We start from the raw sequence: 72,089 nt of genomic DNA, 5'->3' as shown, positions 1-72,089 counted from the left end.
CCATGACATAACATACAGTGGCGGTACGGGTGAGAGACAGGCCTTTGGCAGAGGACTGTAAGCCATTTGGTAGTGATGCAGGCCAGTTGTAGTAGGTCGTTGCATTTTGTCACTCCTACAGTCCCAGACTGCAATACACTATATTCCCCTGGGGTGACAGGGTAGGTGTGCAAGGTGTTCATGCCAATACTTTCTGTCATTATTGATCCACTGGTGTGGATGCTGGCAGGGTGCTGCTTACAGCTAGAGACTCACCTGCATGGGACACCTGTTCTGCAGGCTGCATTCTTTAGCTATTGCCATACAGAGGTGGGGGTCATATTGTACTCATTCCCAACAGCAGGGATAAGACCGGGGAGGTACCTGTGGGTGGTGGTGGGTTGAGCTGGATGCATGTGTGCTATGGACACTACTTGCATCTGACTCACAGATATGCATGGGGCATTCAACTTATGCTGGTTTGTGCAGGGACATCACCTGTTTCTCAATACTTCATTCCTATGACCTTTGTGGTCTACTAGTGTTTGGCCAGACGACATCTGTATTCCCTACTACAAGCTCAAATAATGTGCTGCTAACCTGTATCTACAATTCCAAGGGTGTGTCCATTTGATAGTTACATATTATACACTATTTGTCTGGGGTACTTCCCCCTGTGTACTGCTTGTATGTCTGGGCACACATTCATGCCATGTCCATCTTTCAGATGGTGACACATAGTACTTCCAAACATTTACTATAGCTTACTGCTGGAATATGTTTTGCTGGGAAGCATTGTGTTTGGCACTGCAGTTGTGAGAGCTTGGCCCTGTCATTGGCAGTACTGGGCAATGGCCACCAGGACAAACCTCACCATGCATACATACTGACCACTCTCACACAATATATGACACACACCAACATAACACACACAGCCCTGCATATTGTACACATGCTACAATCTATCCTGATACCTTGGCCAGCTCAGGTAATCTGTGATCCACTGTTATTATACCTACACATACATGTTACTACACTTCTACTTAGGATTTGGTGGGGGGAGCACACCTGCCACTTGTTCACATTTGCTATGACTGTACTGGTATTTCAGGTACTCCATTTCATTCTGTATTCTAACCTATCATGCTAAGTAGAGGTATATCAGTGTACTACAGATCCTAGGTTTGATTGACCTACATTTCAGTTTCTGATTTCTTACCCTTCAGAACTAACATCCTACTGCCTGACCTGTTGTCGTCTGTCTGTGTAGGTCGGGGGGGGGGTATGTTCTCCATAGACATCAATCAGAGGCCTTAGCACAGCCTTTGTTTGTGTTTGTCTACACCTGTCCTGCTGGCTGAGACTGTTGTTGGGTATGTGAGCCTCCCTGACTGGCATGTGTGTGTCCTATGGATACATGCGGCCCAGCACATTTCCTGCAGTGAGTTTTGTCACCTTGTCTAGCACTGGCTACTGTGGTGACACCAGTATTTGTTACAGATCGCATGCTGCCACTATAGGTGTCTACTATCTGCTGGCATCCCATTCAGCCACCCAATTCCCTTGCATGCTCACATCCATACCATAGATACAAGTAACAACACATACTACTCCATTTGGCAGTTGGTAGGAAGAGTGACTTACCTTGTGGCTGTGCCAGTATTGAGGATGGTGCTGGAGGGCTGACTATTTTGGATGCACATAGTACACTCCCTATATATGGTTAAGCACAGGTAGTGTCATGTTTGGCATCCCTTTTACTGTATGTGCGAGTCAGAGAGAGGTGTCATTTCCTGGGTCCCTGCTGTGTCAGTGTATGTGCTATGCGTTGCCTCTTTGCCAAAGCCTGGGCATACTGGGCATGCCTCCTTCTGCCTACTGGGGCAGGCTCAGGTTGTTCCTCCTCCTAGTCACTCTGTGCCTCTGCAGGCCATGGCAATGGTGGGGGGCTGTGTGGCCCTTCCCCGTGCTGTTTCTGCTGCAGCTGTTTCCGCAGGATCATATTGTGCAGCATGGCACGTACAATGACAATTTGGGTACATGTAGCTGGTGAGTACTGCAAGGCTCCACCAGATGTGTCCAGGCACTGGAATCATTACTTGAGCATCCCAAACACACGCTCTGTTATGATTCTGGTCTGTGCATGTGCCTCATTATGGAGTTCTTGTTCGAGTGTGTGTGCATTTTGATGGGTGTCATCAGCCACGGCTCCAGTGCGTAATCAGCATCCCCCACTAGGTGACTGTAAGGGATGTCCCCAATGGCAAATCTCTGGTACAGCTGTGTCAGATGCCAGATGTGAGAGTTGTGATAGCTTCCAAGGCAGCCAGCACACACATTCATTATAATGCCCTGGGCATCGCACATGACCTGGCAGTTGATGGAGGGGAAGCCCTTGCATTTGATGTAGACCCTACCCCACTCACTGGGTGGTGCTTTGATGGGTATGTGCGTGCAGTCTATAGCACCCACTACCTCAGGGTATTCTGCTATTTGGTGGAAGAGACGCATATTGCTGGCCAATGCCTCACAGGTGTTGTGGAAATATATGTGCTCACCAGCATTTGCTGACATGGGATCCAGGAACTGGTGGAGTACCCTGGATGCTGACGCCTGTGTGATCCCCATGATATCTCCACTTGGCCTTTGGAAGGTACCTGTGGCTAGTATTCTTAGGCCTACACATACCTTGGTATCCACTGGGATGGGTTCCCCTCTGTTGGTTCTGTGTGTAAGGTGTGGCCAGCACAGTTTAACAATTTGCTGTAGGAGCTCCCTTTCCACCCTATAGCCCTCCACTATCTCCAGCTCATGTAGCCCCTGCTAGGTTACCCTGGGTGTGTACACTCTTCTCCTTCTCCTCACTGTGGGTTAGTCGACAGCATTCTCATCCTCACCACCCTCAGCCTCTTCCACATGTTGATTTATGATAGCTGCTGCAGCCCCTATTATTTTGTTGCTTTTGTTTGGTAAAACTTCCCCGCTTGTGTACACTGGTGGTGTAGAGTATGTGGCAAAAAACAGAGGGAAAGTTGTTTGCATAGTTTATAGTGGTGTACCTGGCTGGGCTGGTCTGCTGCCTGTGTAATTGACTGATTCTGATACATTTCACCTGCCAGCTATGCTAGTTCTTCTTGATTACATTCCTACTGCTGTTTTCCATTCCCATTGCCTTCCTGTTTAAGCCCGGGGGTGCACCACGCAAAGACAGTGCTCAGATGTGCACAAAGCTGCTATTTCCTGGTTTACTTTTTTTTTTCATTTAAAACCCAGTGCGCGGCGGGCACACCCACTTAAGCAATGTAAAGAGTGCTAGGCGGCCTCAGACACACCCCCTAGCTTAGCTCTGCTAAGCTCAGGGCAAACCCAAGCCACAGGGCTCCAATAAGCTTACAGTATGCCTGACAGCTAGCTCTTAGGCCTGCACCATGTTTTTCCTGCACCGACACAGTTGGGTGCAGGCTAGCCATGAGGGAGAATCTGGGATTCAGTATCATTCCCCTCATTTGCATAGGATTGCCTGCTAATGCCTAGTTACAAGTCCCACACTGAGCCTTCCCCCTTAGCAACCACTATTCACCGGACATGTCTTCTGCCTGCCTTTGAGGATAATGGCAAAATAGTGATTTTGGATACAATGCTTATTTAATTTTTTTTTTTTGGCCCGATCCCATTTGTACGCCACTGCCCTACGCTTAAACAGCCGAAATCGGCTAAAAAAAATAATTTTTTTTTTTTATTTTTGCAACTGTTTTCCATGCCAGTGGCCATATATTTGACCATTGGCATGCTTTCAACATAATATACACCCTTTATTTGGAGCTGTCATGGCTCCATTTTGTAGTTTGCGGAAATGTACTCTGTTACTAACCGAGTACATTTCTACAGACTACACTAGTCCTGCACGGCCAGCTGCCAGCTTCCTGGATTGCAAATTCACCTCATTTGCATGGTTTTCACCTGCAAATGGGGTAATTTGCATACAGGAGCTGTGTCCGTGCAGGAATAGTGCAGGAGCACTCGTGTACGTCCCGGGAGCGTATTCCTGGATCGCATGGCGGCCATATTGCCTCCAGCAGCTCCTGCACTATTCCTGCACGCCGTGCAGAGCTTGCTGAATCCTGGGGTGAGTTTTGTGCTACAGAGGTATTTAACCTATTTTGCCTTTTCCAGGTATTGGAGTGTAATCGCTGTGCTCCATTCACTACATAAGCATTGTGGCAACTTAGTTATGAGAGCTATAAGGAAAGAATATAATATATTTTTAAAACAGAGGATGAAAAGCAGAAGAACAGGAATGCTTTGTAAATTACATGCCTTATAACAAATACCAAACAACGTAAAAAAACCTTAGAAAGTTAAATCAGAGATGCTGATATTATTTTAGAAAATATCTTCAATACTGGAGAATAGATGAATTGAATGTAGAACAAATATTATTCTGCTACTGATTACATCCAAGGTTTAGGCCTTAAAGATATTAATGATCTTCAAATTTTGGAGGAAAACATTTTGAATGCCATCCTGGTGTGATGAAGTTCTGTAATCCATTTAACATCTTATACTATTCTCATCACAGCAACTCCATCATATTAGTGTGGATACATGTAATAAAAGTTGTACAAGTAAAACAGTGCTGTGGAAATAAATAGCAGGGATACAAATTGCCTGAAAGAGCATTTAAATAAAGAATGCAAAAAAAAGTGGTACAGACTGATAACATTTGATAACATTTGGCGGTTGATAATTCCAGAAAAATACCTGTAGTAGCTGAAGTTGACATCTGAGGAAAACAATTAGTTTGGATAAACATACCTGCAGTGGTTTGCATGGAGAACATTCAAGGGTAATGAAAACTAATACCTAATGCAAACCAGGCAATCATACAGACTGTTTCATTAGCACAGTTGGTGCTGACTGATGTAAGTAACTCTGAACTCTCCTTAGGTATAGTTTAAGGAATACAAAGTGTTTAAATCATTTTAAGATGTCTTATGTTTGTGACTGTTAATCACAGTTCATGATATATGTTTCCTTTTTGCCCTCTAACATTCCTTAATAACTGTCAATGGTTGAACACATAGCACACTTACCTTTGATGCTAGGAAGACCAGAGAGCTGTAGGCCTTATCCACACACCAGTTGCTTTGATTCTTGTTCTATTTATGATACCGTAGTGCTGTAGCCTTCAAGTGCCACCTGTCAGATCAGATGTTAACCTGAAGTTCTGTCTGCCTAATTTGATGGCAGGGCAGGTAGATGAAAATGATTCCACAGAAGAACATGGGTCTCTGCCTCATCATATTAGCACTACTAGTATGAATACCTCCTGGTATCTCTGCAGAAAATAGACTATGCCTAGTGGGATTAACTCTTTCAACAAAAACTCAACAGACAGGCTAACCATATGTATAATGTCAGTGAATGGGGTCACATGTGCAACTCAATAACTTGATTTTTTTTTCCTTATTTAAGAATGGCTTATCATTTGTACATATTTATTTATTTCTTTGTTTTAATTATTCGTACTGTGAGTTCATATTATTCTGGGTTGTTGGGTCTGTAGGGGGTAAATTGCTTAATTTAGTAATGGTGGTGCTACGTCCTAAACTTGGTGCTCTTTAATAGATCAGCGCCTGCAATTAGGCATGGTTTAGGAGTATGTTTGCCCTCCCCTCCCTCGTAAGGTGACAGTGCCTCCCAGTCATGCCTAGCCTGGCTGCTTGATGGGGGTGTGGTCTCCCAAGGGACTTCAAGCAGCAGCTCTGCATTCATCTATACATTACTTCTCTCCCCCAGAAGCAGGAAAATCCACAATAGGTTCCTCTTCCCCCATAATTCAGTTCCTACAAGTACTCTGCTGCTAAATGGTCATCTGATTCATATTCAGGGTTTTATCTCCCTATGTTTGTGGTACCACCTCATTTGCATTCTTATGTAGCATACTAGAATCAGTGGCGGATTTAGGCATGGGCGCAGGGGCACGCGCCGGCCCCTTTTTCAACTTTCCTTTTTTTTTTTGGAAATTGCGCCGGCCACTTTTCCAACTTTTTCTTTTTTTTTTTTCAAGTACATCTTTCCTGAAGAATTCTGTCACCAGCGCACCAAATACATTGATCGGAGATGTGATTGGAGGTTGCATCTCCCCTTGTAATTTAGGCGTGTTGGTGAGAGCTGTCAGTGTTGTTGTGTAAGCTGTTGTTGGAAGACAAACAATCTTGTTCAATTTTGAAAATACTAGCTGGACAAATTGTTGTTTGAAACGACTTTATAACTACTGCTACTGGAGTGATCTGCTTTGAGGTAATGTAAAATTCTTTTGACACCAGTTTTCAAGGCGCCAAAGAAGATGGGTATGAATAGCACTCCATATGTGCTAGAAGAATGGAATCAGAGCCATTCTCACAAATCGAGACTATTTAATTATAAAGTTATTTTAATACCCAGCACGTAAAGTAGGCATGCCTTCAAATGTCACAAGCATGCTAGACTGTCCCACATCCCTTGAACTCAAACGTTAAGTCCGTTGGTTATGTTCTCACCATGTTGTTACTGCTACTAGGGAATATAAGTTAACCTTTGAGATGGCTCACATTGACAGTGCCCTCATTCCCCAACGGTTTCTAGAACAGAGTTTGCAGTCGGCCCCTGAGTCTTTCCCGGGAGGGGGCAGGGGGAGGGAAATGGAGACTGAATGGGGACTAAGAGAAGGTGAGCTGTCGCCAGGGACTGAGTGACTCCATACTGGCATTAAGCAAGTAAGAGCAACTTAAAGGAAACTGAACATTGACATTTGTCATTGTTAAGGCTCTTAACGTAAGAGACAGGTGTGTTGATGAATACCACATGCATTCTGATGTCAATTAAATGCTAGGACAGTTGTAAAAGTTGTGCACTTGACACGTACACTTTCCCTCACAAGAAGAGTGTGTGAGTGAGTGTCCACTTGTGTGTGTATACAGTATTCTATCTTGCAGTAACATCACTTAATCTATCCAGTCATTGTCAAACATTATATGGCTCATTCAAATCCTGCCTCTTAAACATTGTTCCTTCTCTGCATATATAATGTTTGCAATTACAGTTGCTGTGGTGTCTGTGATGTATAATGTTTGCAACTACAATGGTGTCAATGTTTGTTTTTCATTTATATAAATGTAAGATTGCAAAAAGTTTGAAATTCTCTGTGTTAGAAAAACTCTCTTTAAGGACATATACGGAAACAATAGAGTTGCTAGTGTCATTGTTTTCAGTGGCACTTTTTGTGTATTGGAGGTGAAGGTGTGAGTTGCATTTGCAACTGGTAATGTCCCGCATGACTAGTAAACACCCATGACAGACGCGCTGGCCTTTCCTTTAAGTAAACTTGACAAGTATTGATGTCCTAGTTAGTAAAGGTGCTCAGGTAATATAGACATAAAGGTCGAGTGGTACTCCTAAATTGGATGCAACTTTGCTGGAAATGTTTTGGGTTTAGTGTTTCAGTCTGAAACTCTCTTTTAAACATAATGTTTGGGGGATGCGTGACCAAGGACTGGGAATGGTAAACCTAACTCCAATGGAGTATTTTTAAATTTTGCACCAGTTGAAACCTTTAGTTCATTGTGGAGAAGGAGGACTTATTTTATTTTTGCTTGTTTTTTTGAATTGTTAGAAAGTTTTTGTCTGTCACTTTGGGCTGCATAAATATTTGCGACATAAGACTCAACACAGCTCAAGTACCAGGAAGCAGAATATCTGGGTCTAACATTAAGGTAGCAGTTTGAGTCCGAGCCATCAACAAGAGGTAATTATACTAAATCCACGGCCACCAGGAATACTGCCCGATTCTTGATTTTTATTCGGCGTGTCGTAGTCTTTTCCTGTTATGCTTTGCAGTCTCTTAAAGGCGACTTGCCTAAGTCTATTGACTGCGTAGAAAGTATAGGGAGGAAGGAAAAGTGGGTTACATCATTGAACATAGTTCATGGGCGATCACACCCTTTCTCCAGAATAAATCTTAATTTGTTGCAGTATATTTTCTTTGCTACTGCACGGATTACTGAACTGCAGTGTTGTCTAGTGGTAAATGCTAGAAAAGACATGATTGTTCACACGAGTTCTGTGTACGATTAGATTGTGCATCTTTTAGTAGGAGATGTAGTACATATACAGATGTATAGTAAAGTGAAGTAATTTGCTTTTAATACATGTCCATGTATTAGCTTTTGCATTTATTGAACTGCTTGTGCTTGATTGGGAAATCCACTGGCTCATCCATTGTTTCCTTATATGTTGTTTAACTGCGTTGGTAGGAGGAACTTCTGCTTGCATTTTAGTGACTAGTTTTGAATATGTTTGCTTAAGACTGACAGCTCTATGGCCCTGTCTTTCTTGTGATAAGGAGCTATTAAAACAGTTAACAGTCTTATACTTTTTAACACATTAAATTTTTGCTGTAGCTAGCTGTTGTACGTTTCTGTTATCAATGAAGAATATTTGTAGCTTGCCATTAATTGCCCATACTGGGAAGGAAAAATCAGCTTTCAGGATGTATAACATTTATTAATCTTAATTGCCCATTACAGTCCCTGTAAACTCTGATTTTTTTTATTTGCTGTTCTAGCATCTTGAGTTTGGTAACAACCAGAAAGATAAATTAATTTCCCTTAAGAGAGTTATTTTCCACTGGGGGCTGATTTTTTCTAACTGTATGCAGCTATGTACTGCCTCACTTATTTGTGCGATTAATTTGATAAATTGCATACATAGATTCATTGTTGTATATTACAGTGTAATATCAAAACATCAGCAGCAAACCAGATGTCCCGCAAATTAGTCCAGTAAAGGAAGTTCAAAAGATAGAATTAGATGGGGTTTTCAATCCTAAAAACAAAAGTACGAATACTGTAGACATTTTAAAGAGGCATGGCAGTCTACCTATTGATATATCCCAGTGTTATATATATATATTTTTTTTTGTATTTTTTTGGTAGTTTGACTGAGCTGTGGTAGTCCCTTTTCAGTGGAGGCCTAGGGTGAAAATGTTCACTTACAAAACAGACAGTTTTATGCATCACAGAAAATGTAAATCTTAAGATTACAGTATGGACATAGAGTAATTGAAATATATTTTTCCTAGAGAGTATCCTACAGTCAATCATCGCTTCTGTCAGCACCAGTGCATTGCTACTTTTTGCGTATATTTCCCCTAAAATATTCAGATGGATTCACATATATTTGTTCAAGTGCGGTCAGACTTTGAAGACCATACATTTCACTGTGGTTATTTCCACTTTCAAAGGGTTTCTTTCCAAGTAACAGTGCATATGCCCGGTATGACATGGAAGGAAAATGATGTGACTTGGTATGCACAACCAATCATCTTTTCCGGGCATGCATTGAAAATACTTGTACTATCTGTACATGTGGTGTGTGGTCTCAGGAATTACCTATTTTTAATACCATATCCACAGTAAAATCACATGCAGCTGAATTTAAATTGATGTTTTTCCACACATGAAGTCAAAGCTTCTTAAGGTAATATTTTCACAACCACCAAACTCAGTGTCTCACTTTCCTGCTTTCACCCAGTAGTCAACTAACCAGACTGCCCCCCCCCCCCCCTTTGCAAATTCCTGGATCCGCCACTGAGAATCTATAATGAAACAGTTGCCATCCAACTCATTGAGGTGAATTAAAAAGTGTTCATTGAATGCTTCCAGCTGCGTCACAACTGATCACAACCACAGGCTATATAAATGTTGGCACAGCTGATCAAAAGATGCCATTTCTCTGTTGTATAGGACTGCTGTATGGTGGGGATTGGGTATGTCATTTCCTTTTGTTGTAGATCTCAGAGTAGGTATATATAAAATTGCAGGGATGTCAAGGGTGCAGACTCCCACATGGAGAGGTGCAGGGGGCTTGTCCCCTGCACAAAAAGCTGCTATTACTATTAGTGTGTTTGTTGGTATGCATGGTGGGGTGCGTTAGTGTTTATATATATGTTATGTGGGAGTGTGTGAGTGTGAAGTTTTTCATTAGAGTATGGATTGTGTTGATATTTGAGTGAATTTCAATTGAATGTGCGGTATTTAGAGCATGTATGGCGGCATACAAAGGTTGTAATAAGGTGTTCTGCAGTTATTGTTCACTTTGACAATTCAGTATATGAAACAGAGTGCAATGCTAACTGTGTTGGATCAATGGTTGAGGCATTCACCCAATAGGCACAAGGTGCATGGTTTGATTCTCACCTTTAAGGGAAACTGGCTAGGCTTAAAATGGCCCACAAGGGCAGCTAGCCTAGTACTTACAGATATTGCTTTGTATAGGCAGTACTGACACACTATTTCTTAGAAAGAGTCATCATTGCTTTCTTGGGTTGTCATTCAGCTCTAGTAATTATGTGTCATGAACTATTGCAAAAAACATTACTAGGAAATGTATTTAACATTTGTTAACTGGGAAAGTCTGACTTGGAACGAAGCCAATTTTCAGCAGAAACCCGGAGAGAAATGCTCCAGATGCATGTTTTTGTAACGTGGGAGGAAACTGGTGCACCCAGAGGAAACCCACACAAATGGAGGGAGGACATGCAGACTGTACAAAGAAGGCACCACAGTCAAGAATCAAATGGGAGAACCTCTTGCTGTGAGGTGACAACACAACCGCTGCACCACTGCACTTTCCAAGAAATACATTCTCATGGATGATAGCTACTGAACAAGCTCCTATCAATTTCTTCAGAAGATATCACATTAGCCCTGGAAAAAATGAAGCTTCCACAATCCATCATGATTACTAATCATCTGTGGATATTAAAGACAAAAGCATTATTAGTAAAGAATGGATTGTTCATAGGTTCATAGGTTTAGACTAGGCTAATGACCCCCAGGGTCTTTACAAGGCTGGCCGTGCAATCCAACCCAGTTTTGTCCCAGAGTTATTGGACACCTATATGGTTGGGTATGTTGGTAAAGAGATAGCTAAGGATTGTGGGAGAGGGGTATGTTAGTTGGGAATTCATTTACTTACTGTCGACCTCTGTTCATCAGAGGCATGGTGGCCAGACCAACGGTGAATTTGTAATTTCCCATCCAATGATCAAGGGTTTTTTTGAATAGGGTCAGGGATAAACTCTGCTTCACATAGATGGGGAGTTTATTCCATAGCACTTTGAGATATACAACAGTCCTTTCAGCAAGTTGTATTTATTTCACAGAGAAAGTTCAGATCTTTAAAGCTAATATTTCTGGTGCTGTTTGTCTTGAGGATGTGCAAGAGATCTATCAGAGCTGGATCTGAGGATTTCTTATATGTTAGGCATAGATCACCTCTCAGTAACCTGTAGGAGACTGAGTACAGAGATAGGACCTTGATGGGATCTTCGTAGGACAGGGTATTCATACCCTGGATTCTTCTGGTGAGGAACCTTTGAGGGCATTCCAGCTGTTGCAACTGCCTGGTTATGTACATGCCAAAGGGGGCATTATACTCAATGATGGGTTTGATAACGGCTGAGTAGAGTGATGCTATTAATTCCTTGGACCTGAATGTCATACCCTTGCTTATAAGCTTGGTGACATAGAATGAATTTCTTATTATCTTGACTATATGTTGGTCAAATGCCAGATTACTGAATATGTATGTTTCCAGATCCCTAACTTTCGGGTCAAATCTTAGGGGTGTTTTATTGATGAAGTAAGTAGAAGTAAGGGTGGATGATTTTCCACTTTTCTGCACTGAGTTTTAATCTGTGGCTTTTGCAGCAGTCATTTGTTTATTTTAGACCCTCTTGTAGAATACTGATGTTGTGGGGGGAATCTATAGCTTTCAATTTACAGTCGTCTGTGAACTTGATGAGCCAGAGGCCTTTGACATTAGTCTTGACTTCCAAGAAGTAGATATCAAACAGAAGTGGGCCCAATAAGAAGCCTGGGGTACTCTGCAGGTGACCAGTCTCTTGGTGGAGGTGGTCTCACTAATCCTGGCTTCTTGGATCCTCTCTGTGAGCAAGATGGCAAAACTGTGAGTTGTGTAGAGAGTTATCCTTAGTTCTGAGAGTTTGTCAACAATATATGAGTGGGGTATTATATTGAACACCTTGGCCAGGTCAAGGTAGGCATTACACATTATATTCCCCTCATCCATAGCCATGGTGACCCTTTTTATATAGTCTATCAGGTTAAGTAGGCAAGACTTTCCCTTAACAAAGCCAAACTGGGATGGGTCCAGTGTCTGTAGGTTGCCAATGTCCTTGTTGATCATTTCGTTGATAATTCATTCCATGGCTTTGCATATTAGACTTGTCAGATTGATGAGTCTGTAGTTCCCTGCATCAGTTTATGGTCCACCCTTATGAAGAGGGATGACTGTTGCAATTATCCATTCACCTGGCACATAACCTGTTTTGCAGCTGTAGTTAAAGAGCACCTCAACCGATCCTGCTAGGTCATGTTTTAGGCTATTTAGGAGGCAACCAGGGATATTGTTGGGGCCCAGTAAAGTGTGTTTTTGGACCAAGTGAGTGCTTCCATGACCCCGTTCCTGTTGATAGTTGAGGGGTTATGCTAGAAGGGATTACGCTGGGGTAGTTGGGGGGGGTACCGGTGGGTGAAGTTAGAGCTAAATGTGTCAGCCAGTAGATTTGCTATGTCACCCTGGTCACTGAAGGTTGTGCCATTTACCACCAGTTCTGCACACTGATGAGTACTACCTTTAAGGTACCTTATATAGCTGAAGAAGGCCTTGGGATTGTCCTTAGCCTGGGAGGCTATATGAACCTTGTAACTGACCATGCTGGATGTTATTAGACTTCTTACTTTCTTGTTTAGTTGAATCAGAGAGCTCTTGTGTCTCTGAAAGCTGCATGTCCTGATTTTGGCCATGACTTTTTTCTTTTGTTATACAGCCTGTTAAAAGTAAGGTAAGGTTTCCACCAGTGTGATTTGTTTTTGGTGTTAGATGTGGGCTTACTTTGGTAGGTACAGCAGCCTCAGTGCAGCCATTTACATATTTGTACAGGGTTTCTGTAAATAATTCCGCATAGGTAGCTGGGCTTTCATGGTTTGAGGGAACTGTGAATGTTAACAACCTGTTGCTCGATAGGGTGTAGTTTGCTTTAGAATAGGTCCTAACTGTTACAGGTTTAGTTTAGTTTTCTGGGTTAATTTTTAATTCACGGGTGACAGCTTTGTGGTCCAACTTTACCAATGAGGCTGTAACACAGGGTTGGGGATACTCTTCCATTTTGGTGAGTACTAGGTCGAATATGTTTTAACCTCTGGTTGAAGCGTGCACTATGTGGTCCAGGTTGTTTGTGTTGATAAAGTCCAGGAAATGTTGTGGTTATGAGTTAGAGGCAGTGTATAATTCCTACTCTATAGAGGGGTAGTGAAAGTGTCCCATGAATAGGGTATTTGATTGGATGGTGAGGACCTCTACAAGGTCTAGGTGAGTCATGAGCTTTGTGGGTCATAGACTGTGACTTGTAGCTGGCCAGGACATGGTAGGGAACCTTGTCTATGGAGACTTTGACATGGATGAACTCCAGGGCATCATCCTGTTTAACCAACCTGGAGTTGTATTTGTTGTTAATGCAGATCAAGACACCTCCACCTTTAGCCCGTATCTGTGCTGCTGTTTGTCTAAATTTGTGGAAGGCACTATAGCCTTCCACTGCTGGAGTACTTACTGTGGCTTTAAACCAAGTCTTGGTAACAGAGTAAGGAGACCTTGTACAGTGTGGAGCTGATATAGGATATTGTAAGTAATCAGTATCAGCAGAATGTTGCAAATTACTCAGAATATAGTAGAACAGAATCCTTTTTTAAGGAATAGTGTTGTTAACCTCTAACCTGAGGTCTTAACGTTTAGAAGATTTATGTTGACTGTAATACATTGTCAGTACTCAACTACCAGAATATACATTTCAGAATTATTTAGTATCTAGATAATAGTATCATATATAATCGTTTTAATATTTTACTCAAATCCATGTTTCAGCTAGTAGGTAATTAATGTAGTTCTTAAGGATTATTATTTTTACATTAAAATTTCTGCCTCTTTTTTTCCACATTTGTATTGCAGGAGACTTCTATTGGGTATTATTTTTTTTTCTTTCATGACAGGAGCCTTATAAATGAGTATAAGATCCACCCTTGATTAATATGCGGTATGTCGTGCCGGGCAAAGCACATTCATTAGCTGTACTGTGCCAAGCCAGCAATATTAGTAGATTTTGAATGTTTTGCTTATTAGGAAGAAAAATGTCCCCCAGCTACATCAATAAGTCCTGCTCCAAAGACTGTGTTGAATGCAATCTGCCTTCTGCATATTTGAATGCAGGACTTCATCTAGACTGAGTGCCATGTGAAAGCAGCACTGTTTTTTTCTCCTTCCTGAAATTAAAATAGACTATTACCATTCTGAAGATAAAAAGGAGAGGCCGATTACAACATAATGGAGTGTACCATATTCATCTATTTGAAATATGACCTCATTCTGCCTTTTCCATTTTACAGTCACTGCCCTCATTCTGTTAACGAAGCAGTGCCATCATGAGTCTTCCGTGGAAGTGTGCACATGAAGTATTACAGTGTCAGAGAGTAAGTGCCTGCCAAGCAAGTATGAAGAAAGCTTGCTTTGTAATTACATTCTGTAGGAAACAGAAGTGATAATACTGAATTCTACACATACATGCACATACACACAGACACATACATACAGACATACACACACACTGCTCATGTACATACCCATACACATACACAAACACATGCACACACATATACTCAAACACATACGCTCGTGCATGAACACACCTTCAGACATTCACACAGACTCACAGACAGACATACATACAGATATGCACACACTACTCATATACATACCCACACACAAACACGTGCACACACACGATCAAGCACATAAATGCGTGCACATACACACGCACACATCCTCACACACTCACACAGACTCAGAGGCAGACAGACACTGATACACACATTGCTGATGTACACACCTGTACACAAACACATACGCACACATGCTGAAATACATACACGCACACTCACACTTGGGTGCACACACATGTACAAACATACACACACACCTACACTAAGGCAGGATTTTGGTAAAAATACTAGCCTAAAACATAAGATTCAAGACTTTGCAGAATATATATTTTATATATGCAGTGCTACGTAGTGGAGGAATTAAACACTGGATTAGTTATGAAGCTGCATATTGTATACATACAGCAAATGTCATATATAACTCTGAAATAAATACTTAACATGTGGAAAAAATTAGCAGATTATCATTATCATTTAAGAGTGTCATAAAATGCATATGCCTAGCTGTAGAAGCTAAGAAAATCTCCAGCTTTAATGTAGTGCTATTACAAAGTCCTAATGTCAAAACTCCTCCCCACCTCACGTCTGGCTGACCATCACCTATTTGATGTTGCTTCAACTGTTCTCTAAATGCTCTTTGTATAACCATTTCATAATGCATTTATGTTTTTGAACTTCTTTAATAGAACAGAACATTCTCATATAAGAGAAATGGTATCAAAAACATACAGGTCAATATATCTGCCTTTGGCTTGAAGTGTTAAAAGTTTATATATGAGCCCCAGACCTATATCTGGGTGGTGCATTTTTTCTTTCTTTTTTTTTGGTTAATTTTGTTGTAATGAAGTAGATGCTAGAAATATTTATGGAATATGGAAAGCAACTGCCAGAATGCTGCTAATATAGTTAAATGCATTATATTTATGTTACCAAGCAACATACTGTTCTTCAACTTATATGACTCATGCAACAAATGCTTGCAGTTAGTGGTAGTTGCACTTGAGGTACAGAAGCAGGTCTTGAAAAACATTGTGAAGGAATACTGACACTTATCATTTTCTCTGTCTGCTAATACAGAAGTGGAAATATCAGTAAATAATACAAAAACGTCTATGGTCTGCATCAGACAGATCCTTTTTAAAGTAATGAGGTGAGCACAAGCAGTCTTTGAATGACCACTGTAAGAGTGAGGAAGGAATATGACAGCTAGTGCAGAGTAGGGTATCTTCTAGCATGTAACTAACTCATGCCGCAACAGCAGATGCACAGGGTTCTGCCACCTAAGGATTTAATAGGAAAGTTTCACTTTTATGTCTTTGTATTGCCCCGTCCAGTTTAAGTTGTGAAAGTTGAATACATTCATACTCTACCACTGCTATTATAATTCACAGAAAATTGATGAGACAAAGGAAAACTAACCCATCTGGCAAGCAGCTTTGCCAGGCCTGCATTATACTGTTATATCTACATCAGGGAGTATTGTTTGAGTTTTGCAGAGGCTGGTCCTTCATATGGCCTGCTATATCAACTTTAAACTAGCAGTGTTGCTGTAGAGGTGGAGGTCAAATGACTGGAGGCTCTGCCCTGCGATGTAGTAACATATGGTGTGGGTTGTACATCGGACACCTGGGGTGATCTGCAGTGAGCTGCACAGGTTGTAGTAGTAGGGACAAAGCTCTTCAAGTAACAGGTCATGGGCATCACCACCTGAAAATGAAGCTATGCAGACAGCAGATTCAGTGGAGGCAAAAATGTATCCATCTAGGCTTAAAACATTAAACAACCTGAAGCTATCATCACTTGGAACTTCAGAAACATAGCCAATGCTATGGGAAAGAGAATTATCTTCTTTAAAAGATAATAGTTGAAAAAATGGTGTTTGATTATTGACACTCTTGGTGAGTCAGGAATATGACTTGACAGGGTTTGTTTTACATTCAGTACTGGTAATATCGCTTTTATGTGATCATGTTAATGTAGTATTAATACCCATAGGATATCTTTTCAGTAGTTTATTATATTCACGAGTAAGTTAATAACAGCAGTCCAAGTGGTGTGTAGCAACTCAGCTATAATGGATATTACAATTACAATGAAGTTTGAAGGCAAGACAATGTACACAGCCCAGGAGACCATTAAAGAGCCTACCCTAAATTTCCACTTGTTCCAATGCATTGGCTGGTTAAGTGATTTGCTCAAGGTCACACAGTAAACAACTGAGAATGGCAAGAGTCAAACTCTGAATCCTTGAAACAGGAAGCAGCTCATAAATGAGTTAGTGCTTTAGTCCTCTCCACTAACTGCCAGATAAAACATTTTAGCAGTCATACCAAATGACCAGTGTACACAGAGGGAGTAAGTCTCTTGATGACTGCTACACCATGTTGTAGTTAGTTATAGTTCTGTATGGAAATATATTGGTCTTATAATGCAGTGAGAAAAACAGCTCCAGTATACATTCTGACATTTTGCCAGTGTTATATGCAACTGTAACCCAAAATAGGTGATTCAGGAACTGGATTATGGGTCACCACTGCCACTGCACTGCAAGCACTGCAAGTGGGGACTTGTTTCAAAATTGTCATACATTACTGTGTTACACTAATCAGATCTAAACAAGAGTCCTAACAATGCTTGAGCATGCATGGTCAGCACAGATGCCTGTTGCTCAGCAGTAAACTTGATTTCTTGAAACTACAGCCTTATCACCCATCTGTTGAAATCAGATGCACCATCAAATGAGAGAATAACTGGTTTATAGCCACTCTGTTCTCCCTCTAGTGATCATCAGGCACATGAGCTGCTAACGGAAACCTTGTTTCAATGGCAGGAGTAGAATCTCACTACCTGTGTCAGCAACCTAGCCTTACAGAGCTTGCATGCATTTTGTGGAATTTCTGTCCTGGAACGCGTTACAGGGCCTAAGTGTTGCTCTCACCATGTTGTTTTACTTCAAGCTGTGATGACAGAACATTGTCCTTATGGCTGACAAAGCAATTTTATAGTCCTGTTCTGTATGTATCTGGGATATATCCTGGCATATTGTTATATCATCCCTGTACAAAACATTTCTGAAAATTACTACTCCAAAGTCTTCATTAGATTAGAGCAGGACACTACCAAAATAATAATCTGGACAATTCAGATCTGCAAGAATTTTGAAAACTCTGAGATATCATGGTCTATTCCAATCTGATTCCAGGATATGGCATTGAATCTGCAGCAATAAAAATTATCAGGTGATCTTAATATTAATAGTAATGTATTTTGGCTTTTCCCTGTTAGGGGTCACCACAATAGATCACCGGTCCACTTATGATTGGCAGTAATCATCTAAAATCATATCTCATTCTATAATTAATTGAAGAGAGAGAACCTTTGTCATTCCTTGCTATGTATAACTCTACAACTCTAACTAAAGGCTTCCTGAGCTTTTTCCTGTCTCCTGCTAATGCTTACTCTGTATATCATAGATACAGACAGACTATTACCAACAGTCACAGGAAGTCTTTTTGTAAATCATGCTCAAAAGGATTTAAAAATTTCCCCTTGATTATAGATAAAAAATAGTGTACTGTATCAAAAACAAATTTGCAGCTGAATTAATCACAAGGGAAATAAGTCCACTGGATGTTTTAGTGAGATATTTGAAAATGAATCATTTTAGTTCATGATGAAATGAACATTAGTTGGAAATTAAACATGATTATGGGAAATGCATTGCATTCACAGGCAATTGAAATATATCTCATTCTGAAAATTTCAGTGTGATTGTTCCCAGGCTGGACTCCTTTATTATCATACTTTGCATCACCTTAAAGATATCACACATACACATAGGATGGTATTTTACACTGCTAAGCAAATCTATGGTATTAATTTTGGAAAATGTATGATATTTATGCTATGTTCTCCAAACCAATGATGTGTTATTGTCTCCAAAGCACTGAAGCACATATTCTTAGGACAAAATGTTACATGAAAGAATGGTTTGACCTACAGCTTCAAGGAAAAAACTTAGTATGGGATAATTGTTAGATTTGTTTTCTGTTTTTTTTTTTTCAAATCAAGTTATATTTTATGATTATTTGTATTGACTGCTGACATTGTCATTTTTATTTGTGAATGTGAACAGAATATCTCTGAAACTTTGAAAGTTTGAATGAAAATGATTTGAACATGTTGCTCACTTGTAGAATAACAGAAACTATCATTGATTTATTTGGATGTGACATTGGAACATGATGGAGGATAGAAGATTAAAAGTGGAATATATTGCAAAACACACCTCTGTTAATAGTATTGTTTATGCTATGGACCAAATGTTCTATGCCTTATATCTGCCTCCCCATTCATTGGATTGAGGCAGATGTTTTTGTAGTGAAAGGAATAATAAAAATCAGACTCTATGAAAAAAGTTTAGACTTAACATCAGATTAATAGGAATGAGAAGAAACTGGATCAGTCAGGTAATGTAGCAAAATTTAACAGCATGTGCAACTATGGGGGTGATGACAACAGTCAATGAAACCGTAGCCAATTTACTTTGTGACTACTTCTGCCTGTTTCACTAAGAAATTGAGAATTATATATCAAAAGTGGTATATATTTGAGATACATAAGATTCTCTTGTATGCCTAAAAACTGTTTTGTTTATAACAGGGCAAAAATAAAGATGATATGATAACAAATAAGGTTGTATTTGGACTGGGATTATGGGCCCACATAGTTGTTTTATCTTTGGAAAGTGTTTTTCCTCTGATAAAGTAATAAATTTACCTGATTTTTTAGTTCAATGAACATATCTGTGCCAAGTCATTTCAGTTATGAAACTAAGGGTGTACTTTACACTAGAGGTTCAGTATGTAACCTGTGTATGTGTACATATGACAGACCAATACGAACTGTGCATGTGTTGGTTAGCACATCTAAAAGATATTTGTGCAAACAGTGCAGTTAATTCAACAGCACTGTATTTTACTGCTACACATCGAGATGTGGATAATTTGTTTTTAGTATTTTGTGTACAATTAATTTATTAAGATGTGTGTACTTAAGTAAATTATTCCAAATAGAATTTAAATATATTTTAAAGTCTCAAACCTTACACCCCAAAGGTTTAAATGCAGAATTGAATGAGAGTTCATTGGTTAAAAAACGGACAGAAAAAACTATGATTTTATTGCAAACAGTATGTACTTATTATCATTGTTACTATATTTAGCAATTTGTAACTGATTACTTATATATATATATATATATATATATATATATATATATATATATATATATGTGTGTGTGTGTGTGTGTGTGTGTGTGTGTGTGTGTGTGTGTGTGTGTGTGTGTGTGTGTGTACATATAGGGTCTATGTTAAATCAGCGAATGCTGATTTATTGACACTCTTTAAGTGAAACGAACACTCGGAACAACAATTTTTTTTCGCAGGGGAAAACAAATTGCTGTTCCACAAAAAAAAAGAAAAAAAAGAAAACTTCAAAACATTAAATAAAGTGGGGACTTCACCCCCCCCCGATGTGGGGCCTCTGCCCCTCACACCCCCCTACTTAAATATACCAACTCCAAGATCACATCACAGTGGAGGAAATGGCAAAGTCCCGAAAACGGCCTAGAGATTTTTTCCCTGGGAAAACAAATTGCTGTTCCACAAAAAAAAAAAAAGAAAAAAAGAAAACTTCAAAACATTAAATAAAGTGGGGGCTTTTCAGCTTTCGCTGAAAGAGGGTTGATAAATCAGCGTCCACTTTTTAAGCCTTTGCTGATTTAATATAGACCCTATATTTATTTATTTATTTATTTTCAGTTTGATTACCGGGGAAGTCCACTGGGCCAGAACGTACCCATTTTCAGTGGAGGCCCGGGGAGAAAAGCTCCAATAGCAAAGCAAATTCAATCTAAGTTACATGGTGTAAAAGGTAGTAATAAAAAATATACATTTGAAATTACATTACATTGATACAGTTAGTAAAAAAAAAAAGCAAATACACACAGTATACTTCAAAAAACATCATTCAGGAAGGTAGATAATAGATTTAGTAGTTTCCTTCAAGTAGCAGGTTAAACTGTATGAGAAGAAGGTCGAAGGTTACATGCTGTTTACAATATTTACATATGAGGAGTAGAGAGAGAGAGAAAGTACATACATACATATGTATATACATACATACATACACACTGTAGGGATATTTGAAAGGTGAATTATGAAAAAAATACATTTGTCTGTGAATAGATTTGATGCATTTAGTTCTTGAATTCATTTTTGCCATGATCTGTTGAACTAGCATATTTGATTAATTTTATTGTAGTGTGCAGTATTTTTATTTTTTCCAAAACATCCATAAACCTACAACAAAAGTAATGAAAGTATAGCAGTAAATCAATAGGTTATAGCACAAAAAATGAATTATGCACAACCAAAATTCCTCCAGTCCACAACACAACAGATCTCTTTAAAAAGGTACAAAGAAGACAAATAAGAAGAAAAGGGAAACCGCTCATGGCCGCAATATATTTTCTTAATCCATCAGTTACTCTAATCTCACTCACATTATATTTCTCCATTAAACACAAGATATCCTTAGAGATTTTAATAATTAAACCATTAACTCATTGGCATCTCTAACATCTACCTGAATTACCACCAGATTAGGGAGATGGGACTTCTATTCAATATTTCTTTGGAATGAATGCACCTCTGTTGCACTTCACAATTTTTTAATTCCATTTTAATTTCTACTAGCCGTTATCTTATAGAGACTTATCTTGCCTCAACTTGGCCTACAGTATTTTAGACATCCTAACCTCAGGTGACCTGCCCGACTTCATTTTAACCGAAATAAGCATGGCCAATATTTCATCATTCTCAATCCAACTACTACTAATACTAAACCTTACTTATATCCATCACCTCACCCAGCCCAACTCCATAAGTCACACACCATTACTTCACTCAACCAGCTCACTCCCTTCAACTCACTCAAACTCATTTGTCTCAATCTCCCCTGCACTGTATCCAATAAAGACCCATCTATTTTTTAACTACAAACTAAGCTCTACTTATAAACCCTTTAGCCCCTCTCTAACCTCCAATATCCACATAAACCCAACAACATACAAGATACAAACAAGACAATCCAAACACCCCACCAACATTATCCAACTCCTATCAACCATACTTCTATAAAGAGATATACACCCTAACCCAGGCCCAAACACCACTTACCCTACATCTAAATCCATCCTATTAGCTTCTTTAAATGCCCAAAGCATAGCTAACAAAATCCCCAATCTTCATGCCTGGCTTCACCACAACAAGCCTGACATCCTAGCTATTTTGGAAATCTGGTTAAAACCTCATATAAATGATGCTGAAATAGTACCATCAAACTAGTCTATCACCAGAAAAGACAGGGTACAAAAAAAGGTGGGGGAGTAGCTCTACTCTACTCATCCTCCCTATCCATTACTCCCTATAACAAACCCATTCCTCAATTCTCCAATGCAGAATTAGTTATAGCTCTATTTTCTTTAAATAAACACAAACACATTTGCATAGCATCACTTTACACCCCCTTTGGAGACAATATCTCAGTACTTGAGGATATCCTATCCTGGCTTTCTACCAATATCAGTAATGAAACTATTATCATGGGAGACACAAATATTAATTGGTCTTCCATTCATTCACCTACACACCACCTAAACATCAACCTTTATAAGTACTCTCAGCTCATCAACCTCACTCCCAGGCCCTTTAACGACTTCTCCAGTGGCAGTACCCTAGACTGGATCTTAGTCTCTCACCCCCACTACTACATTGATAGTGGAACTCTTCCTGATTCCCTCAGTGACCACCTTCCCATTTTTACCAGACGTCTTCCATCTCCATTACAAGTAACCCATAATTACATCAGCACTCGCTACCTAAAAAACTTCAACCCAATAGCCTTCTCAGACTCCCTAAAATCAATAAACTGGAACCCCCTAAAAGCTCTACCCCTAGATAATGCTGTTGAACACTTCAATACAACTTTCCTAAAACTGCTGGATAGTTTTTCCCCCATAAAAACCAAAAGAATAAGAAACAAAACCACCCCCTGGCTAACAAAAAACACAAAAAACGCTGAGCGACTCAGAGACAAAACATTGGCACGTTACCAAAGAAACAAAACTCCCACCACCCTTAATGAATTAAAAACACTTCGCAATAGAGTTAAAAAGCTTATCACAATTGATAAACAGAATTATTTCTCCTTACTCCAAAACAACCACAAAACCAATCCACAAAAATTCTGGAAAGGCATCACTACCCTCCTAAAACCTGGCTCAACAGAAAACCCAAGCCCAGACCCAAATGCACAAGATATAGATCTGGCTACCCAATTCAACTCATTTTTATAGACTCTATTTCCAAACTAACCTCATCCTTCTCTAATAACACCTCACCCCCTACTTCTGCATCTTCCCTATCATCACCCCATTCATCTCCAGCCTCCCAACTCCCACCATTCTCCCTAAAACCTATTCCTACTTCTACCATAAGAAAACTCCTTCAAAAGCTAAAACCATGCTCCAATGCCCCTGATAACATTCCCTCATCCTTCCTCAGCATAGCTGCCGAAGCCATTGCTTTCCCCATCAGCATCCTAATCAATCGCTCTATCCAAAAAGGTCTTGTACCAAAACTCTGGAAAAGGGCTTTCATCATTCCCCTGCACAACGTAGGTAATAATAACAATATTACTAACTTTTGTCCCATCGCCATCCTCTCTCCTATATCAAAACTTCTAGAGAAATGTATCCATCTTCAACTCCTTCCCTATCTCTTAGATAATAACTTACTAACTTCCACACAACACGGATTCAGACCAGGTCACAGCACCATGACTGCCCTCCTTTCCTTCCTGGAAACTGTAAATAAAGACAGAGATTCTGGCTCCACTGTATCTACCCTCTTTCTTGATCTCTCTAAGGCCTTTGATACTATCTCTCACAACCTTCTCCTAACTAAACTATCTAACTTAAACCTATCTCCTTCCTCTCTCAATTGGTTCACCAGCTATCTATCTAATAGACAACAAGCTGTCAAGTGGAAAAAAGCCATCTCCTCTTTCCTTAACACACCCACTGGTGTCCCCCAAGGTTCCATCTTGGGCCCTCTCATTTTCAATATATTCATAAATGATTTCTTCCACTCAATTCCCCATGCTAAACTTATTCAATATGCAGATGATTCTACAATTGGCTTTACTCCTTAGATCTCCTCGTCTCATAAATTTCATGTTTAGTCACATTTCTTCCTACCATACTTATATCAATTTGTCACATGGATCTCTGCAATAAAACATGTTTAATTATTTTACTTCTTACTATCCTTATATCAGCTTGCCACATAAATCTCAGCAGGAAAACAATTTAGTCACTTAGGTTCATAGGTGGTTACTAGTTTAATGATCACAAGAGCCTGTTTAAGCCTAGCCATGCATCCCAAATCTCTGACAAGTTCTGGTAACCTTGGTAGTGCAAGAAGAGACTTGGAAGATGAAACATTTACAAGCAGGGGCCTGGGAGATGAATTATTTGTAGATTGCCTGTGTCTGTTAGAAACATAGGTGCCAAGCCATGGACATATTTCCTGTTCCCCATCCAATTGTCCAATTACACTTAAATTGGGTCAGGAGGGAGCTCTACTTAAAATGAATGGGATCTTGTTCCAGAGAAGGGGTAGTCTCTGGAATACTTACCTGTCTCTCCCACAGGTCCTATTTATATCACAGACAAGGTTTAAATCTTTAGAATGGGTAATTCTGGTACTGGTTGTTTTGTGGATATGTGGTAGGTCCATCAGGGTGGGTCTGACAATGCCTTGTACGCCAAGTATAGATTTCCCCTCAACAGCCTGTAGAAGACAGAATACATTGATAGGGACCTGAGATGGCGTGCACAGAACATGTTACTTAAGCCCTGTATTCTTTTAGTAAGGAACCTTTGTGGATGGTCCAATTGTTGGATATGCCTATGCCTGGTTAGGTATATACCAAGGTGGGGGCATTGCACTCAATGAAAGGTCTGATGAATGCTAAATACAATGGAACAATTACTTCCTTGGACCTAGATGCCATACCTTTGTTATAAGTTGCACAACATAGAATGATTTCCTCATTACTGTAAACATGCAATGGTCAAAGGATAGATTGCTGTCTATGTGTATCCCCAAGTACCTGACTGCTTGGCCAACTGTTAGGGGTGTATTGTCAATATGTAGTTACCAGGGGTGGATGACCTCCAAAAGGATACTATTATGCATTTCTTGGCATTTAGTTTTAGTCTATGGCTCTGACACCAGTTATTTGTCTGTGCCAGCCTTTCCTGGAGAACATTTGTGTTGGTGGGGGATTCTATGACCACTCCTCATTTGCAATCATCAGCATATTCAGTCAGACAGAGGCCACTGACATTGGCCTTGACTTCAGAGAAGTAAATGCCAAAAAGGAGCTGTCCCAGAACCGATCCCTGAGGGACTCTGCTTGTGACTGGCCTCTTTGTAGAGATGGACTCTCCAGTTCTAACTTCCCAGTACTTTTATCCTGCAGGGTGCCACACCTCCTTATTTTGTTATGTTTTTCTTCTTTCTATTATACAGCTATTTGATATTGTGATTCCACCATGGTGGCTTCTTTTTTAAGTTAGTTTTGTAATTTTTCCTGGTGGGTACAGTTGGCTCTATGCAGATATTAACATGCTTGTACAGAGTTTCTGTGAACAGTTCTGCATAGACAGCAGTGTCTCAGAGTTTGTGGAGGCTTAAAATTTTGCCAGGTTATTACTTAATAGTAGGAAGTTAGCCTTAGAGTAGTTCCTGAATATTCCAAGGTTAGCTGGGGTTCCAAGTTTTATTTTTACTTCAAAGAACCTTACCAGAAGAGACATTACACTAGGAGGTATAGCACTCTTATATATCAATGAGGACTTGATCCAGTATGTTTGCACCCCTTGTTGGTGTACTGACAATCTGGTCCAGTTAGTATTTACGAAATCCAGGAATCTCTGTACCTGCACATTCGGTATCGTATATGATTCCCATTTAATAGTGATGTAATTAAAGTCACTCATGAATATGGTATTGAGTTGGATGGTGAGTGTTTCCAGTAAGTTTAAATACATGATATGGGTTTCCTGGGTCATAGAGGGAGACCTAAAGCTTGCAAGTAAGTGGTATGGGATTTTGCCTATGGTGATTTGAACATGGAGCCGCTCAAGTGCTTTGTCCCATTGGACCAGCCTTGTGGTATATTTACTTTTGATGTAAATTGAGACACCTCCACCTTTAGTTATGTCTGTGAAGTAGCTGATCTAAATATATAGAAGGCATTATAGCCTTGCACTGCCATTATGCTCTCAGCGGCTTTAAACCATGTCTCACAGACAGCACAGATGTCAGCATTCTCCAGGGTGAAGAAAGCTTGTAGGGAGTGAAATTTTTGTTTAGACTGCTGGGATGGAGCGGGAACACCTTTAGATTTTTTTGGTTTTGATTTGCAATGTCAGAAGTTTTTTCAGTTTGGCATTGCCTAAAAAATGCACTATGGTGGAGGACAATGTTTTAGCTAATATTCAAAAGCCTAGAGGGGAGAGCTGCTGACCATCCCCAGTAAAGCAGTGTGGTCTGTTGATAATCTCCTTCCATGATGACAAATATTGTACCCACCTAGAATGACACCAGAAACTAAACCACTTATTAAAGCCCATCATATTCTGTTTGTATTATGGCATCATCCTTGAAGAAGGTAAAATGCTGCTCAGTGCTAGGCTCATACCAGCCCGGGACACATATTCTAAGGGCTCCACAATACCTCTCTTAATATAGTCTAGGGATGTATATCTCAGCTCATTTACACTTACATGGACTATGACTGAGTCATACTGGTACTTGTGGTCCAGTGACCTGAGTGCATGCATAATGTGGCAGATCCTGGCTCCTGATAAGCAACTGATCATGACCTTCTCCTTATGCATCCTGGTGAAAGGGACATCAGTGTGTCTCACAATAGAGTCTCCAATGACCAGAATGTTGGACTGTGTGATGGCTTGCCTTATGGGCTTAGAAGTAGAGGCTCCGTAAGATATGCATGTGGGTGTTGTTTTGAAAGAGTACATTTGAAGCTGCTGAGGTTATTTCTTATGCATACTTTATCTGAGAGGTCTTTGGGGATTAGGAAGGCTACATTTAAATGCCTCAGCTTATGTGGGTTTATGTGTCTGCTTTGAATTGTGTGTAATGGGTGCAGTATGTGTACTACTGACAACCTGATTGACATTAGGAGTGCGTTTATGTGAGAGCTTTGCCTCCAGTGGCATTGTGTAAATACATCTTTCACATATCATATCAGTTTGTTTGAGAATTAACTGGTTGTCAGTAAACATGAGGCAATTTCTTCATTTCCATAGGATGTCCATATCCACCAAACTGGCAATGGAGATAGTAGGAACATTCGTATCCATGGCAACATACTCTTTTTTTATTGAGTTGATGGTTGAATTGAGAATATAAAGTAATGTCAGGAGACAGTATTTGTTACTGCAAACTTGTCTTTTATGCAACTCAGTATTGCTGAAATTTCAAAGGTGATTTTACAGAAAAAAATGTCAGCTCAAGGTATCTGCATCTATACAGATCACTGCCAAAAACTTGAAGTGAAATTAAAAAAGTATATTCTGATGATTTATTGATGAAGTATTTATGGAGATATTCTGAAGTTAGGTTAGACAGTAGCAAATCAAGCAGTACTCACTAAAAAGAAAGAATTAGCTTTGTCAAGAATGATGAAAAGAGGGGATTTACTGAATGGCTGCCACCTAGATACTACTAGTGCTGTTCTCACCATAGCTTCCTACTGCTGGGATACAATGCTCCTTTGCTTCTTCTCTTACCAAAAGCACAATAGTAGCACCAATCTCACGATGAGAAGCAGGCTATGGGCTCTTTAGTGATCAACAGTCTTGTCCTAGAAGATACAAGGATCTATATGCTTGTTGTAGCCTTTTCCTGGTAGATGCCTTGAATAGCAACCAGACCAGTCAGAAAGATCAAATACAGACACTCACTGTCCAATCAGAAACAGTCAGGAATCATTACACTCTGCGCTTTCTCTCACAAGGAGCACTAAACAGTCAGATATGAAAGTGGAGGTAACTTAATCTAAGTGGAGAGCCTCTAATTTTAAAAGTGCAAGCTAGATTGGAAGGAATGAGTACTTTGTATTCTGGCTCTATGGAATACAGTGGGATGGCCAATAAACTTAAATAGCTGAAAAGGAGTGATTTCGCAAATGATAATTTTGTGCTTACGATAAATGAAATAGGAGAGGGAAGGAGATATGTGGTCAAATTAACTTAAGAGGCAGGCAACTAGAAAGACAGCTGAGTTTAAAAACACAACAGCACTAGGTTGAGAGGGTTGCAGAAAACTTAATTCTTGTGTGACTCACAAGAGACACAACTGTGGTCTCTTATTTTCTAGTTTAAATATGCAATTAAAAGCAGAATACAAGTAAAACACAATGTTGATAAAATAAATTGCAATATACAAAACAGAAGAAGGCAATGAAGCAATGTGAAATACAAGAAAGCAAAAACAAGCTAACCTTTCCCTCATGGCAATCTGTGGCAGAGTCTGAGTGAACATTTCTACTATTTTTATATCAACTTGTCACATAAACCTCAGCAATAAAACACTTTAGTTATTTTACTTTTTACTATATTTCTTTATCTCCATCACAACAGCAGCAAAGTTGAAAAAAAAAATAAAGTAATGAACAGACAACACATGCAGGCAACAAAGATGTTAAGATGCAACTACGCAGAAAATGTATTCCTATTATTTTGATGAAGGTGTTTGTTTGGTGCATTAGAGACTTAAAATGCAGTAGTCCAAAATCCAATTTGGCACATCAGTATCCAACTATGCCTCATAACAAAAGTCAGGACCTACACAGGTCTTCCGAGGGCTTGCAATAGGCTGCCTTCACTATCCATCTGACAGAAATGGTACAAAATTGAGCAATGGGGTACAACACTTGCAGTACCGTGGGCATATAGCTGCCAACAAACATAAAAGCTTAATTTTGTGTTTTATATAGCTCTACAATATAATACTTTTAACTCTTTTTAAAACTAAAATAAAGCTCTTACTGCCTGCTATGTTTTTTGAGACCTACAATCATGAGTTTGATATCTCATCAAACTGTATAAATCAATTTATTTCTCTGTTGTTACCTATTCCAGTCTTTGTTTAACTTCTTAATGCATATAAGAATTGTCAATAAGTAACTTTATAATTTGCATTGTTTTTCACATTCTGCACATTCTTTTCAACACATTTCATTATTTTCACATTACTATATCATAGTTTCCATAAGCAGGACTAATAAATGTTAAACAAAAATATTACACATTATTGCACTTATACCATATTTTCTAGACAGCCTTCCTCATTTCCCCTCCTTTTATCTTCCATTAAATCCTTTTCACGTCCCCCTCCCTCTTGCCACAAAATTCCCTCTTGCTTTTTTAAGCTCTTCTTTCTATCTCCTCCCTGGAATTCAGTAAACGTCCATGCAGGAATAGCTTATTCCTGCATGGAAGGGACCATTCCCATGCAGCACAGCAGCACCCCATGCATATTCATGAAGGTGTGCTGCCATGCTTTAAAACAGACACGGTTCTGTGTACGAGTGCAGGGGGTGTGTCTGACAGCAGTGACCTCACAATACACATGCCACCTGCACACCAGAATTGTTGTTCGGCAATTTAAAACGAGCGAGAACTCTCGTAACACCCCCAACCCATCAAGGTAAGAAATTTGGTCAAAGACATAAGGGACAATTGTCCCTACCAAGGCAAAAGTTGATAGAATAATAGATGTAGCATAAGCACATAACACACACCTCCCAACCCATCAGAGTAAGGAATGTGGACAAAGCCATAAGGGACAGTCGTCCCACAAATCAGAATGTTGATAGAATAACAGGTTCAGCATTAGCATGGATATTCTGAAGAGTACAAATAAATAAATACAACAAATATTTTTTTTTTATACATGTAATAAAGTTTAAGCATAGTTGCACAGGTGTGCCCATTGCTTAGCTATGCTTAGTCCAGTTTAACAAGAAGTTAAATAGTAAGAGACATCTAACATAAGCAGTACTGCAATAGTCGATCCCCACTGTAACCAATTTGCATTTTTTTTATAATTAGCTACTAAATTACATATATTTGTTAACCAGAGTACTGTAGTAGGTCCAGATTTAAGGTGTCAGTTTAATAAAATTGTGAAACCCCCAAACACAAGTGCCCCATACAGTATAGCCACACATGAATAAATGTAATGAAAGCACACTGGGGGATGTCAGGGACAGTAAACAAAGTTATAATATGTAATGAATGATGAATCAATCCCACACAGCAATAACAAATAAGCAAGGCTAAGCCTTACACAGCTCTGCTTACCAGGTGTAAGCACTGTGTAAATATGACTGCTAAGCAATGAGTATCCCAGCTAAGTGGATTTACCCATTGGTAAGCAATGCTGAACCTGCCTGTTTAAGCACTGCCAACCTTAGCTAAGCAGGTTTGCCCATAGCTTAGCTTAGCTCAGCATATCCAAAACCATGAAATCATGGCAAAGAGTGAGAAATCGGCAGTATTTAAACCCTGCAGGCAAGAATACAGCTCATAACTGGTTGCAGCTTCCCACTGTAGGCAGTATGGCAGGTGTTGGTGAGGGCATGCACTTCCGGGCACAGCTCTGGGGCATGCAGGAGTCCAAGGTCCTGGTAGGACTCCTGGTGAATAACCATGATGAGAGACTGTTGCATGGTCAGTACCAGGGCACCCAATATAAAGCAGAAGCCTGGGACTGTCTCACCCATGATTTCACCAGTGCCACTGGTATCCCTCGGACTGGTGAGCAGGTCCGGCACCACTATGCCAACTTGAAGCAGAGGAAGAGGGAGCTCTTAGATGAGTGGGTCCAAGAAGCAATGCAGAGTGGTGATGTCCCAGCAGTGTGTAAGTATTCATATCAATAACTGTTTACCAAAGTCTAGCCTGTGTATGTGATGGATAGGTATGCCTAAATATTTCTCTATTCCCTTTACAGCTGCAGCTGAGCAGGCTGTGAATCAGGAAGCCCATGCCAGTAGGTTGCAAAGGCTGCATTGTGAGGCTGGTGAGTAAGAATCCTGCTTGTAGTAGTCATACCAAATAAATATAAAGTAGTAGAAAGTCACCTGGCAGTGTAAAAACTGTGTATGGGTTGTACTGAATAAACCAGACAATATGACAATAATAGTCCCATATAAGTGATATTTCAATAAAACTGTAACTGCCTGGCAATAAAGTTCTAAATCATGGACTGGATGTGTTTACTCTGGTGTTGTATGGCATTTAGTGCTGCATTCTCTGAATAGTAATGTTGTGTTAACCACTGTTACCCACACTGTGCTACATAAAAAAATATGTCTAGAAATGTCTGTATAAGACTGTTGTAAGTACAAGGTCTGATTGTTTAACAAAGACAGACTTAGACAGAAAACAATGAAAGAACAAACATCAGTTTCTAAATAGCTCACTCTGATGAAACACAAAGTGTTGTATTTTTAGCACACACAGCCATGGTTCTAATCCTGGGAGTAGTAGTAAGTTGTATGTATAATCATACCTCTCAACTTTACAGATTTTCTCAGAATGTCCTGATATTTGGCTCATATTTTTGGCCTGTCCCTCTTTTTTCCTGGCAAATCACTGGGATGATCTCAGGATTGTAGTCACCAAATAATGACATACATTTGAGTGTCAGACTTCAAACCCTTCAGAAAATGTATATTAAAACAAATCCTGTTATTCTAGCAACTGTCTAAACGTTTATAAGAGCAATATTCAAAATATGACCCTATTTGTACCCCCATGTTGTCAAGCTTTGTCCAGATGTTGTGCATGAAGAGATTGAGAGGTATGTGCATAATTTTAACTAGGAATCTGGGAATATGTGCAAAAACAGTCAGGTAGTATTAAAAAAAACATTCCCTCCATAGGTATACCAGGTAAGAGAAGTAGAATTTAGCTATAAGCCAGTTGAAGTATACACTGTGTACAAACATACCACTACCCAAACCAAGGCCATAGGGTATTACAATAATACCTGTAGAGTAATGATTAAAGTAATGATCATTAAAGTTGTGAGTACTGCAAGGACATACAAGTTGTTAATTGACATCTCTCTCTCCCCCTCACCATATCTGCAACAATACTCTAAACACACACATCAATGGGTATGTTTACACCAAACCTACTGTTGGGACATATGGCCTATTGTCCTATTGTTCAACAAATATTGGAATGTATTTCTATTAATGTTCCATATTGAAATACTATGATTGATGGCCTGTTGCTATCAATGTAACCTGCATGCCATTGTAATGGCCACTGTGGCTCCATATATGCATGTGTTCTGTTTGCTATGCAACTGTTCCAAATCTGTTGTTTTGGGTTAATGGGAATATCTATGCATGCTGTTATAACTAATCCTGGATTGTATTGACTATTACTAACCCACATATGTTCTAAAACTGTAACACCATAGCAAGTTTTGGAAGACCAGTCCCAGCGGACCCACCTCTCCCACCTCATCTGGCTATGGCACTGGCCCCAGCACTTCAGGACCCACCCTGGGACCTCCTCGTCTGCTAGTCCTGCATGACCTTTGGGTGGAGCCACCTCAAGGGATGGGGCTTGTCTCCCCCTGGGAGTGGGCGTGGACAGGATCCTGTCACCTGAAGCCAGGTCCGGGGTTTGGTACATAGCAAGCTCCAAAAGGAGTTTGGTGATCTGCTACACCAGCATGAGGGCTGTGTGGTGCAATTAGAGGGTCAGCCTGCTCCTCCTGCACAGCCCACAGCACAGCTTCCTTTGGGGCCGTGAAGGTGCAGTGGTGACTGTCCATGGGTGCGAACCTCAGTCCCATTGTTTCCATTTGAGGGCTCATGGGCTTCCGCTTTCCAAACACCCCTCCCCGTCCAAGGTATTTACCACCCACATGTCATACACCACCCCTGTATGCTGTCTTGTCTGTCTTCCTACCCAACCATCTCCCCAAATATACCTACTATCCTTCCCCAACATCCCACTCTCACCTTAAAAAAAAAAGGCAATCTGTTCCCCCCCAAAAAATTTCGCCCCACACATAACTGTCCATTTAGCACACATGTCCACTGGACACATTTAATCTGGTCTAATTGGCTTCACAACACATTATTGTTGTCATCACCTCTCCCTCAGGGGTTTGAGTGTCCAAATCTACCCCCAAATTCAGTATATATGCACAGCTGTTGCTATAGAAGAAATGGACAGCTATGGACCTTCCCTACACCTGTCCTGCACATCCCTAGCTATTTTCTCTATTGTCTTTTCCTTTGCATGCCCCTTTTTCACCACTTTCCTATCACCCCTTTTTTCTTTTCTTTTAAAGAAATTAGCATGGGGTAAGTGGGAGTAAGCACTTTTAAGCAGTAGTAACCGGGATTAAGCCTGTTTGCACAGCACTAAGCAAGGCCTACACAGATTAAGCACTTTGAAGGCTGTCTGTAAGCATATGTAAACAGAAGTTAGCATTGCTTACTGCTGCACAAACCCACGCAAACCCACTTACAACTGCTTAAAAGTGCCTTAATCACTCTGCATCCAACAGCCCTTGTTTTGCCCAGCAACAAAATAATCAGTCCTTGCAAGTCTTGAACCCAGGACCCTGCATACCATAGCCATTTACCACTAAGCCATTTGAGCTGTAAATATGTTTAATGTTTTCTCAAACATATCATTCAGCAAAGTCATTTAACAGTAGGGAAAATGTATTCATATATGTATATGTATTACATATATATATATATATATATATATATATATATATATATATATATATATATATATATGTATATATATATATATATATATATATATATATATATATATATATATATATATATATATATATATATATATATATATATATATATATATATATATATATATATATATATATATATATATATATATATATGTGTGTGTGTGTGTGTGTGTGTGTGTGTGTGTGTGTGTGTGTGTGTGTGTGTGTATATATATATATATATATATATATTTATATATATATATATATATATATATATATATATATATATATATATATATGCAACTGCCTCATGTACACAGACAACCCTCCTCTCTAAACTCCAAACACTCAGACCTGTGAGGGTTACACATATATCACCCAATGTGGACATATGCACTCTCCAGCAAAGACTGGACTAGCAGGACAAGAGGATAAGATCAACACCTGTACCAGACTATGTGGAACACAGAGCTCACCATGACACCCACTTTGACAGCCATGATATACAGTGAAAAAGCCACACACCCACCTTTCCAAAGGCACTCAATGGACATTTACCCAAATAGCACAGACCAGCATGGCAGACACCCACTCAGACACAGCGACATGGCACATGCCAAGGGACACATAATTAACCTACACAGTGTGTCCCCATCCTAAGCTCCTAAGGCAAACCACCTTACACAATACAGTGATCATGAGTAACTCAGTACTGAGGCACACACATCCCACTCAATAAGTTGAATATGGAGCAGATAACAGCCAAATATTTATCACATGCCATCATCTAACACATGACACAGCCAGTCATGCTACTCCACAACAAGTATGTGTATCACTCCGTATCCATGTGGGTGTGAATGACTTGGGACACACCTCCCTGGACTACATGAAAGGAGACATTGTTGAACTCTCTGATTATGTGGTCCAGGCAAGTGTGACAGTAACACTTGGCAGTGTACCACTGTCACCCAGAATGATGCTGCAATACTATCAACAGATGACTGACTGCAACACTGGCTTATGTGTTATGTGTCATGCTCAGGGGGATCCAGAATCCCTCTGCTTGGGATGACATAATTGACAGAACCCAATGACTTGCCATGGATGTTTTACGTCTGTCACCACTGGTTGCCAGGTAGTCGCTAAGTGACTTGCCACCCCTATGGTGCCTTATTGGCAGTTTGTAATGTTATTACTCCATAACAGCTACACATGTATGCAATATGAGGGTCATGCTGCTCAACAGTGGACATCTAACTGTTAGGATGCAGTCACTCATAGCAGTTGTTGGAGTGGAGGACACATGTCTTCTGTGATGGAGAGGTGGTTCACAGCAACAGACAGCAGACCTGCAGTATCAAGCTATGACACATTCCACAGCTGTCAGCCCCCAAACATGGACCACACCACACCTCCACAGGTGGTGGTGTCTCCATATTCATTATGGATAGGAAAACCTCCAGACTAGCATCCCATCATAATGCATTGGAGATATGTCCAGCACAAATGCCTTGGGGTAATGGTGCTCTCCAGACCATAGCCTGCTATGGGTTCACATCTATGTCTCTAGACAGTCAATGCACATTCCTCAACACCCTGCAATCTCTGATGGTCCAATGCAACACTGACATAGTACAAGTCTTCAACTACCCCTCCATCACCTAGGAAATGTAGCCAATCGCTAGTACAGTGACCCAACACTTCTGGGATTCATCATTTCCATTGCTCTAGACCAGCTCATACTGACCCATGGTAGAGGAAGCAACAGCCATGACCTGTGTTGACCACTTAAATATTGGACCATTGCTCATCCCCAGATGTCAATCCCTGCATGGTGAGATTCACACAGGCTGTGATCAACATGGAACTCAACATGTCAGCCACAGCCCCCACAAAGATATCCACCTGCAAAACCTCTCCAAAGCTGACTTTGCAGCCATAAAAACAGGGGTGGATGTCCTCACTGCACCCATGGCAATAGGATGTAGCTGCATGACTGTAGAATCATACACATAGGCACTGTACAAACAGTACATGAATGCATGGTACTAGCCAGAGCCAACAGAACCCAGACACTGTCCTCCAAACATTGGGAGACAATGTGATGGTCCCCTGCCATTACTGAAGTGTACATCAGAAGGAGGAAACAGTACATGAATGCATGGTACTAGCCAGAGCCAACAGAACCCAGACACTGTCCTCCAAACATTGGGAGACAATGTGATGGTCCCCTGCCATTACTGAAGTGTACATCAGAAAGAGGACACTGTTGCAGGGAAAGGTGGTGTCCCATGACTGTTGAACTCCCTTATTCTCCTCAAACACAACTTTAGATCCCTCATGGAGTCCCTGACAGGCATCTATGGCAGCAGAGATGCAGCTAACACTGATGACAGTCACAACAGCCATGATAGTTACATCAACAACCTCCACAGCATTAAACACAAGTGCTGCGAGTTACTACACAAAGGTAATACCTATTCTGAGACAACAGATATTGGCCACACTCTTGGCAACACATTCAGTGCCAGCTTTACCCCTCTCTCCCCCCACAAGTGAAGTGCTGAGTGAATGTGTTCTCACATGCTGTATTCCATATCTGTTCTCGGTGTCTATGTGTCACCAGGATGTGGCCCTGCTGTAAGACCACAGGGTATGGCAGTGTGGTGAGACATCCACCATGTCATAGGCAGGGTACAGCATGTGCACGGTAATTCCCGGTCTGTAACACAGTGATTGCATATGCCACAGATTATAGGGCTGAGGGTTGTACATAGGTACATGTTGATGTAAATCTGTTGTAGAATGGAGAATGGTACATGTTCTGGTTTGGATACACCTCCGATTGCTAATAACCACAGCCACAGGGGATATTCATCAACCAAACACACACACACACACACACACACACACACACACACACACACACACACACACACACACACACACACACACACACACACACACACACACACATATTTTCCAGTACTGAGATCCATAAGCTCATTGCTTCATAGGTGTGCAGTAGGTGAATGGGCCTGAAGGGTCTACAAGGCTAGCCCAAGGGAATACCTTGGCATCAGGCCACATGGCAATAGTCCCTATTATGGCTCAGGGGTATAGTCACTGGTGTGGTCACCAGGGGTGGGTATTGTATTCCCCATCCACTCATCCAGGTTTCTATTGTGGATGGCCAGTGATGTGCACTGCTTCCTATTATGTGATCTATATTCCATAACATGGACAGTGTCTGGGTTGTGCACATGTCCCACATGCATATTCTTTGACGTGTGAAAGTGTGCTTGAGGTCTCTGGGGCATGTTGTGCACACAGATTAGTATGTTCTGATGTAGCATTCCTGACCTCATTTGGTGAGACATGGCTATGTAACTGTGTTCATGATTGCACCTACATTGACAGTATGATACAGGTATTCAGTGAAATTAGTGGTGTCTGTCCATACAGGGCATGTGTATAAGGTATGGTATTCCCTTTGTGGGGTACATTTGCAGACTCTACAGTTGTTGCAGGTGTCCAGTGGGGAACATGGCAAAAGAGTCACTGTACACATTTATTGGACTACTGAGGGGATGGAGCAGGGTGCCATATCCTTTTACTTGCTGGATAACACACACTCAGTCAGGAGATGTAACACATCAAAGTACTTTCTGATGTCAGTGGCACTGTTGTGGTCAACAGGCATGTAGTCCACTGCTATCACACCATGGGTACTATCTGTGAGGCAATATGCAGGGGAACTACCAATATAGTGCTTGTTGCCTAGCCAAGTGTGTTTGTGTATGATACGTGGGTGGAGAGTGTTTTCTGAGTAATAGAAGGGTTGTCTATATTGTTCACTAATCCATACTGTCACATTTAGGGCTGTGGATTGTCTACACCAACCTCTCCAGTGTTTGACATCTGTTGGCCTTGTAATGTGGACATTGTGACATATACTAGGTCCTCAACATAATAATTTAACAAAACCCACCAATGGATCCTGTTATTACAAAATCACTCTAGCCTCCAGACAAGATACTGATGATACACACACTTGCCAGTACTGAGATTTAAACCCCTATCTAACTATGTATTGCTAATACAGTGTACTGTATTTATTGCACATGCCACGGAGCTTATTTAATGGGTTTTGTCCCAAGGTACTTCTAAGGTGAGGAACATCACCAGCCCTTGTAACTACTGGCATCGGGTGATGTAGTGGGTGAGAGATTCCAAAAAGAATTTTATTCAACACAACACTTGGCAGGGGTGAGGTTCAAACCTCTATGTAACAATCTTTTGGGACCATTATGGTTATGCATTTACCAAAACACCACTGAACGTACATGGTTTAAGGTTGGTAACAGGTACTTCTAAGGTGGATGATATCTGCAGGGCTGCTAAACTCAGAGAATGAAATGTGTACTGGGTGTAAATGGGGCCACAATCTTTGGATTATGGACATACATATGTACACACACTTGCCAAGAAAGGGATTCAAACCCATACCTGTGCAGTTATTGTTACTACATTGTTCTGCATTTATCACACGCATCATGGAGCTTACATATTAGAGAGCTGTGCCAAGGTATCTTTGAAGGTGAGTCACATCAGCAGCAGTGCTAAAGGAGGGGTATGGGAAGTGTTTTAAGTGTGAATGATCACAAAATCAGGTTTCTACAGGGATACACACACTCTCTTACACAAACACTCACATTTATACAGTTACCAGGATTAGGATTGGAATTCCTATCTAACTAGTTTATTACACTATAGTATTATGCAGTTATCACAAGCACCACAGAGATTATACATCAGAGAGCTGTCCAAAGGTATCTTAGATGGTGAGTTACATCAGCAGCAGTGCTAAAGGAGGGATATGTAAAGTGTTTTAAGTGTGAATGACCACAAAATCAGGTTTCTACTAGGATACACACACCCTCTCACACAAACACTCACATTTATACAGTTGCCAGGATTAGGATTGGAACCCTTACCTAACTAGTTTGCTATACTATAGTATTATGCAATTATTGCAAGCACCACAGAACTTCTATGTTGGAGAGCTGTCCAAAGGTATCTTTGAAGGTGAGTGACATCAGCAGCGCTGCCAAAGGAGGGGTACAGGAGATTTAGTGAGTGTGAATGGCCTCAACCACATTCATCTAGAAACACACACACACACAACCTTACATTTGACAGGTCTGAGATCACAACTGCTACATGGATACCTATTTGTACTGTAGTGTAACACAGTGATCAGAAGCACCACTGACACTATAAGGCTGAGGGCTTACCAAAGATGTTCTTCGTGTTTCACTGTTGCAGTCATTACATTTGGGTTATCTGCTTGCAGGTAGCCCTCAGTCAGCCTGATTAACAAAGTCTTGGGTCCTGCATCGGTTGCTGTCCCTTCTTCCATGACATCAGGTCTTCAGGGGTATAAAACATGCAGCTGACGCCATTACATCAGTCTTTCTTCCCGTGCGGTGCCCGAAGCAGAAGCAGTTTGCAAGTGCCGGTCGGCCGACTCCTGAAATTTTCGTTTTTGAGTTTCAGAACCAAAGTCTTCAACTAAAGCTAAGTACCCCATTGGGGAAACTTTTTCTTGCTCTTTACCGATGTCAGTAAAAGTTAATAATTACATTACTCGTGGAAAGCAAATACCTCATAAAGATTTTCATTCGTACTGTATTTCTTGCCTAGGCCCTGACCACGACGTACCTTGCTGTCAGTTTTGTGCTTTATTTAATCAGAGCACTATCCGTTGTCTGTATTTTTTCGCCTCTAAATATTTCAGTTCAAGATTTAATTATCCAGAAATGTCATCGGCTACCCATCTGACTACTGATTCTGAAAAAATGCAAAGATAAAGACAGAGACAGGCCACCAAAGTGCCAGTACTCAGTGAGGCGCTTTCGCAGCCCCTGATACCTGCTACTTATGATTCACAGGCCTCTACTGAGACCCATTCGGAGTCTGGTATGCTGCGTGATGCTTCAACTATGGGACCCATGGATGTCTCTACCTTGGATGGGTCTGGAGCCGCTGTGCAGGCACCAGCCTCTGAGGGTGTATTCAGGCCATATTAAACCGATGCCTCCTTTTTAATTAGGCCTAAATCTCGAACCATGCCTAAAAAAAGACCCCCAGGCCACATGCGCGGGCCTCTATGCCTAAAAAACAAATGATAAAAATGGCTGAAGATCTAATAACTCTAATCAGCGGTAGCCAACCCCCCCCCCCCCAAGAGGCCTAGGACTGAAGTTGATTATGAATTTTCTGACCAGGATTCTGTTTTTTTCCGATTCTTCTGATGATCTGGATTTGCCCTTATCTACTATTGAAGATTCTGATGCAGAGGACTCCATTCCCTCTGCTTCCCTTCCTGAGGATTTTTCTTTTGGGGAAACCTTATATACTCTAAGAGAGCATTTCCACTGGGAAAGCCAGGATTTTTCTGATTCAAAAAAGAGGCTTAGGGATTTTCTTCTCCTACCTCAGCATAGGCCTTTAGCTATTCCTCCTGTACTAGACATTGTTGATGATGCTTTTTCGGAATCTAGTTTGGCCCCTGATTCCTTGCCTCCTGCTCCCAGAAAACCTGACAGATACTACAGGGTCCCTGAGTCCCACAAGTTCCTTTTTAAAAATCCTATTGCAGATCCAGAGACTATTTCACAGGGGCCCAAGGGCATTAAGGCTTCTACAGCGAAAAATCCTACCCCTTCTGATAGAGACTCAAGGGCACTGGATAGATGGGGTAAGAAGGTTTACACTTCTGCAACCTTGGCCATTAGGGCTTTAAACTGCCAGTTTCATATGTTAAAGTATCAGCAACATGTTACTGGACTGCTTAAACAGAAAATGATGTTGATTCCTGACTGTGTGGAAAATAAAGAATTACAGGATTTAATGCATTCTGCTGAACAAGTTGGAAAACATACTTTGCAATGTGGGTTTGATTCATTATGGTCCTCTTGCAGGGCTGCTGTTACTGGGTCTGTGCTCAGAAGGCATGCTTGGCTTAAGGAACTATCTGTCTGATCATGTTAAAGCTAAATTGTTGGATGCTCCCTTAAATCAGGACCATCTGTTTGGCAACAAGGCTGAGGAAGTTCTTAAAAAGATGGAAGATAAAGCTAAATCTATGCAAACTGTTAAAGATTTCTTTACAAGTTCCGCCTCCTAGATTTAGTAGGCACTGGCCCTCTAAGAATTGGTCCTTTCCAGCCCCTTCCAGGTCTTCTCAAGCCAAACCCAGACATGGAAAAAAAAACAGGTTTCAGTCCCAGTGGACACACAGGACTAAGCAGTGGGGGGCCTCCACTTCCAAATCTGGGAGTAATAAGACTCCCCCCTATGGTAAACTGTCTCAATGACTTCCTTTTAAAATTTCCAAGCACTTATCAACTGACTGCCCCTTTGGGGGGAAAGATTGCTCTTTATGCAAAGAATCAGGAACTCATTACCCAGGACAAATGGGTTTTAAATATAGTGTCCCGGGGATACAGATTTCACTTCCACATATTGCCAACACCAAGCGGGTGGCCGGACCTACCCCCAAATCAGTGGGCAGAGTCCCAAAAACAAGTACTTTCTCTCTTAAGCATGCAGGCTATTCAACTGGTACCAGAAGAGGAAAAGGGACAAGGTTTCTATTCGAGACTTTTCCTGGTACCCAGAAAAGACAATTTATGGCATCCTATCCTGGACCTGTATACTCTAAACACCTTTTTGGAGATTCCAAAATTCAAGATGCTGACTCTTCACCAATTACTTCCTATGCTAGGCAAAGATGCCTGGATGGCAACAATAGATTTAATAGAAGCATACCTGCACATCCCAATCAGGGAATCTTGCAGAAGATACCTACGCTTCAAAGCAGGCTACAAGCACTATCAGTTTTCTGCACTGCCCTTTGGCTTATCTACTGTGCCCAGGGTATTCACAAAGTGCCTAGCTCCAGTTATTGCATTTTGCAGGCAAAGAAATATTCAAATATACCCATACCTGGACAATTGTCTAATTCAGGTGGAAAGCCAGGACATACTTTTGAATCATCTGGCCTTTGTACAAAGGGTTCTAACTTGTCTGGGGTACACCATAAATGAAAAGATATCACACCTGGTACCCTGTCAACAAATTATATTCCAGGGAGCAAGCTTGAATACAACTTCCCAGATGGCTTACCTCATGCCAGAGAAACAAATTCATTTGACAACCTACTTCAAGCAAGTGGCCACAAAAACCTTACTATCTGCAAGAAAAGTACTGCAAGCTTTGAGGTTCATGGCCTCCAGCATTATTCTAATTCCATATGCAAGACTGCATATGAGGAAACTACAGTGGTATCTAAAAAGCCTGTGGTGTCAACATTCTCAGGATCTAGAAGCAATGATTCCTATCTTACCTTGTCTATGCCTAGAGTTCCTTTGGTGGGCAGAGGCCTGTCACCAAAACAAGGGACTACCTTTCACATCACCCCCTGCTGCCCAAACCCTAACAACAGATGCATCAGATTATGCATGGTGGGCTCACCTGGCAGGGAAGTGCATTCAGGGCAAATGGAACCCAAGTCAAATGCACCTGCATATCAAGTAAAAAAAAATGTTAGCTGTACAGAATGCTCTGACAGCCTTCAAGGACCACATTCTTCCAGGACAACTAAGGGTAAAGACGGGTAACACCACTGTTATGTGTTACATAAACAAGCAGGGGGGTACACATTCTTACCCCCTCTGTAGACTAGCCATGGCATTGTGGAACACAGCCTTGAGCTACCAATTGCACCTACAAGCTCAATTCCTGCCAGGAAAATTAAATACATTGGCAGATGGACTAAGCAGAAAACTCATGGAACCACACGAGTGGAAACTGGAACCAAGGATTTTCAACATGTTGGCAAGCAAATGGGGAGCCCAGATATAGACTTGTTTGCCTCTCCCCAGAACTACCAATTGGGCACATTTTGCACAAGGACTCCCCACAGACAAGCCTGGAAAATGGATGCTCTGTCCTTCAGCTGGAAAAACCTATCAGTCTATGCCTCCCCCCTCTGCTCTCCAAAGTACTACTAAAAATCAAACAGGACAAACCAAGGATGACTTTGATTGCTCCAGACTGGCCACACCAACACTGGTACCCCCTCGTGTGCAGTGTGTCATGGTTATCCCCATGGCACCTACCTCAGGCTCCTTCCCTGTTGTCTCAGCAGGAGAACCAGATTCTGCACCCTCAGCTTCTAACACTAAACCTTGCAGCCTGGCTAATTACATAATCTCTCCTTTACCATCCCTCAGTAAACCTGTGATGGATATTATTTTAGAGGCTAGGAGGTCTAGTACTAGAAAATCTTATGCTGAAAAATGGAAAAGATTCTGTGCCTGGAACCAATCTCAAGGGATGAGCACAGCAGCGCCCAATTTACCTCAGATTTTACAATACTTAACTGAGATGCTTCAAAAGGACCTGTCTTTTTCCTCCATTAAAATCCACGCCTCAGCCATTTCAGCTCATTATAACACAGAACCTCTCCTCTTCTCTCATCCACTGCTCAAGCAGTTCCTCAGAGAGGCCAAAAATTTGAGACCACCCAGGAGAGCTCCAACCCCAGCCTGGGACCTTAACTTTGTTTTGGAGAAACTCTCTACCTCCTTTCAAGTCAGCTGCTACTGCAGACTTAAAATTTCTTTCTTGGAAAACAGCTTTCCTTTTAGCAATCACTTCAGCTAGAAGGGTATCTGAATTACAGGCCCTTATGGCAGTGGAACCTTTTTATCATCTTTCATACGGACAGGGTGTCCCTCAGAACCAATCCATCCTTCATGCCCAAGGTGGTATCCAGTGTGGCTCTTAATCAGTCCATTCATTTGCCAACCTTCTTTCCCAATCCACAGAACAAAGGGGAATGGATACTGTATTCCTTAGATGTGCACAGACAACTTAGATTCTACTTAGGCAGGACTAAACCTCAAAGGAAATCTGAACAATTGCTGGTGGCATTTGCTGCAGGGGCAGAGGGGAAGGCTATTTCAAAGCAAACCATTTCTAAATGGATAGGTCATTGCATTCATTTCTGCTATAAGCACCATGGAAAACCTATCCCTCAGGGGATTAGACCTCATTCCACCAGGGCTGCATCTACCTCTACAGCCTTTCTCAGAGGTGTCCCTACCAGGGACATCCTAGAAGCTGCTATCTGGAGTTCTGTACATACTTTCACCAAGCATTATCATTTGCCAATTTTCTCTAAATCCAGAGCTGGCTTTGCCACTGCAGTCTTGCAGGGCCTTTATAGCTGGTCTTAATGCTATCTAAATTCCTCCTCCCAACCATAGCTTTGGGAATCTACCCAAATGTAATGACTGCAACAATGAAACACTAAGAACATAGTACAGTTGTGTACACTTACCATAAATGTAGATGTTCGAGTGTATTCACTGTTGCAGTCCTGGTTACCCTTCCTCCAGCCCCCTAACTTCTTTTGGCTATACCTCTACTTTCCTTTACTATGCTTAAAAGCCTTTTTGGTGTTTTTTCTTTTTTTGGGAGGTATATCATTGTACTTTTATATTTAATTGCTTCCCATTAGGGGGGTAACTGACATCTGGGGCAAGAAAAAACGATGTAATGGCATTGGCTGCATATTTTATACCCCTGATGATCTGACGTCATGGAAGAAGGGACAGCAACTGATGCAGGACCCAAGACTTTGTTAATCAGGCTGACTGAGGGCTACCTGCAAGCAAATAACCCAAATGTAATGATTGCAACAGTGAATACAGTTGAACATCTACATTTATGGTAAGTGTACACAACTGTACTGTATTTCTACAGTGAATGACATCAGCACACCATGTGATATAGGCCAATGGAATGTGTAGTAGTGGGTGGGACAGGCCTCATAATGGTGTTCTCTCTGTCGCTGTCTTTCTCTTCCCCATGTCTCTGTGTGTGTATGTTTGACATATTATAATGTGTTTGCCTTAGATATGCGTGTGTATTCCTATCCAATGTGTGTGTGTCAATGGTGTACAATTTGGTGTGGGCGTGTGCACAGACAGCTGCGAATAACCAATAACTGTAGTCCACTGTGTTGTGAGACATGGGCTTCATTTCTCTTTAAGTGTAGGAGCATGCCCAGTATGACCTTCTATATTGAGTGTGCGCATCCATTCCAGGGAGGGTTGGACTCCAGTTCAGGGTTTTGTGTGCTACAGCTACACCTAGCAAACTGTTTCTGCAGGATATCTGTAGATAGGGTGCCAATATGGAAGCGCAATGGGCTTAGCATACAGGGGATACTGTAACTATTGCTATCTGTGCTGCTTGTGTGACATGTTTGGTTGTAGCATAGATATTCTGACATAGGTACTGTTTTACACTGTGATGTGTTATGTCATCGACTACTGACAGTTATCATTCTTTGCTCACAGTTATTTACTGGGAAATATGAGATGAATGCTGCTGAGACCAATATTCTGAGGCATATAGACTACACATTCTGGCACACACCTGCTATTGTGGAGGGGTAGCTACAGACAATGGACTGCTGGTTCTGTGTAAATAGTGTAGCATCTTGTTAGTGTGCTGACTGGAGTTACCCTCCTTGTGCTTTTCTCAACTTCACAGAATAGCCATATCCTGCTGGGCCATACCTCTAATCTGTACAGATACACCCAGGTTATCCAGAGGCAGGACTCATATATCTGGTCAGTTTACATTCACATTGTGGTTTACAAGTGGTTTTGTGGCTATTCTTTCATGGGTTTGTAGTCAGAAGTAGTATGGGCAGACATAGTTTCAGACTTCATACACTCCATGACATCCATGCTTCTACACCCCCCCCCCCGTTATTCTCTCCTCCACCTAATATTATGTAAGCAATATCTCAGAGGTATCCCTATAGTTGGGCCTTTATCCCAGTAGTATTTATGGCCTGATCCACAGCCCTTGCAGTAGGACATGGGGAGGCATGCTACTGGCATTTGTCAACATGGCCTTGCATTTGTTTTCTGTTTACTGTTAAGTTGTTAGTTGGTACCCCCTGACATTCCATACATTGGCACTATTGGTGAGGCATGGGCCTTTGCCAGAGGACTGTAGGCCATTTGAGAGTGCTGCAGGCCATCTGTTACTGTATTTCTACATGGGATTGTTGGGGGGGGGGTTGCACACCTGCAGACTTTAACATTTGAGATTACTATACTGGTATTTCAGTTACACTGTTGGCTTCCATTTCATATTGTATTGTGACCTATCATGTAGACAGGAGGCATATCAGTAGAGTACATATGTTAGATCTTAATAGCATATATTTCAGTTTCAGACTTCTTACCCTTCAGAACTGGAATGCAACTGGCAGACCTGTTGTAATATGTCTGTGTAGGTCTGGTGGGAGGCTGTTCACCATTGCCATCATTTGTGGGCCTTAGCCCAGCCTTTCTTCATGGTCATCTACACCTATCCTGCTGGGTGAGGCTGGTGGTGGATATGTGACCCTCAATGACATCCATGTGTGTGACCTATTGACACCCACAGTTCTTTGGGCCATCACATGTACTACAGTGGGAGATGTCACCTTGTGTAGTACTGCCTAGTATGTTGACACCAGTATTTGTTATGAATTTCCTGCTGTCCCATATAGCTGTCTGCTGCTATCCCATTCAGCCACCCAATTCCCTTGCATGCTTGTATCCATATCATACAAACAAGTATGAGAACATACTACCCCATTCAGTAATTGATAGGAAGAGTGACTTACTTTGTTGCTGGGCCAGTATTGAGTACAGTGGTGGAGGGCTGACTATGTTGGATGCACATAGTACACTCCCTGTTCATGGTAAGTCTCAGGTAGCATCATGTTTGGCATGCCTTTTACTGTCTGTGCGAGTCAGAGAGAGGTATCAGTCCCTGGGTCCGTACAGTGTGAATGTGTGTGCTATGCGTTGCCTCTTTGCCAAGGCCTGGGCATGCTGTACACATTTTCTTCTGCCTACAGGGGCAGGCTCAGGATGTTCCTCTTCCAAGTCCCTCTGTGCCTGTACTGGCCTTGGCAATGGTGGGGGGCTTTGTGACCCTGCCCTGTGCTGTTCTTGCTGCAGCAGTTTCTGCAGGATCATATTGTGTAGCATGGCACATACTATTAACATTTGTGTACATGTAGCTGGAGAGTACTGCAAGGCTCCACCGGATATGTCAAGGCAGTGGAACCGTGACTTGAGCATCCCAAACACACACTCTACAATGATCCTGGTTTGTGCGTGTGCCTCATTATGGTGTTCTTGTTCGGGTGTGTGTGCATTTCTGATGGGTGTCATCAGCCATGGCTACAGTGCATAGCCAGCATCCCCCACTAGATGGCCATATGGGATGTCCCCCCTGGCAACACCTGATACAGCTGTGAGCAATGCCAGATGTGGGAGTCGTGATAGCTTCCAGGGCTGCCAGCACACACATTCATGATAATGCCCTGGGCATCACACACGACTTGGTAGTTGATGGAGGGGAGGCCCTTGTGGTTTATGTAGACATTGCCCCGCTCACTGGATGGTGCTTTGATGTGGATGTGCATACAGTCTATAGCACCAACTACTTCAGGGTATTCTGCTATATGGTGGAAGAGATGTATACATGTGGTAAGTGCCTCACGGGCGGTGGGAAAATATATGTGCTCATTGGCCTGTTCTGTCATGGCATCCAGGAATTGGTGGAGTACCCTGGATGCTGATGCCTGTGAGACTCGCATGATATCCCCAGTTGGTCTTTGGAAAGTACCTGTGGCTAGTATTCTTAAACCTAGACATACCTTGGTATCCACTGGGATGGGTCCCTGTCTATTAGTTCTGTGTGTAAGGTGTGGTTGGCACAGCTCAATGATTTGCTGTAGAATGTCCCTGTCCACCCTATAGTGCTCTACTATCTCCAGCTCATGTAGGCCCTGGTAGGTTACCCTGGGTTTGTACACTCTTCTCCTCCTCCTCACTGTGGGTCGGTTGTTAGAATTCTCCTCCTCACCACCCTCAGTCTCTAGCACATATTGATAGAGTAAAGCAGCAGCAGTCTCTAACATATTTAGTTGTGTGCCAGTTAAAACTCCCCTGTCTGTGTACACCAGTGGTGTAGAGTTGGTGGGAAAAAACAGTCTGTAGGATGTTTGCATACTTTAGTGTGCTGGGCTGCTGTACGTGTAATTGGCTGATTCTGCTACATTCCACCTGCCAGCTATGTTAGTTGTCCTTGATTGCCTTCCTACTGCTTTTCCCCCTTTCTACTTCCTCCCTATTTAAGCCCCGAGGTGCGCCACGCATACCTGGTGCTCAAATGTATACAGTTCTGCTATTTCCTTTGTTTTTTTTTTTTTTTTGTCCCGCTGCATGCTGCGTGCACCCTTTTAGTTAATGTAAGCTCTTTTAAGCAAAAATGGCCCTCCCTGGGTGTGAACACGCTCTGCATTTCATGAAATAAGACATTACAACCTCAGACACACCCCCTTCCTTAGCTGTGCTTAGCTAAGGGCAAACAAGGGCCACAGAGCTCCAATGAGCTTACAGCAAGCATGACACACCCCCTTATGAAGTCATTAAGCTCTTATACTTGCACTGTTGTATTGCTGCACCTACACGGTTAGGTGCAAGCTGACACTTTGAGGAATTCTGTGATTCAGTATAACTCCCCTCATTTGCATACCCCAGTGAGTACATCCTTAGTTACTGTACTTAGATGGACGTTTTCCCCTTGACAACCACTGCTCCCTCATATTGTTTACATTCTGCATGCCATTGACTATAATGGCAAAATGCAGACTTACCTTAAAATTGACATTTCTCATTTTTTTTTTTTGATTTCCGGTACAATCCCATTTTCCCATTGCTGTCCTGAGCTTAAATGGCCATGATTGGCCAAAAAAAAAAAAAGTTTAATTTTATAAAAATATAAACATTTATTAATGCCAATGGCCTTATATTTGACTATTGGCATGTGTGTTTGACTGTAATACATGCTTTCCATGAGCTATTCTGCCTCCGTTTGCTCAGATGTGGAAATGTATTCAGTTACTAACTGAATACATTTCTGCTCTGACACTGTTCCTGCACGGAGTCCTTCCAGCTTTGTGGATCGCAAAATCACCTCATTTGCATGTTTTTTACCAGCAAATGATGTGATTTGCATCCCGCATGGCTTTCCATGCAGGAACAGTGCAGGGCCACTCATGCACATGAAAACAGCACTTTCCTGGATCACGCGGCAGCCATTTTCCGTGCAGGAGCTCCTACACTGTTCCTGCATGGAAAATAGCCATTCATGAATCCGGGGAACTGTTATTCAATGTATTAAATATTGTCCTTTATTTCCATCATCTCCATCTTATCCCTTAACTATTCTCTCAGTTTATGAGTACTACCATTTTACTTTCCCACAATTTTACTTCCTCTGTGTCATCTTGTTTTACTGTGCTTCTCATTTATTTTTCCATTTTTATATCATGTGTCCTTCAACTGTCTGTTCCCTATGTTACTATGTTCCCTTCTTTCCATGTTCTGGATAATTTTTGCCTTACTTCCTTCACTGCAAGTCATAATTCCCAAATTTCTTCTTCTTTAGACCATTTCATACCTGTCATCTCAAATCCAGACATACAAGCTGCCATGAATCTGAAATCTTCATCACTATTATCTCACTCCAGATTATTCTAGCCACTTCCCATAGCTGTTTAATTTCCTAATATGCCTACCATGTATGTAAATTGGCTGCATTTGCATATCACACTGCAAGCAGAGCAATGTCTGAGTCTATTCCTATTTTTGTACATTTACTGGAAATTTGTACAATCTGTACACTAATCTGGTATAAACATCTCCAAATGGGCACACCCAATTTAAGAATCTCATCATGGCTAACACTTCTTCCCAGAGACATCCTTCCTCCCATTCCATAGATGCTTTTATCCATGCTTTCCTCAACTAATACCTTTCTCCTACTCTATTTATTGCTGAATTTTTTCCCAAATTGTTCCAACCTCCACCCACCTTTCCTTCCATGTCCTTCACTACACTAATGCCTCTTTTCTCCCATTTACCTAGTTTTCTTTCCTTTTCCTCTGGCTTCCCACTCTCAGAATGTGCCTACCCATCTTTCCATCCATATATCTTTTGAAGATTTTATTTTGAGAAAACTCTTCACTACATGTCTGTCCCCTCTTCATTTCATTTGAACACCCATTTATATTTCACATTATATCCCTCTTCCTACCAAAGTCACTCTTCTCCTTTCAATTCTCTCCCTTAATCTCTTTTCAACATTTATGGCTGATACATACCTGCTGAATCTCCTCTGTTAAGTTATCTTGCAATTTTATTTGAATAAGTCTACTAATTCAAATTGCATGGAATAAAATCATGCACCTCACCAGAGTAATGCTTCCCCTAATGTATAAAATTTCTCACCCACTTATATAACAGTATATCTATCCTTCCCTTCACCTCCTCCCATGTTCTCCTCCTGACCTGCTCTTCCTCTTTTAAACCTTCGATCCCAAATACTTCACTCCTTCCTTTATTTCAATTCCACTGCCCATCATTCTTTATTCCCTACTCTTATTGCTAATGTCCTTTCTTGATGGTACTCCAGTCTTGTTTTTACACCCAAATGCTCTGCAAATTTACAAAATATGTGGTATTTGTTTTTACAAACGTTTGTTTTTAATTTGTTGCACCAAGCATTTAATTACCATTAAGAATAATCCCTGTAACAAGAGGCACCCCTGTTGAGTACTCCTCCACATTTCTATTTTGAATGACAATCACCCATTTATAAATAATTTCATCCAGGGGACCTTGAACAATGCAGTGCCTTCCTGAGTCTATCTCCCATTCCCCACCTCCTGCTCTCCATTTTCAGGACACAGTGGCAAACAATTTTTGTATATCTGTCAGATCTATTTCTGCCATTTATTTGCCATCCCTTTCAGTTAAGCCAACAGTATGTAATAGTAAACTCCAATGTTCTGGTGAGGATCTCCCCTTTACAAAGCTTACTTGTTCTTCTCTTATTATTTCTGATGACACTTTTTCTAACCTTGATTTTAAAATTCTTGCAAAGAGTTTGACATCTACATTAATGATATTGCTCTATAATTTTATACATCTTCTGCGCTGTCTTTCTGATTTTAATACATTACTCTTTCAGACACTAACCCCACCCCCACTTTCCATTACAGTATTACTCGTGTACAAATCCATATAATATTCTCTGAAAGCATTCCTTATTGCAGCACTATTTTTTATCATCTGACCTTTATTTGACTGTATCCCGCATCCAAGCTTTCCTCCTTTGGTCATTAAGCCTCCAAAGCAAGCCCCTAATTCCCATTTGATTCACCCCCATCCCCACCCTTTCCATCTCTGCTTTAATTGTTGTCTCTTCCAAGGCTTCAGTTCAATTTGCAGCTCAACACAGTACTGCTCTACCACTTCTTCTGCCCGTTCCTATTACCTTCAGCTTGTAGTTCCTCTAATTGTTTCTCTTGTTCTCTTTATCCTTTCTTCCTTTTTTATTTTCATCTCTCCTTTCTTCAGTAATCCTCTCCAAGTTGATTTTATTCTATCCCATTCTCTTATTCCCACTTCCTTCTCCTGTTTGTTTAGATCTAGGACCTCTTCTACCACATGCTGTATTCATTCTATATATTTCATTTTTGTAACTGGCCAGGGCTCCATCTTTGTCCTCTGGCATAATTGCTACCTTCCTCCCAGTCTATACCAACTATAATATGATCAGCAATGGAACAGTCAGTAATTAAATGAACAATAGCTATCAGAGGTAGAAAACATGAACACAAGAAGGAATGCAACAAAAGGAAATGTCACCACCTAAGAATCTAAGACTAGCTAACTCAACCACTTTGCTTTTGTTGTCTACTCCTAATTTTATTTATAGATTTCTATATTTATTCGATTGTACATTTTGGGGTAGATAGTTGCTAACTTCCACTTTCATGGGCTCAGAGGGGTGTCATTCTCAATACCCTGCTTCCTTACATACCATCATTAAAATATCCAACTGCCTCCTTGCCATCTACTTACTATCACAATATCTAAAAGCGGGGCCTACTACAATAACAAATGCAGGTCCTATATTTTTTAACTATTTAAGGTTGTGATCCAATGATCTTTTGAGGACTTCCCTTTTGTAAAACTTATATGTTCTTCTCTTATTATTCTTGATGATACGTTTTCTAACCTTGCTTTTAAAATTCTTGCAGACATCTGCATTAATGATATTGGTCTACAATTCTACACATCTTCTGGGCTGCCTTTCTGCTTCTATAAAATCATGTTGTTTGTCTCTTACTTATTTTTGTTATTCTGCCCCCTTTCAAGATCTCTTTAAATCTTTTCCTCCAAAAGTATCACTTACCTGCACTCCTGCTCATCTCATCAGAAAATAGTATTAAAGTGCACCTTTTATAGAAATCTGTTGGGAAGTCACCATGCTGCTTAATTATTATGTACCTTCTTTTTTAACTGATTTGCCTTGCTTCTGTCTAATTTACCAAGGTACTAATGAAACTCTCTGCATCCATTCATGCCACTGATTATGTTTCATCAGTATCATTACTTCTTAGGATATTGTTGACTTTAAGGACCCAATAGTATATTGAAAGATTTACTGCTGCAAACAATTGAATCCAGCAAGCATTTGCAAAAACTGCTGAATATATCCTGCATAGTTCTTTTGCACAAATACTTACTCCTGACCTCCAGCTTTTTAAGCTTAGCAATGTTCATCTTCTTGCTACTCTTGTGTACAAGCCTTTCTCCAGATAAACACATGCTTGTCCAAATCCCTTGCTAACTTCCCAATGTTGGTTTACCAGATGCTCTAGCTGGGTGTTGTTAACATAAATCATAACTGCTTGGCATCCATCTCCTTCCTGCTGACCCCTATTGCTATACAAACTGATGAGATTATTAACTGCTGCCATATAAGACCTAGAAATGTTGGTGGCCCATATCCGATTAGTCATTTCATTTGCCTCTTGTCACCAGCCTTTGATATCATGGGTGAAACCCCCTCTACTTCAGCCCAGGTATCTTTCACCATCCTGCAAAACCTGTGGAACTGAAAACATGACAAGGCATCAGCTATTTCACACAATTCACCAGGTACACATTCCTCCTTGATAAAAATACTGTCATTGCTGTTTTATGCAGATTTTGCCTGAACAGCTGGCCTGCCCTCTGCCACCCTGTCACTCTCCCATGCTTCATAATGTTAACCATTGCCTTACAGTTGGTCATGAAATAATGAGAGTGTTGACTAATGCCTCTGCCGTAACAATAGTCCTGTTAAGACTGGCATCAGTTCTACAAAAGTAATGTCTTTAAATATCATAGTTACTCTACTCTTAGGGCTAAGGCTAGCATATGGTCGTCTTTGAGAAAATCACCCCCAATTCTAATTCAGTCATTTGCCAGCATGCAATTCCATTGATATATTTGCAATATCAGAGTTTTATGATATGAGACACTATGTGCATGCTCACCTTGTGTCTACTTAGGTTCTCTTATGACCATGTACAATGTGTTCATCAGAAGCAAATTGGATGGCAATTGCAATGATCTACGAAGCAGTATTTGCCACAAGTGACCTCAGTAGTAGCATCATCCCATTGTGCCAATCATTCATTGTGTATTTGGTGCAGGTCCTCCTGCATGGCATGACATATACCATCTCCACAGTACTACACTGTGCATACCAGCTGTTTGTGTCCATTTTACTGACCTGCAGATCTGCTGGTTGATACAGAGTACTGCATCCATATCAGTAACAATATGGGAGTCATGGTAAAGTTGAAGTCCTACTGCATGTCTCACCTATGGTGGTTATCCTCACAACAGAGGCAGTGCTCATATCTGAAGTTGCATCTAGTGGGTAATCAAGAAGAACCCCTATGAGACTGTCATCTATAGGTAGTATGTCATGCTCCAGTGTGGCCATACACTCAACACTGACCTCCACAGGGACATCTGTACCCAAGGATAGAATGTTCCTTACCCCCCAAAGTGTTTTCAATACTGCCATTGTTTCATCATCCCATGTAGTCTGAATGTTGCCATTATTATCAGCCACAGCAGCCCTGCCAATGTCAGCCCTTTTTTGCTTCTGTATTCTGGACTCCCCACTGCTGGAATTTATGAAAGTATGAAACATACAAGACTAGTGTGGCCCCAACCAATGTATGGTTGTACTATTTCCCTGTGGCGTGTATAGCAGACCTAGGAGACTCTCTCTCTGATACCCTCCCTGTGGGAGGAATAAAGACATCTTGTTGAAGTTTCCAGTAGTTTATTCAGTTAAGTATGTAGATGGGTGAGTGTTCTTGTTATAATACATTACATTCAAAAGGTCAGTTATTTAAAGGGAGTTACAGACAATGGTGGGAGCATCCATGGGAGCTGATTGGAGGAAAATCTGGGCAATGGAAAAACAAGTAGCCAATCCCAAAGCTTAGAGGTTAGTCCCTTATTTGAATATTCCTGAAAGACCCATGAGGATTTACCAGCTCAGCAGCGTATGGAACCTCATTCTTAGTTAAAAGGTTTTATTTTTAACTTCTAACAAACTAAACATGACAACACATTATGAGCTACAACTATAGAAATATATTTAAGAAAACACTTTCGCCTGAGCTTCAGCAGGTCCATCTAATAGATTGGTTTACATTTTGAACATTGAAAATGCCTGTTATCACCAAACTTTATTAGTCTGTTTTATAACACATTCATTGGACACAAGCATGATTGCCTGTTTGATTTTTCATCTCCCAGACTTTCCTCCAATCAGCACCTATAGACTCTCACACCATTGTCTGTAACAGTCTTTAACTAACTGACCTGTTAAATGTAATGTATTAGAACAAGAGCACTCATCCATCTACCTATTTAAGTGAATAAACTACTGGAAACTTCAACAAGGTGTCTTTATCCCCCCCCCCCCAGGGAGGGTATCAGAGAGAGAATCTCCTACATCTGCTAGCTAAAGTGATTTTATCTGGACTTATCTTTTATCCTGTGTTTCTTGTTCAACCTGTCACGCTCTGGGTCACAGGTGAGATGCCAGACTTCACTCTAGCCCTCTGGATTACCTCTGTTTTCTGTGCCATATATACTGTTACACACAGTAAACAATGATATACAACACACTGTACCACATACTTAGCTGAGCTGGACACCATACTTACAGATCAGAGGTTCCTACTTGACACAAGCAGTCATATCCACTCCACTTCATGTGCATGCATATATGTCATGCTGCAGTGGTATGGGCAATACTAAACAATTGCATTGCCTATAGACACATGGGTAGTAGCTCATCCTAGTCACTGGACTAGCCTTCTCCTTAGTCCTTCAAGTTGTTGTTGTTTGTCTTTTTGGCTTTTCCTGGTTAAGGGTCACCACAGTGGAACTCCAGTCCGCTAATGATTGGCAGTCAATTTTTATGGTGCTGAGTTGCCAGCTTGACGCCCAACCTTCAGCGAAGGCACGCCCATTCACGCATGTTTTTTGGAGGCCACTCGACTGCGGGGAGGACATGCAGACTCCACACAGAAGAAACTCTAATTTCCTCTCTGTTGTATGCTGTCACTCTGCTTTTGCCTGTATAGCTACTATAGTCTAACCATATTCATTTTAACATACATCTTCTTAGATTAACAGCTTTTTCTACCCACTAACAAAATGACTGCTTATTCTTTTACTATTCTCTCCTCATCTACAAAACTTTTAGCAATTCTAGCTGTCCTTCCTCCAACTTTCTCACTACCTCCTAGGCGTTAAGTTCAACTTCTACAATTCTCAACCTAGTAGTAGTCAGCAGTATAACAAAATATATTTTAGTTAATCTTTTGTTATTCCTATTGTAATATCATGTTACATGCTTATATAAAATATTGTCATTGACTTTATTTCAATCTGTATTGTAAAAATCTTACTGATTATATACATATATATTACATCCAAATGGGCCACTTCTGAAAATGGGCCTTGTCCAGTCAGACTTTCCCACACAACAGAAATAAGTAAATAAATAAATAAATAGGTGGCAGAGCTCCACCCACATTCAACCCATACTTTTATGAGGGGCCAGTTGTCCTGTCTAGTGAGTGACACCAAACATTCCTCAACCTCCATCTCCCACTTTAGTGTTGTTTTTCCATCCTCTGTGCTGATCTTGTACACACTGATGTCTCACGCCTTCTGCTTTGCATTGGACAATAAATTTGTAACCCTGCTTTATAACTGTTGCCTTCATAACTGCTGTAGGGACATGTTATGGCCTCCAACAGCATTAATTTTTCACACTTTGGCTGCCAGAACTGGTCATACATCTTCTGGTCTGCACCATTTTTGGTCACTGGGCTCATGTCATCCATACAGGATTACCATAGTAGTACATAATTCTCCTGGCTTGTGAACTTAACCAGAAGTTGTCTTTCTTATGTAGCCATAGCTGTACTTGGACACCTGCTGACAAATCATGTCATTTAGTGGGTGTATACACTCACCCACACCATGGATGTGCTACTGCCCATGGCTTCCACCCACTGTATTCTCATGGGTATCATCTGTAACTACTATGCTGGGCTCTGTGTATGGTATTGTACCTTGCACATATGTAGTGAGTAGTAATGCCATACAGTACCCTATATATGTCATGATATCCCACGCAGTATCTTATGGCACTTCATCCCTCCTTATAAATATGCAAAACAGTGCCATGTGTCTGTGAAATGTCCCTCCATGTAATATGTATGGGCGTCTGGATGCTATTTCACTTACATAACTTCACATGCATACATGTGCTTTGTTAGCACCACTTTGTTTGACATATCTCACCTGGAATACTCATATGTGGCCTACCTTTGCATACGTGACAGTTATACAAATTATACACTGGCCCTCCTTTTCCCCAGACAGGTAACACATGCAACAGCTACATTATCAGACCAGTTCTCCTTGTTCTCTCTGTATTGCTCTACATCCATAGCACTTTCAGAGTTATTCCTATAAAGTCTGCTCCTACCTCTTAGAACGATTCTATGCAAGATTGTGGTGACATCTTGCATTTTGCTAACATGGACAATTTGTCATGGCAAAGATGTTAATGAGGCCAGACAGCCCTGAAGTCTGTGAATTGCTTACTTGGCACATGACACCAGCCATACCAAGTGGTCCAATGTATGCATTAGCTGTATATTATGAAGGGGTCTACTTTAAGACTTCGAAAGTTTAATAGCTCAAATGCATATGGATCAAACCATATGCATCGAACCATTAAACAATCGAATTCCAAAAAAAAAATACACAAAAGAAAAATTTAAAGTAGTGTAGGCAGGGGGGCAAGCCCCCCTGCACCCCCCACTACTTAAATATACCAAGTCTGAGATCGCACTACATTGAAGTAAATGGAAATTTCCACCTACGGAGATTTCCGTTTACATTTTTGATGTTTTGTGCTTTTGGTGTACTCGTGCTGAGAATATCGTATTCGATATACTCGGACTTCGAGCAAATGAAGTAGACCCACTATGAAACACATGTCATGTATGCATATCCACAACATCAGGGAATATGTGTAGTGCAATACTGTGGTACACAGTTTGATTGCTTAGCACATAATTCAAAAACATGTGTCCATGCACATTTATGTACCATTTTGCACCTTGGGGAGACCTACTGAGTGGCCACGACTGCTTCCTCAAGAGGGAACTGTAGACCTATTGCATAGTGTGCAAGTGACAACAAGATTTGCCTGTTTATCCTAAAAAGGAACTTTAAGCAGCAGTTGCTGGAGAGCATTATGGATCCTTTAAGAAGATTAATGCTTCATTCAACCTAGTACAGGTGTTGCATGATGCCAGGAGCAGCGCCTGTACAGAGGAAGAGTACATACATTGGTATGTTACCTGAATTAGTGCTTCCCTGACCTTCATCAGTGAGAAGCAAAGATTCAGGAGATGCAGCCAAACACATACTGCATTATATATTATCCACCTATACCTAAGAGTACTTATTTTGCTTACAGCTACTGAGGAGTGTTGTTTAATTAAGGTTAGCTGATGCATAAGGCAAGAGCAGCTCTGCTATGTGTTATACAGCTTTCCAGTGTACAACTGCAATGGTGTTCACATCATTGTGTCTTATCATCTTTGCATTGCATCTTCCATATACAGGTACAGGTCAACAGGATGTTGTGCAGACATATTCACCTCAGTCTTCACCAGTTACTGTAGTTCCTCTGAGCCACCACTACCACCCTTGGTGTCTGCCTCACAGAAAAAGGGTGAAGGTTCCCCTTCTGTAGATGATATTGGGGGGGGGTTCAGTGATTACTTCTTTTTCAGCCTCTCAGGAGAGTTGAAGCTTCCTCTTTTGAAGATAAGCAGAGGGTTATATCTATGGTGTCATGGCAACAGGTGTGGTGGCTGTTGGCAGCTGAGGTGTTCCGGCACCAGGACACCTGCATCAGCAACAAAGAATGGATTATGAAGTGGGTTGATGAGTAATTTGGCCAGCAGGCCCCAACCATCAGTCCACTAATGGGACAACTGGCCCATGATAAGTGCCAGTCTAGATTGTGATGTCTGAGGTTCTTACCCTCTCGGCCAGTCTGTCAGCAAACCATACCAGCAGTTCATCCTCTCTCAGTCTCTGTGTTACCCATGCCTTGTTCTCTGTCCAGCCTGCCTCATCACCACTTATCTACCCTCTGTCTATGTTCATCCACGATCCACTAAAAACTAAAGCTGTTAGGAAGTACAATCACTACTGTAGATGAATCATTGTAACTTTTCATAAACATAGTTATTCTAACTGCTCTAGTCACATTGAAAGATGCACTGCTGTTTGACAATTCACATTTTGGCAATGTTGTTATTTCTACAGATTAGTAAATCTAAACAATTTTATTTAGTTAGATTAAGTGGTACTAAAATCAACTACTTTACAGTTTATTGAGCATACTGGGTAACATCTTTAAAGCAGCACCAAACTGACACACATTTTTAAGAAAGTTAGATTTGCTGCTTGTTTTTTTAACTATTTTCTGAACGTGTGCTATTGGAATCTGTTAGAGCACATGAGCTCAGATTCATGCAGATGTGCAGTACCCCTGTGCAGTGCAAACCCAAGTGAGTTCACTGTACTAAGCTGACAAAAGCTAATTATGCAAAGTTACAATGATTTCACAGAAGCTATGTGGCCATATTTATAATGAAGTCTGAAACCTGCTTGTAAAACATTACCCCAACAATGGGCAAAAGAACTAAAACTGTAGCTGGGTCATTTGGCCGACTGAGTTATCACTCGATTGGCATATTCCTCCCTAAATCAATGTTGATTTCAAAAAATGTCCTCCAGCTATAGGGGAAAAAGCAATTATATTTCCAAATAGTAGCTATTTGCTATCTATCCTACATTGTCTAAAACATCTTTCAGAAGCTGTAGCAGAAAGATATATTACCAACTTGAAATAGTTGCTAATATACACATACACAATACTGCAAGCAGTCTCTGAAATGATTTAAGCACTCACTCACAGCTGCTGAAGTGATTAGCGATACTATATGCATTTGTAAGGTTCAACTGGCACCCAGTTTTAGGTGCCCAACAGCAGTGATCACACCATTGACTTACATGGACTGATCGGCATCTCATGTACAGTACTGATTGTACCCAATAAGAGCTTTAGCCACTCCCCTTTGCCACACCCTAACTACGGCATAGGAAAGAGCAAGTAGGGACCAGTCTCAACATGACAGTGCAAGACATAATAACAGGAGTCTAGACTGAAATTTACATTTACTAGACTTCCATGAAGTGTAGGCTCTCCACTGGGATCTGAAGAGTAAATTTCATAAAAAAGACCAGTCCACCTCCTTTTAATATGCTTTTGTTTTTAAACTTTTAAAACTCCAAAAAGAAAAAAAAACTTTGAGGTAAAACAAAATTTAAAATAAAACACATTGTAGTATAAGACCAAAATTAAAGTTAATGGAAATATCCAAACCTTAAATAAATAAATACAATCTAAAATCAGATGCAGTGAGACAACAGCAAACATCACACAACACTTCAGTTAAACAAGAACGCAGTTAAATACTTTCAGTTAAATAACAAGTCCCATTTCTCAGCTCCTCCCACTAATTAGCTAGATTGGATTATTTTTTAACCAGTGAATGGAAAAGGAATTATTTTCTAGCTGTCCCAACCAAGAATGTTTAAAACTCCAAAAAGAAAAACATTGAGGTAAAACTAAATTTAAAATAAAATGACCTGTAATATAATAATAATAATAATAATAATAATAATAATAATAATAATAATAATAATAAAAGTATCCAGACCTTAAATGGATCTAATCCAAAATCAAATGCAGTCAGACAACAACAGAGTCGCACAGCACTTAATCTAAACAAAAATACAGCTGAATACCTGCAACTAAATAACAGTTCCCATTTGTCAGGTCCTCTCACCAATTAGCTAGATTAGATTCCTTTTCTGTCAGTGAATGGAAAAGAATAATTTTCTAAATGATACTAGCAAAGAACTTTAAATATTTTTACTATAGTATTATAGCTCTTAACATGTTCTGTAGGTGCCTGCAAAATACTCGTTACACTTTTAAAGGGTCCATTTTCTTTCCCCATGTTTCTTTTGCTAGATGGGGGGGGGGGTATCTGCAATATAACAGCTTTGGTATGAATCCACCTGAGCATAAGAGTACTACTCTTATGACAACGAAAATATATAAAAGCACTTGGCCCCAGTTTCTTCCATATGAAACACATATATTAGAGCATTATTGCATCATTCAACCAACAAATCTGCCTGGGAGTGGTATACAAATGTACTTAGCTGCTTTTACTTTGGCACAGTTCATTCATTACTCTGAACTTTAATGTGGTGCCTTTGTCAATATGAATTTATTGGAGAATTTCTACTCTAGAAAACTAGCAGTAGTAGTTGGTTTGCTATGGACTCTGCATTAACTCCTCATAGAGATACTACCTCTGGACATTTTATAGCATAATAAATGTTATACTAATGGGCCTTACTTTTAATTTTACAAGTAGACACACAATGCCACTTGTTCTTTTATGAAACAGGAATTCAGTGATAGGTAAGGGTATCAAAGGGCTCATAAACCTTACTCTGGATGCTGTCTTTTAACATTAGGAGCAAGCCATGTAAAATTCTATGTTCTTTATAACACCAAGCAATCCAAATCCAGACAAAACCCTAGCTTTATTTATGTATTTATTCCTAAATGCACCCCCAAAAAAATGTATGGCAATCTGCTAACTTTCTCACAAGAGCATTAAAAGGCCTTGGAAATAATAACTGGATTACTATCTGTTCTTAGTCTTTGCTTACATTGTAGTGCAGAGAGTGAGGCTCTTTTGGTCCCTTGTTTTGCCTTCTACTCTTGCTATATTTTCAGTGTCTTGACTTAGTGTATCATATTCTTACTGATCATTTTTGAAATTGACATGGCTTATCTGAAGGTCAACCAAGACAGCATTTCTTTATCAGAATTTCGACATGAAGTAGAGGCCATGGCCTCATTTGTTATAAATGAAGGCGGATGTTTCCCTGCTTCAGCTATTTTGTCCTCTATTACTGGTAGTTAATAAGGATCATTTTCTTCCACTATGGGTATTGTTAATTTCTCTTTCTCTTCTTCAGTAATTATTTTCCTTTATTTGCTCATACAGTTCTAATTCTATTTCTGTCTGGCTGTCCCCTGCAGTGTTGCATCGAAAGGCATATGAATGTGTTCAAGTTCCCCTTTTCCTTATGCAGCAGTATAGCCTATTCCTTATTCAGCTAATACTCCAACTCAATAGTATACTGTTAACTAAGGGCCTTTCCTTATTAGCACCCATGCCAACTTCTTTTCTTATTTTTAGTAAAGTCTTTTGGCAAGAGCAAAATCTTAGTTCCTTTTAGTCATACACATTTTTCTTTAATGCATTTAGGTATTTTGGGAATATATCTGGTTGAACCTTTTCCACTAGAATTTCCATATCTCTAAGTTGAGGAAAGTATTGGCCAATTATCACATCATGTGTTAAGTTAAGAATTAGAGCTATTGGATGCAATAGTTGAACTAAAAGGATTTTATATTTATTTCTGTGTTATGGGGTATTTAATTTTGTCTCCATGTAGCCATAAAATGTCAATTTTCTGATTACTACGTTTTATGTTTGCACAAGTTTTATGATCTAAAAAGTGTAATCATGCTCCTTGAGTCCAACAGCCTCAATATCTATTTTTGCCTCACCACAACATTGCATTTAACAAGTTTAGTCAACAGCGTGACAAAAGGCAGAGTCTGTCCCCAGGATTCAGCAAGCTCTGCACCATGTGCAGGAATAGTGCAAGAGCTGCTGCACACAATATGGCCGACGAGTGATCCAGGAACGAGCTCCCGGGATGTGCACGAGCGCTCCTACACTATTCCTGCATGGACACCGCTCCTGTATGCTAATTACCCCATTTCCAGGTGAAAACTATGCAAATGAGGTGAATTAGTGATCCAGGAAGCAGGCAGGCATCTGTGCAGGAACAGTGTAACCTGCAGAAATGTATTCGGCTACTAACCGAATACATTTCTGCAAATTACAAACGGAGGCATGACAGCTCCAAAGAAAGCATGTATTCAATGTAGTAGGCATGCCAATGGCCAAATATAGGCCACTGGCATGATAAATAGTTGCAAAATTATAAAAAATAACTTTGATTTTTTTTTGGCTGATTTTGTCCGTTTAAGCGTAGGGCGGTAGTGCGCAAACGGGATCGGCCTGAAAATAAGAAAAGAATTTGGAAATAAACTTTTAAACCAAAATCAGCATTCTGCCACAATAGTCAATGGCATGCAGAAGACAACAATACCATGGAATAGTGGTTGCTAAGGGGGGAAGGCTGAGTGTCAGTCTTGTAACCATGCATTAGCAATCAGTTTTATGCAAATGATGGGACTGATACTGAATCACAGATTTCCCCTCAGTGTTAGCTTGCACCCAACCGTGTAGGTACAGCAACACCATGGTATAAGCATAAGAGGTAGATGACCTCATAAGCGGGAGTGTCATGCATGTTGTAAACTTATTGAAGCTCTGTGGCCTGTGTTTACCCTTAGTGAAGCACATCTAAGGAAGGGGGAGTGTGTCTGAGGCTGCTTAGCAGTGTTTACATTGCCTAAATGGGTGTGCATGCTGTGCACTGGGTTTTAAACAAAAAAAAAAAAAAAAACAGAAAATAGCAGCTCTGTTCACATCTGAGAACTGGGTATTGGCAGCATGCTTCGGGGCTTAAACGGGAAGGCAATGGGAAGGGAAAACAGCAGTAGGAAGGCAATCAAGGAGGACTAGCATCGCTGGCAGGTGAAATGTATCAGAATCAGCCAATTACTCCAGCAGCAGCCCAGCACAGCACACTACTATAAACTATGCAAACACCTTTCACTCTGGTTTTTCCCACAAACTCTTCACCACTGGTGTATACAGACAGGGAAATCTTACCTGACAAACCTAACAAAATGATAGGGGCTGCTGTCACTCTCATAAATCAATATGTGGAAGAGGCTGAGGGTGGTGAGGATGAGAATGCTGATGACCAACCCACAGTGAGGAGAAGGAGAAGAGTGTACAGACCCATGGTAACCTACCAGGGGCTACATGAGCTGGAGATAGTGGAGCACTATAGGGTGGACAGGGACATCCTACAGCAAATTGTTGAGCTGTGCCGGCCACACCACACACACAGAACCAGCAGAGGGGAACCCATCTCAGTGGACACCAAGGTAGGTGTAGGCTTAAGAATACTAACCACAGGTACCTTCCAAAGGCCAACTGGGAATATCATGGGGATCTCACAGCATCAGCATCCAGGGTACTCCACCAGTTCCTGGATGCGATGTCAGCACATGCCAGTGAGCACATATATTTCCTCAATACCCATGAGGCATTGACCAACAATATGCATCTCTTCCCCCAAATAGCAGAATATCCTGAGGTAGTGGGTGCTATAGACTGCATGCACATACATATCAAAGCACCACCTGGTGAGCGGGGTAGGGTCTACATAAACCGCAAGGGCTTCCCCTTCATCAACTGCCATGTCATGTGCGATGCCCAGGGTATTATCATGAATGTGTGTGCTGGCAGCCCTGTAAGCTATCATGACTCCCACATTTGGCATATGACACAGCTGTACCAGAGATTTGCCAGTCGGGACACCCCATATGGCCACCTAGTGGGGGATGCTGGTTACGCACTGGAGCCGTAGCTGATGACATCAGTCAGAAATGTACACACCCAAACAAGAACTCCATAATGAGACACACGCACAAACTAGAATCATAACAGAGCATGTGTTTGGGATGCTCAAGTCACAGTTCCGGTGCCTGGACATATCCGGAGGAGCCTTGCAGTACTCTCCAGCTATATGTGCACAAATTTTTCTTGTATGTGCCATTATTCACAATATGATCCTGCAGAAATAGCTGCAGCAGGGACAGCATGGGGCAGGACCACACAGCCCCCCACCATTGTCAAGGCCAGCAAAGGCACAGACTGAGTCGGAAGAGGAACAACCTGAGCCTGCCAATGTAGGCAGAAGGAGGCATGCCCAGTATGCCCAGGCTTTGGCAAAGAGGCAAGGCATAGCACATACACTGACATGGTAGGAATGCAGGGAATGACACCTCTCTTTGACTCACACATCCAGTAAAAGGGATGCTAAACATGACACTACCTGTGCTTTATAATGTATAGGGAGTGTACTATGTCCATCTGACATAGTGAGTCCTCCAGCACTATCCTCACTGCTGGCACAGCCACAAGGTAAGTCACTCTTCCTATCAATTGCTGAATGGAGTAGTATGTTCTGCTAGTTGTAGCTATGGTATGGATGTGAGCATGCAAGGGAATCGGGTGGCTGAATGGGATGGCAGCAGATAGTGGACACCTATATTGGCAGCATGAAATCCATAACAAATACTGCTGTCAACAAAGTAGGCAGTACTTGACAAGGTGCCAAAATCCCACTGCAGTACATGTGGTGGCCCAAATGTGTGCCCATAGGACACACATATGCATATCAATGAGATTCACATACCCAACAACAGCATCAACCAGCAGGACAGGTGTAGATGACCATACAGAAAGGCTGTGCCAAGGCCTCCAATTAATGGCAATGGAGAACAGCCCCTTCCAGACCTACACAGACAGACTACAACAGGTCAGGCAGTTGTATGTAAGTTCTGCAGGGTAAGAAGTCTGAAACTGAAATGTAGGTCAACAAAACCTAAGATCTGTACTCTACTAATATAGGTTCATAGGTTAATAGGTAGGTACTAGGCTATTGGCCCTAAGGCCAATATAAGCCTAGCCAAAGAGGTACCCTGGCTTTCGCCATCCAAGAAAATTATTTTCCTGTGCCACTGTCGAGCAGAGCCACAGAAGTGATCCCCGGGCTGAATTTCTTATTTCCCATCCAATTATCAAGATTTTTCTTGAAGAGTGCTAATGAAGAGCTTTGTTTGATATAAATAGGTAGTTTGTTCCAGAGTATGGGGAGTCTCTGGGACAGGAATATATCCCTCCAGCATGTTTTGTTTATTGTGGTGACCAGGTTTAGGTCCCTAGAGCGTGTAGCTCAGAGGGATTGAGATTTCTTTAAGTGGAGCACGTCCAACAGCTCTGGGTTTGACATAGCTTTGTATGTTAGACAGAGATTGCCTCTAAGTAGGTGATATGTGATGGAGTAACGCTGGAGTATTTTGAGATGGTCTGCATAGGGCATCTGTTTGAGGCCGGTAATCATCTTTGTGAGGTATTTCTGTGACCTTTCCAGTTATTGTAGATGTCTTGTGAGGTACATATCAACAGGGACGTTATACTCTATAATGGGTCTAATGAGTGACTAGTAGAAGGGAACAATGACCTCTTTTTTCCTGGATGAAAAACCTTTTGTGATGAGGTGTGCCACATAGAAGAATTTCATGACTACTGTGGCAGTGTTATTATCAAAGGAGAGACTACTGTCCACCTGTGTCCCAAGGTCTGTTATCACACTTTTGGTGTTAAGTAGACTACCACCTATGTGGTAGTTCTTGGGTACAGAGTTTTTAACAAAGGGAATGACAATGCACTTTTTGGCATTGAGCTTGAGGCCATGGCTTTGACACCAGGCATCTGTCTCAGTGAGGCTCTTTTGTAGGATGTCCACATCGTTGGGAGTTTTGATTATGGCTCCTAGTTTGCAGTCATCTGCAAACTTTGTTAGCCAAAGACCTTCTGTGTTAGCCTGTTCTTCAGAGAAGTAGATACCAAACAGGAGAGGACCCAGGACTGAACTCTGTGGTACTCCACTTGTCACTTGTCTGAAGTTGATTTGGAGTCTGCTACTTTCACAGTGTGGGTTCTGTCAGTGAGCCAGTTGGCAGCCCATCTTGTGACATAGGGATTTATACCTAGTTTAGTGAGTTTATCTATAATTCCAGAGTGGGGGATGGTGTTGAAAGCCTTGGTGAGATGTAGATAGGCTGTGTGAATCACCTTACCCTCGTCTACAGCTTCAGTGACTGCTTCAAAGAAGTCTATCAGGTTTAGGTAACATGATCTGCCTTTTACAAACCCGAAATGGGTAGGGTCCAAAGTTTTGAGATTACCAATGTCTTTGTTTATAAGTTCCATGATGATACGTTCCATGGCCTTGCAGAACAAACTTGTCAGGCTAATGGGGCAGTAGTTCCCAGGGTCTGGGGTGGCTCCCCCTTTGTGGACTGGGATAACCATCTCTGTGCACCATTCAGTGGGCACAAAGCCTGAGGTGAGGCTATGATTGAACATGGTACTTAGGTGAGGTGCCAGTTTGTTCTGTAGTTCATGTAGAATGCAGCCTGGGATGTTGTCAGGTCCCATGGATGCTGTGTTCTTGGCTTTGGAGTGTGTGGTTTTTACCTGTGCAGCCATGATTACAGGAACTTTGCATTCTTCTGGTATAGAGATGGGTCTTTTAGGGGGTGGGGGGGGGTAAAGTTAGCACTGAACTATCTGCCAGGATGTTGGCAATATCAGTTGGTTCTGTATATTTAGTGCCATTGTGTTGTAACTCAGAGCAGATCTGAGTGTTGCCATTCAGATGCTTGACATAGCTATAGAATGCTTTGTGGTTGTCTTTAGAATCAGAGGCAATTTTGTTTTCATAACTAGCTTTGGAGGATTTTATGAGGGGATCTCAGCTTCTTACTGAGGCTGACCAGGGAGTTCCACCAACCCTGGAATTTTACTCTTTTTTGCAGCAGTTTCTTTCTCCTGTTGTAGAGTATGTTTATTGGCTTTTTTTTTTTTGGAAAATTGCATCTTGGTTCTGTTAAGGATAGCACGATCCATGCACTCATGTAAATGCTTATAAAGTGCATTTGTGTAGGATTCAGCAGTCGTACCTCTGTTGTCCGTCTGCTTGGGTGTCGCGAAGTTTGCCACTTCTGTCTTAAGAAGCGTGAAGGTGGCGTTGGAGAAATTTTTTACAGTAGTTTCCCTAGTGGGGGTTGGGGGTGGGATGTGGATGTCTAGAGTGATTAGCTTGTGGTCAGATCTGACCAACGAGGAATTGACCTTTGGTGTGGAACACCGGTCACCCATGTATATTTGCCTTGAGTCTGCATGATAGGTCAGAATACAAAATGAAATGGAAGCTAACAGAATACCTGAAATACCAGTACAGTCATAGCAAAGGTTTACAGTTGTCAGGTTTGCCCCCCCCCCACAATCCTATGTAGAAATGCAGTAATGTATGAGTGGGGTTAATAACAGTGGAGCACAGATTACCTCAGATGGCCCAGTTTACAGGATAGATTGTTGCATGTGTACAATATGCACGTCTCTGTGTGTATTAGGTTGTTGTGTGATGTATACTGTATAGAAGTGGTCAGCATGTAAGCATGGAGGGTTGTGTCCCAGTGGCCTATGGCCAGAACTGTTGATTACAGGGCCATGTTCTGACAACTGCAGTGCCAACCACAATGCATCCCAGCAAGACCCAATTCAGCAGTCATCCATACTCATTGTTCAGATGTCAATATCTGTCACCATCTGAAAGATGGACATGCCATGAATGTGGGCCCATACATACACACAGTACACAGGTGGAAGCACCCTAGACAGAGTACAAAAATGTAATTGTCAACTGCACACACCTTCGGAATTGTACATACAGGTTAGCAGCACTTTAGTTGTCTGTGTAGTATAGAATACTGATGTAGTCTGGCCAATCACTGGCAGACCACAAAAGGCACAGTTATGAAGTAATGAGAGACTGCCTATGTCCTTGCACAAGGCAGCATAAGGGGAATGTCCCAGGTATATCTGTGAGTCAGCTGCAAGAAGCTTCCATATCACACATGCACTCAGCTCACCCCACCATCATCCACAGGTTTATCACAGGTCATATCCCTGCTACTGGGAATGCCCACAGAATGCAGCATGCTGAAGATGTGTCCTATGCAGGTGTGTCCCTAGCTGTAAGCAGCACCCTGTCAGCATCCAGACCAATGGATTAATATAGACAGGAACTATTGCCATTAACACCTCACACATGTACCCTGTCACCCCAGTGGAATCCAGTGGCTCACAGCCTGGGACTGTAGGAGTGACAGAATGCACTGGCCTGCTACAGATGGCCTGCATCACTAACAAATGCCCAAAAGTCCTCTGTCAAAGACCTGTGCCTCACCTGTACTCCCAATTTATGTTATCACTTGAGGTCCCAACTAACAACATAAAAAGTCCACAGAACACAAATGCAAGGCCATGTCAACCAATCCCAGTAGCATGCCCACCATGTCCTACTGCATGAACTGTGGACCAACCCCAAAATAACACTGGGATGAAGTGACAACTATAGGGATACTTCACAGATATCACTCGCATAATGTTAGGAAGAGGATAGAATAACAGAGTGGGGGTGTAGAAGCATGGACGCCATGGAGTGTGTGAAGTCTGAAATTCTGATGTGTGCGCATATTACCCCTGCCTGCAAACCCAGTAATGGGTGGCTACAAACCCACTTGTAAACCGCAATATGAAGGGGAACTGACCAGATATATGAGCGGTAACCTTTGTGAATCTGTACAGCTGGGAGGTATGGCCACAGCAGGATATGGCCATTCTGTTATATCGATAGATGTACAAGCATGGGATCCTCAGCCACCGGAATACCAAGGTGCTGGACCATTTACCCAGATCCATCAGCATGTGTCTGCAGCTACTCTCTAGAATGCCATGAATGTGCAAGAATATGTAGGCTGCAGACCACAATACTGGACACAACTTCATTCATCTTGTATTTCCCAGGAAATAACTGTGAGCAAATAAGTATGTCTGTCAGTAGCTGATGACATAATACATCACAATGTAACTCAGTACATGTCTGAATATCTCTGCTAACACCAACCATATAACACAAGCAGCACAGACACAATAGTTACAGTATCCCACTACCTTTTGCCCATTGTGACTCCATATTGTCAACCTATCTACATATATCCTGCAGAAACAGGTTGCTTAGCTCTAAGTGTAAAACACAAAATCCTGCACTGGAGTACAACCTACCTGGAATGAATTCCCACACTCAATACAAAATGTCATACTGGGTATGCTCCTACAGTTAGAGTAATGTAGCCCATGTCTGGCAACAACAGTGGACTATACATATCTGTCAGTCGTTGATGTCTGTGCACACACACCGCATTGCACACCATTCATGCTTTTCACACACATTGGATAGGAATACTCACACATATCCAAGGCCAACACACTTATAAAAGGTCAAACATACGCACGCAGAGATGTAGGGAAGAGCGAAACAGACATTGACAAAGAGATTGCTATCATGAAGCCTGTCCCACCCACCATACATCCAATAGGCCAATATCACATGAAATGCCAATGTCAATCACTGTAGAAATTTGCTTTTGGTAGCCCTATAGTGTTTGTGGTGCTTGTGATAACTGTGTGACATGATAGTACAAATCAGTATTCATCTAGCATTTGTATACCCAGTCCTGTGAAATGTAAAGTTGTATGTGACTGAATGTTGTGTGTGTGTTTCCAGAGGAATGGTTTATGGCCAATTCACACACACACTGCACTTCCTATAGCCATGTTAGCACTCATGCTGATGTCAGTTACCTTGAAATAACCCTCTGGCCAACTCTTAGTCCTATAATCCCTGTGATGTGTACACATCTGTGCAATGTTATAGTATAGCATACTAGTTAGGTAGGAGTTCTAATCCCAGACATGACAACTGTAAAAGTGTGTGTGTATAGAAATTAATGATTTTGAGGCCATTCACAGTCACTACACCTCCCATTGCCCTACTTTTGAAGCCTACTGATGTCAGTCACCTTGGAATACCCATTTGGATAAGGTCTAACCCTATAAGCTCTGTGGCACATGTGATAACTGTTTAATGCTATAGTGCAGGGGTTCCCAAAGTGTGCACCATGGTGCACTGGGGTGCCATGGCTTTCTCACCAGGGTGCCACAAACTAATAAGCTTAGCCAGAAAATAAACCACAAACTAATAAGCTTAGTTACTAAGCTTATTAGTTCATGGTTTATTTTGCAGCCGCACTAAAGATCATAGGCTACACCAGATATTCCCAATATAGTAATGTGTTTCACAATTTGTGATTTAATAGACAAGTGGTATAAGAACAGATATCCTCTATTTTCAATGTGAAGTTAAGAAGTCGCTGAAGCGAAACTTGAACTGGAATGGGCAGGTAATATCATCAAAGCTAAAGGCTGTCACTAGCACTGATTCAACTGTGAACCATAGAGTTAGAAGGACATTAACCATATGCCCACAGATTACTTCTGCTTTTATTTGTGAAAGAAAACACATAGCTGGAATTTAGTGGTAGCCAGAGACAAAACAAACTTCTTAGTCTTCATGTTCTACTTTACAAAAAATTGTATGTCAATAAAAAGGCAGCATTGATAGTATTGTAGTCTGAAAAACTGCTGTACAGTCAGTGGCCAAACAAATACATACTGCAAACTTCTCAAACTTGTCAAAACTGTAGATGATAAATGACAAAAGACTGATGTAATGAAAAGCAAAAAAAAAAAATCTCTGTTACTCATGGGTAAAATATATATTAATTAACATTCTCTTATTTTGCCAATGCCTCAAATTAATAGTACTAATATTTTAAAAGGATTCCTGATTAAGGGCAATAAGCGTGACATTTCTGTCTTTTTTAATTTCTCTAAGTCTGTCAGGTTTCTAATATACCATGGCTGGAATAGACATCAATCGTAAGTCAATGTTCATGAAATTAGTATTGTTTCAATCTTTGATGTCATTTCTGCTTTGAGTATTTTGCTCTTAAGAGCAAAAGCTTCTTTGTTGGTTTATACATGCATTTGCTAACACACGACATGTGGCTACATGCAACAAGATTTCTAACAGACGTCCCTTAGACAGAGAAAAGAATAAGTTAGTTTATATAGTGACAACTAAATACATGTTTTTATAACACTGACATAACCTGTTCAACTACTGTATCCCGGTTATTTCTTTTGTATGGCTTTACCCATGAGGGCAGAGGTGGTGCTGGCAGCTATGTTATCCAATCACCGAGGAAAGACAGAGAAGACTTTGTGTCTAGTTTACCCAATGGAAGATGAGAGTGAAGGGTATGGACATAATTTTTAACCATTCAGGGAAAACATGCTGGAGGGATAGATTCCTGTCCCAGAGACTTCCCATACTCTGGAATAAACTACCTATCTATATCAAACAAAGTTCCTCATTAGCACTCTTCAAGAAAAATCTTGATTATTGGATGGGAAATAGGAAATTCACCCTGGGGATCACCTCTGTGGCTCTGCTCGACAGTGGCGCAGGAAAATAATTTTCTTGGGTGGCAAAAGCCAGGGTAACTTTTTGGCTGGGCTTGTATAGGCCCCAGGGCTGATAGCCTAGTACCTACCTATGAACCTATGAGAAGAGTTGATGACTTTAGCAGGATTACAATGGCAGCTCCCTTCAAATGTTAGCAAAGCTGTCAAGGTTCACGCTTATATCTTATTGAGACATTAAAAATGAACCCTAAATAATTAATGTGTAACTTTATACTTTATTAATTGAATATTATAAATTTTTGCTACTAATTTCATATATTTTATTAATTTTTCCCTCCTTTGTTCAGGTCAGTTG

The sequence above is a fragment of the Protopterus annectens genome, chromosome 3.part1 (assembly GCF_019279795.1).
Source record: "Protopterus annectens isolate FY-2018-M chromosome 3.part1, PAN1.0, whole genome shotgun sequence".
In the NCBI taxonomy this organism is placed as follows: Eukaryota; Metazoa; Chordata; order Ceratodontiformes; family Protopteridae; genus Protopterus; species Protopterus annectens.
Note: the sequence above shows the minus strand (reverse complement) of the source record.